The sequence below is a fragment of the Aegilops tauschii genome, chromosome 7 (assembly GCF_002575655.3).
Source record: "Aegilops tauschii subsp. strangulata cultivar AL8/78 chromosome 7, Aet v6.0, whole genome shotgun sequence".
NCBI classification, from domain to species: domain Eukaryota; kingdom Viridiplantae; phylum Streptophyta; class Magnoliopsida; order Poales; family Poaceae; genus Aegilops; species Aegilops tauschii.
This window is the reverse complement of record NC_053041.3, coordinates 2,017,257-2,088,915: the sequence shown is the minus strand read 5'-3', so window position 1 is coordinate 2,088,915 and position 71,659 is coordinate 2,017,257. Positions and strand designations below refer to the sequence as shown.

At 45.2% G+C, this 71,659-nt stretch overlaps 4 protein-coding genes and 1 pseudogene across 4 annotated transcripts; 2 read left to right on the top strand and 3 right to left on the bottom strand.

Moving 5' to 3' along the window:
- Positions 1-12,149: 12,149 nt before the first annotated feature.
- Positions 12,150-16,182, bottom strand: LOC109750165 (putative zinc finger protein CONSTANS-LIKE 11). Its single transcript, XM_045231057.1, has 4 exons — positions 15,589-16,182; positions 14,373-14,555; positions 13,864-14,240; positions 12,150-13,756 (listed from the first exon to the last, which is right to left on the bottom strand). Exons 1-4 carry the CDS (start codon positions 16,006-16,008, stop codon positions 13,633-13,635), a joined length of 1,104 nt encoding a protein of 367 aa, XP_045086992.1. The 5' UTR covers positions 16,009-16,182; the 3' UTR covers positions 12,150-13,632.
- A 5,042-nt stretch (positions 16,183-21,224) lies between these two features.
- Positions 21,225-22,518, top strand: LOC109750166 (F-box protein At5g49610-like). Its single transcript, XM_020309119.1, has 2 exons — positions 21,225-22,290; positions 22,373-22,518. The coding sequence occupies exons 1-2, from the start codon at positions 21,225-21,227 to the stop codon at positions 22,516-22,518; spliced, it is 1,212 nt and encodes a 403-aa protein (XP_020164708.1).
- A 2,079-nt stretch (positions 22,519-24,597) lies between these two features.
- LOC109750174 (flavonol 3-O-glucosyltransferase UGT89B1) lies at positions 24,598-26,247 on the bottom strand. Its single transcript, XM_020309124.4, has one exon. The coding sequence runs from the start codon at positions 26,168-26,170 to the stop codon at positions 24,746-24,748; it is 1,425 nt and encodes a 474-aa protein (XP_020164713.1). The 5' UTR covers positions 26,171-26,247; the 3' UTR covers positions 24,598-24,745.
- A 4,745-nt stretch (positions 26,248-30,992) lies between these two features.
- Positions 30,993-37,604, bottom strand: LOC109750167 (tau-cadinol synthase-like). Its single transcript, XM_020309120.3, has 7 exons — positions 37,363-37,604; positions 34,250-34,508; positions 32,574-32,946; positions 31,981-32,199; positions 31,712-31,847; positions 31,376-31,624; positions 30,993-31,283 (listed from the first exon to the last, which is right to left on the bottom strand). Exons 1-7 carry the CDS (start codon positions 37,489-37,491, stop codon positions 30,993-30,995), a joined length of 1,656 nt encoding a protein of 551 aa, XP_020164709.2. The 5' UTR covers positions 37,492-37,604.
- Positions 37,605-50,594: 12,990 nt separating this feature from the next.
- LOC109750168 (coniferyl alcohol acyltransferase-like) lies at positions 50,595-52,185 on the top strand (annotated as a pseudogene).
- Positions 52,186-71,659: the final 19,474 nt, after the last annotated feature.

The window sequence follows — 71,659 nt, the reverse complement described above, 5'->3', positions numbered from 1 at the left end:
AAGCCAGGACCTTAAACCAATAAAATGCCATGACGAAATAATTCCTTCCATGTGGGTTTCCTAGAAAATGTTGCATTTTCTGGTTGCATGAACGATAAAATGTTCCAGGATCACAATCGGCTTGTAAACCATATTTTTCTCTAAGAATAAAACTAAGAAGTTCAAATTAAAATATCAAAGAAGTTCCACATTTATAAAAAACTCAGATTTTTATAATCCGATAAAAACCAACAAATCTGAATTAAATTAACATACGAATTCAAAAAGTTAACAAAAGAATGAATTTTCCGCATTTCCAAAAAAATATAGAAGTTCAAATTATTATAACGGAGCAGTTAATGTTTACTAAAAACTCGGATTTTTAACCGCTACAACAGAATAATAAATAATGAAGTTCAAACAGATTTCCCATTTGAAAAAAAGAACTTCAAATTTAAATAACGAAGAGGTTCGACGTTTATTCCAAATTTAGGATTTCAATGACCAGACGAACTAGTTCAATTTAGAAAAATAGAGCAGCTCAAAATTTGTAGAGAAAAAAGATTTTCCCTGTTTGTACATAAAAACCTAGATGTTTCAAATTTAAATAACGGAGAAGTACAAATATTTACAATACGAAGAAGGTCAAATTAAAAAAAACCGAGCCATTCAAAAAGTTTATAAAATCCGATTTTGCCTCTTTTCAAAAAGACCTAGAAGTTCAAATTGAAATAATTGAGCGGTTCGATATTTATTACATAAGTAGGACTTTTCTCATTACTAATGAATAACTGAGAAGCTATTTGATATTTATAAAAAACTAAGATTTCCCCAATACTAAAAGATAAAAACCAAGAAGTTCAATTTTAAAAAACTGAGAAGTTCAATATATATATATATAATTCAGGTTTTCTCGTTGCTAATGAATACAAGCAAGAAGTTCAATTGGAAAAAGCGGAGCAGTTTGATATTTATTTGAAAACCTCGGATTTTTCAGTTACTAAAGAATAAAAACCAATAAGTTCAATTTGAAATAACAAAGAAGTCTGATGTTTCTAAAAAAAACTCCAGTTTTCACAATTATAAAAATACACAATGAAGTTCAAATAAAAAAGGTAGAGCGGTTCAATGTTTATAAATAAACTCAGATATTTTCACGTAACCGAGAGAAGTTCAGATTGATAACTGCGAGAAGTTCACGTACTACACGGTGTGCATTTTGTATTAAAAAAAGAATGAAAAGGCAAATGCTAAAAAATTATTGCTAGAAGTTCAAGTGCTTGTCCCGAGAAAGTTCAAAAATTCTAGTGAGAGAGGTTGAACAAAAGTACGTGACAGAAGTTCAAGATGAAAACAGCGGGAAGTTTGACTACTACACTGAATGCATTTCACATAGGAATATAAGAATAGAAAACAAAAAGCTTAAAATGTTTGTTGCAAGAAGTTCACGTGCTCCTCCCGGTGAAGTTCAAGATCTCTAGTGCGAGATGATCGACCTTCAATTACATGTAAAAAACAGGCAAAAAATGACGTTGTTTTTGCCATTTTTAAAACTGCTCTTAAACGGCAACGAATTTGTGACGGTTGTCTTGATGAAAAATTTAGTTGCTCGAAGTTCAAGTAACCTGCCCGGGAAATTCAGAAAAGGATTTCCCCCATTACTAACAAATAAAACTAAGAAGTTCAAATTTAAAAAATGGTGAAGTTCGATGTCTATAAGAAATGCAGATTTTTCTCATAATTTTTCCCGTTACTAACGAAAAAACCAAGAAATTCAGTTCCAAAATATCCAAGAAGTTGTACGATGTTTATTACAAAATTAGCATTTTTTCCCGTTACAAATGAATAACACCAAGAAGTACAAATTGAAAAAACCAAGAAGTTCAATTTAAAAAAATACAATAATTCAATGTATATGAAAATAATTAGATTTTCCTTGATAGTAAATAATAAACCAAGAAGTTCAATTTCAAAAATGGAGCAGTTTAATATTTATCAAAAAAACTTAAATTTTTCCCATTGCTATCGGATAAACCAAGAAGTTCAGTTCGAAATAACGAAGAATTTGTATAATGTTTATTACAAAACTAAGATTTTTTCCGTATAAATATCGAATACAATTCTTTACTCAAAATATAAAAATGATGAAGTTCAAATTGAAATAACAGAGAAGTTTGGAGTCTATTAAAACCTAGGATTTATCTGTTGAAAAAAATAAAAAGCACAGCACCATTTTTTGCACTTTTAAAGACAACTCATAAACGAAAAGAATGGTTGCTAGAAGTTCAATTGCTCGACGAGGAAAAGTTCAAAACATTCTTTTGGGAGAGGTTCACAATGTATTTAGATGTCCAAAATACATGAAAAAATATGTTGCTTTTTGTGTTTTAAAATAATTCTCTCAAACCAGAGAGAAGTTCAAAAGTGACAACAACCGAAAGTTCACGTACTACATGGTGTGTATTTGATATAAGAAAAATACAAATAAAGTGAAACAGAGTGAAGTTCAAACAGACATGCCCCAGAAGTTCAACTACTTCACGAAGTGCGAAAAACAACACGTCAAAAAATAGCACGTCAGAAACAGAGTGAAGTTCAAACAGACATGCCCGAGAAGTTCAACTACTTCACGCAGTCCATTTCCATTCGCGATGAAGGCAGAAATCATGATCTTGTCATTTTCTAATTTACTTCAAAACAACAGGAATATCATTTGTGTAAGTTCAAGTCCTCGGTCGGAGAAAGTTAAAAAAATTATTGTGAGAAGGGTTTGTACAAAAGGAAAATCATTTGTGTAACACTAACGAATGGATGAGAAAAATTACAAACGAAAATACGTCACAGAAGTTCAACGTGAAAACAACAGGAAGTTCAAGTACTACACTGAATGAATTTCACATGAAATTTTTTAAAACCGTCGCGAGTATGAAAAAATGATCAACACTGGAAAGTTGCGTGTCTACAGCAGCTTTCCATCGGTATATCACTTGCTCAATTCCGGTGAGTGGATGGAGAGCTACAAGCAGTGGATGGAGATCTACAAGCAAAAAAACACGTGAAAAACAGAGTGAAGTTCAAGTAGACATGCCGAGAAGTTCAAGTTCTTCACGCGGTGCATTTTCGAAGAATCTGTTTTGCGATAAAGGCAGAACAAATGATCTTGCCGTTTTTGAAATTACTTAAAAACATCTAGGAATCAGAGAAAACCGTCAACATGAAAAAGTTTCGCATTTTCCGTAGCTTTTCAACGGTATATTATTTGCCCCATTCCGAGAAAGTTTGTAGAAATTATGGCGAAAATATGTTTTCGGCAATTTTCGAAATTGACTTAAAACTTTAAGTAATTAGGAGAAACAATACATACAAAAAAGGTTCGCATCTCCTCAAGCTTTCCAATGCCATATCATTTGCTGCATTCGGACTTACAGTTAAAAAATTAGCTTGAAAATACAAACTCGGTGGAACTTGTAACGTTTTCTAAATTACTTTTAAACCGTTTAAAATTAGAAAAAATTAAAACATGAACAAGTGGCGCATTTTCATAAGCTTTCCAACGCCATATCATTTGCCTCCATTGGATTAGCCGTTTAGAAATGTCATCGAAAATACCAACTCGGCTATTCGGTTTGTGAAATTTTACGATTTTCCAAATTACGCTTTAACCATAAGGAATTAGAGAAAACTTTCAACATGTGGAAGGAGCGATTTTGCAGCAGCTTTCCAACGCCAAATTATTTGCCTCATTCCAATAAATGGTTTAGAAATGCGATTGAAATTACGATTCACGTTTTTTGTGTAAAGAAAAAACGGTTTTCAAAACTGCTCTTAAACCGCTTACATTTTGCCAAAAAGTTAACTTGGGTCATGATACTCGTTTCCATAGCTTTCCAACGGTATATAGCAAGCCCCATTTGGGCAAAGTTGGCGGAAGTTCAACCTAGCACAGGGGGATGTTCAGGTCGAACAACTCAGGCAGTAAAATTGCAGAAAACGCGAGTTCATCATGACCCGAGTGCAAAATCCGTTTATGAGCAAGATTCCTATTTAAAATAGGTATTTAGTTGCTAAAAATCGTTTGCAGATTACACTTACATCACATAGAACACGACTAACCAGAATAATTCGCGCGGAGAGACATGGTTGCGAAGATAGCCCGAAGGTCGGGTTCGTACAGAGGAAGTTCAGGCGCGTTACTCAGGCAGTTCAGGTTGTGATCAGAATATTATTCTGATCCCGTGATCAGAATAGTGTTTATGTATATATATATATGTGGGGGGGGGGGCGCCCCTAGCACACACCAGACAATTGCCTAGACGTGTGCAGCGCCCCCTCCACCGTTTACACCCCCGGTCATATCTTCGTAGTGCTTAGGCGAAGCCCTGCGAGGATCACTTCACCATCACCGTCACCACGCCGTCGTGCTGATGGGAACTCGTCTACTACCTCGATGTCTTACTGGATCAAGAAGGAGAGGGACGTCACCGAGCTGAACGTGTGCAGAACTCGGAGGTGTCGTACGTTCGGTACTTGATCGGTCGGAGCTAGAAGAAGTTCGAGTACATCAACCGCGTTGTTAAACGCTTCTGCTTACGGTCTAGGAGGGTGCATAGTTTTGTTTTTGTTTTTTCATGCAACGATTCCCAATAGTGGCATCATGAGCCAGGTCTATGTGTAGATGATATGCACGAGTAGAACACAAAGAGTTGTGGGCGGTGATAGTCATACTACTTACCACCAACGTCTTATTTTGATTCGGCGGTATTGTAGGATGAAGCGGCCCGGACCAATCTTACATGTCCACGCACATGAGACCGGTTCCACCGACTGACATGCAACTAGTTTTGCATAAAGGTGGCTGGCGGGTGTCTGTTTCTCCTACTTTAGTTGAATCGAATTTGACTGCAGCCGGTCCTTGAAGAAGGTTAATACAACAAACTTGAAGAAACATCGTTGTGGTTTTATGCGTAGGTAAGAACGGTTCTTTCTAGAAGGCCGTAGCAGCCACGTAAAACTTGCAATAACAAAGTAGAGGACGTCTAACTTGTTTTTGCAGGGCATGTTATGATGTGATATGGTCAAGACATGATGTGATATACATTATTGTATGAAATGATCATGTTTTGTAAAAGTTATCGGCAACCGACAGGATCCTTATGGTTGTCTCTTTATTGTATGAAATGAAAACGCCATGTAATTGCTTTACTTTATCACTATGCGTTAGCGATAGTTGTAGAAGCAATAGTTGGCAAGACGACCACGACGCAATGACGGAGATCAAGGTGTCGAGCCGGTGACGATGGAGATCATGACGATGCTTTGGAGATGGAGACCAAAAGCACAAGAAGAAGATGGCCATATCATGTCATATATTTTGATTGCATGTGATGTTTATCTTTTATGCATCTTATTTTGCTTAGTATGGTGGTAGCATTATAAGATGACCCCTTAACTAAATTTCAAGGTAAAAGTGTTCTCCCTGAGTATGCACCGTTGCTACAGTTTGTCGTGTTGAGACACCACGTGATGATCGGGTGTGATAGACTCTACGTTCACATACGACGGGTGCAAGACAATTTTGCACATGTAGAATACTTGGGTTAAACTTGACGAGCTTAGCATGTACAGACATGGCCTCGGAACACTCGAGACCGAAAGGTCGAACGTGAATCATATAGTAGATATGATCAACATAGAGATGTTCACCATTGATGACTACTCCATCTCACGTGATGATCGAACATGGATTAGTTGATTTGGGTCACGTATCATTTAGATGACTTGAGGGATGTCTATCTAAGTGGGAGTTCTTAAGTAATTTGATTCATTGAACTTAATTTATCTTGAACTTAGTCCTAATAGTATTTGCATATCTATATTGTAGATCAATGGCCCGTGCTACCGTTCCCCTGAATTTTAATGCGTTCCTAGAGAAAGCTAAGTTGAAAGATGATGGTAGCAACTACACGGACTGGGTCCATAATTTGAGGATTATCCTCATTGCTGCACAGAAGAATTATGTCCTTGATGCACCGCTAGGTGAAAGGCCCGCTGCAGGAGCAGATGCTGATGTTTTGAACGTCTGGCAAGCTTGATCTGATGACTACTTGATAGTTCAGTGTGCCCTGCTTTATGGGTTAGATTCGGGACTTCAAAGACGTTTTGAACGTTATGGAGCATATGAGATGTTCCAGGAGTTGAAGTTAATATTTCAAGCAAATGCCCGAGTTGAGAGATATGAAGTCTCCAATAAGTTCTATAGCTGCAAGATGGAGGAGAACAGTTCTGTCAGTGAACACATACTCAAAATGTCTGGGTATCATAATCACTTGACTCAGCTGGGAGTTAATCTTCCAGATGATAGTGTTATTGACAGAGTTCTTCAATCATTGCCACCAAGCTACAAAGGCTTCGTGATGAACTATAATATGCAAGGGATGGAGAAGACAATTCCCGAGCTCTTCGCAATGCTCAAAGCTGCGGAGGTAGAAATCAAGAAGGAGCATCAAGTGTTGATGGTAAACAAGACCACTAGTTTCAAGAAAAAAGGCAAGGGAAAGAAGGGGAACTTCAAGAAGAATGGCAAGCAAGTTGCCACTCCTGGTAAGAAGCCCAAAGCTGGACCCAAGCCTGAAACTGAGTGCTTCTACTGCAAAGGGACTGGTCACTGGAACAGGTACTTCCCCAAGTATTTGGCGGATAAGAAGGATGGCAAAGTGAACAAAGGTATATTTGATATACATGTTATTGATGTGTACCTTACTAATGCTCATAGTAGCACCTGTGTATTTGATAATGGTTCGGTTGCTCATATTTGTAACTCGAAACAGGAGCTACGAATTAAACGAAGATTGGCTAAGGACGAGGTGACGATGCGCGTCGGGAATGGTTCTAAGGTCGATGTGATCGCCGTCGGCACGCTACCTCTACATCTACCTTCGGCATTAGTTTTAGACCTAAATAATTGTTATTTGGTGCCAGCGTTGAGCATGCACATTATATCTGGATCTTGTTTAGTGCGAGACGGTTATTCATTTAAATCAGAGAATAATGGTTGTTCTATTTATATGAGTAATATCTTTTATGGTCATGCACCCTTGAAGAGTGGTCTATTTCTATTGAATCTCGATTGTGGTGATACACATATTCATAATATTGATGCCAAAAGATGCAAAGTTGATAATGATAGTGCAACATATTTGTGGCACTGCCGTTTAGGTCATATTGGTGTAAAGCGCATGAAGAAACTCCATGCAGATGGACTTTTGGAATCACTTGATTATGAATCATTCGATACTTGTGAACCATGTCTCATGGGCAAGATGACTAAAACTCCGTTCTCTGGAACAATGGAGCGAGCCAATGACTTATTGGAAATAATACATACCGATGTATGCGGTCCGAGGAGTGTTGAGGCACGTGGCGGGTATCGTTATTTTCTGACCTTCACAGATGATTTTAGCAGATATGGGTATATCTACTTAATGAAACACAAGTCTGAAACATTTGAAAAGTTCAAGGAATTTCAGAGTGAAGTGGAGAATCATCGTAACAAGAAAATAAAATTTCTACGATCTGATCGTGGAGGTGAATATTTGAGTTACGAGTTTGGCCTTCATTTAAAACAATGTGGAATAGTTTCACAACTCACGCCACATGGAACACCACAGCGTAATGGTGTATCCGAACGTCGTACCCGTACTTTATTAGATATGGTGCGATCTATGATGTCTCTTACCGATTTACCACTATCGTTTTGGGGTTATGCATTAGAGACAGCTGCATTCACGTTAAATAGGGCACCGTCTAAATCCGTTGAGACGACACCGTATGAACTGTGGTTTGGCAAGAAACCTAAGCTGTCGTTTCTTAAAGTTTGGGGTTGCGACACTTATGTCAAAAGGCTTTAGCCTGATAAGCTCGAACCCAAATCGGAGAAGTGCATCTTCATAGGATACTCTAAGGAAACAATTGGGTACACCTTCTACCACAGATCCGAAGGCAAGATTTTTGTTGCCAAGAATGGAACATTTCTAGAGAAGGAGTTTCTCTCGAAAGAAGTGAGTGGGAGGAAAGTAGAACTTGATGAGGTAATTGTACCTTCTCTCGAATTGAAAAGTAGCACATCAGTGAAATCCGTTCCCGTGATGCCTACACCAACTAGTGAGGAAGCTAATGATGAGGATCATGAAACTTCAGGCCAAGTTACTACTGGACCACGTAGGTCGAACAGAGCACGTTCCGCACCAGAGTGGTACGGTAATCCTGTCCTGGAAGTCATGTTACTAGACCATGACGATCCTATGGACTATGAAGAAGCTATGATGAGCCCAGATTCTGACAGATGGCTCGAGGCCATGAAATCTGAGATAGGATCCATGTATGATAACAAAGTGTGGACTTTGGTGGACTTGCCCGATGATCGGCAAGCCATAGAGAATAAATGGATCTTCAAGAAGAAGACTGACGCTGATGGTAATGTTACTGTCTACAAAGCTCGACTTGTCGCGAAAGGTTTTCGACAAGTTCAAGGAGTTGACTACGATGAGACTTTCTCACCCGTAGCGATGCTTAACTCTGTCCGAATCATGTTAGCAATTGCCGCATTTTATGATTATGAAATCTGGCAAATGGACGTCAAAACTTCATTCCTTAATGGATTTCTTAAAGAAGAGTTCTATATGATGCAACCGGAAGGTTTTGTCGATCCTTAAGGTGCTAACAAAGTGTGCAAGCTCCAGCGATCCATCTATGGACTGGTGCAAGCATCTCGAAGTTGGAATATACGCTTTGATGAGGTGATCAAAGCATATGGTTTTATACAGACTTTCAGAGAAGCCTGTATTTACAAGAAAGTGAGTGGGAGCTCTATAGCATTTCTAAGATTATATGTGGATGACATATTGTTGATTGGAAATGATGTAGAATTTCTGGATAGCATAAAAGGATACTTGAATAAGAGTTTTTCAATGAAAGACCTCGGTGAAGCTGCTTATATATTGGGCATCAAGATCTATAGAGATAAATCAAGACGCTTAATAGGACTTTCACAAAGCACATACCTTGAAAAAGGTTTGAAGAAGTTCAAAATGGATCAGTCAAAGAAAGGGTTCTTGCCTGTATTGCAAGGTGTTAAATTGAGTCAGACTCAAAGCCCGACCAATATAGAAGATAGAGAGAAAATGAAAGTCATTCCCTATGCCTCAGCTATAGGTTCTACCATGTATGCTATGCTGTGTACCAGACCTGATGTGTGCCTTGCCATAAGTCTGGCAGGGAGGTACCAAAGTAATCCAGGAGTGGATCACTGGACAGCGGTCAAGAACATCCTAAAGTACCTAAAAAGGACCAAGGATATGTTTCTCGTTTATGGAGGTGACAAAGAGCTCGTCGTAAATGGTTACGTCGATGCTAGCTTTGACACTAATCCTGATGACTCTAAGTCACAAACAGGATACGTATTTATATTGAATGGTGAAGCTGTCAGTTGGTGTAGTTCCAAGTAGAGCGTTGTGGCGGGATCTATGTGTGAAGCGAAGTACATAGCTGCTTTGGAAGCAGCAAATGAAGGAGTCTGGATCAAGGAGTTCATATCCGATCTGGGTGTAATACCTAGTGCATCGGGTCCAATAAAAATCTTTTGTGACAACACTAGAGCAATTGCCTTGGCGAATGAATCCAGGTTTCACAAAAGAACCAAACACATCAAGAGACGCTTCAACTCCATTCGTGAACAAGTCAAGGATGGAGACATAGAAATTTGGAAGATACATACGGATCTGAATGTGGCAGACCCATTGACTAAGCCTCTTCCAAGAGCAAAACATGATTAGCACCAAGACTCCATGGGTGTTAGATTCATTACTATGTAATCTAGATTACTGACTCTAGTGCAAGTGGGAGACTGAAGGAAATATGCCCTAGAGGCAATAATAAAGTTGTTATTTTATATTTCCTTATTCATGATCAAGGTTTATTATTCATGCTAGAATTGTATTGATCAGAAACCTTAATACATGTGTGAATACATAAACAAACATAGTGTCCCTAGTAAGCTTCTACTAGACTAGCTCGTTGATAAAAGATGGTTAAGGTTTCCTAACCATGGACATGAGTTGTCATTAGGAGAATGATGTGATGGACAAGACCCATCTGTTAGCTTAGCATAATGATCGTTCAGTTTTATTGCTATTGCTTTCTTCATGTCAAATACATATTCCTTCGACTATGAGATTATACAACTCCCGGATACAGGAGGAATGCCTTATGTGCTATCAAACGTCACAACGTAACTGGGTGTTTATAAAGATGCTCTACAAGTATCTCCGAAGGTGTCTGTTGAGTTGGCATAGATCAAGATTAGGATTTGTCACTCCGAGTATCAGAGAGGTATCTCTGGGCCCTCTCGGTAATACACATCATAAGCTTGCAAGCAAACGCCTAAGGAGTTAGTCACGAGATGATGTATTACGGAATGAGTAAAGAGACTTGCCGGTAATGAGATTGAACTAGGTATGAACATACCAACGATCGAATCTCGGGCAAGTAACATATCGATGGACAAAGGGAATTACGTATGTTGTCATAACGGTTCGACCGATAAAGATCTTCGTAGCATATGTAGGAGCCAATATGAGCATCCAGGTTCCGCTATTGGTTATTGACCGGAGAGGTGTCTCGGTCATGTCTACATAGTTCTCGAACCCGTAGGGTCCGCACGCTTAACGTTTGATGATGATATAAAATTATATGAGTTATGTGATTTGGTGACCGAATGTTGTTCGGAGTACCGGATGAGACCACAGACATGACGAGGAGTCTCGAAATGGTCGAGAGGTAAAGATGGACATATAGGATGATGGTATTCGGACACCGGAAGTGTTCCGGAGGGTACCGGGTACATATCGGGTCACCGGAAGGGGTTCCGGGCACCCCCGGCAAAAGATATGGGCCTTACGGGCCAAGAGGGGAAACGCACCAGCCACAAGGGGCTGGCGCCCCCCTCCCATATGGGCCGGCCAAAGTGGAGAAGGAAAGGGGAAGGAGGAAAGCAAAGAAAGGGAATAGGATTCCCCCTTCCTTCCCCCTCCCCCCTCTTTCCTTCCCGGGTGGAGACTTCCTTTTTCCCGATTCTCACATTCTCCAGATCCCATCGACCGTTGCCGCAGCCACCAGTGCCACGACGACTGTCCGGCGAGGGTGGTTAGATCCGGCGGGTGGTCTGTCTCGATGCCATCTTTAGGATCCCTTCAGCCTCTCGCCTCGCCGCCGGGCGCCCTTGCTGCGTCGACGAGCCAGCCTCCGCCCGCCATTGTCGCACCAATGATCCAGCCACCGCCTGCCATTGCCCCACGGACGAGCCAGTCGCTGTCTGCACTTGCTGCACCGGACACTCCCCCGTTCTTTCCCCACATCAACGCCCGCCATGAGCGAGTGGTATGTCTCTGGCAGAAATCTTCTCTCTCCTTCAGAATTTGTTGACTAAATATTGTGATTTGCAATTCCCTCCTTCAGAATTTGGGATGCACTTTTGTTCAATACACTTCAGTGGAAAGTTTATATGCTAATCATGCTCATTTGTTCAATACACTTCAGTGGCAAGTTTATATGCTGAAGTTAGATGCTCACGATAATACATATTAAATTGAGGCATGGGTCCAGTTGTTCCTCACTCAATTTGGTGAGCAAGATTTCGTTTCAACGGGATGGGTTGTAACCATCAGAGGATGTTTAAGTAAACAATCAGATTTCTACCTTAAGGCTGCAACTAACTGCTGAGAAGTTAACACTCTGCTTTAGCTAAAATCGTGTGAGGTATGTGAAGATTGATTACAAAGATTTAAGCGATCCATTAGCCTAATGCCTTAAGTAGCAGCTAAGTTATCTGTTGACATCCCAGTTTTAAAACAAACCACAACTCACTAAGCTAACTGAAGGTATGAACTGAAGGCAGGCAAGAAGGTTCAAAACTATACCAGTCAGTTAACTGGATTTTCTCACTGATGGAGTGACACATACAGTTAACAACTAAGCCCATTTAGTTCACTGGCTCAGTACACTGGGGTACAAGTTTAATTAATTTGCTCCTGATATACATGTGTGCAGTACATTTTTTTCTTCAGATTTTTGTTCCAACGGGCTCTCCCTAATATTAAAATTTAATTAATCCTGCCTCCAGCAAATACTTTATGGCCAATATTATTTTTTGTTCTGGGTCATAAATGTTGACCCAATTTCATCTTATGGAACACAATTTTAAAATAGCAAGAAAAATGGCCACAATTACACACAAAAATTGCCTTCTTTATAACAAATAAAAAATGAGTATATTTTCCCCCTATTTTGTTTCTTTAGTTCTCTTAAACCTTTAGAATACAAACATTTGTGAAAAGATAAATTCATATATGTTTGTTTGTTTCGCACTAGGTATGTGCCCATGCGTTGCCATGGGGGGCAAGTATTTATCGACATAAAAAGAGGACCATATGGGACAAATCTCGATGCAAAGCAAATAGAGAAAATAAGATTAGGTTTTGGTTATAAAATATAGATTTTTCCAGCTACTTCTTAAACTGATAAAATAGGTATGTGTCCATGATTATTCTGCTTTATTGGGTTATCAAATATAAGAGATTTATTAACATTTATTTTATAATTTATTGGGTTACCAAAGATGTCTAGCATGTACCAGGTTTTACCATAAGAAACAATTTATTTACTGACCGTGAATTTATTGCCATACCATAGATTGATTTGGTTTATTGGTTTATCAAATATTGGTTTGATGAAAACCAGCAGGGATGAAAAACCAGGAAAAATCAATGGGGGGTTGGAGGTTGGACGAAGGGGTGGTGGGGCGAAAACCAAGTGAAAGATAAAACCTTAGGTTATTGTTAAGTAGTATAGAGAAGAGCAAAAGTGCTCTTTTGATCCCGAGCTCATATGCTCCTGCATGAACAGTAAAATCGAAAAAAATAGTAAAAAAAAACTGATTTTTTTGTGATGAACCTTGATGAATGTTCTAATTGCCTGCAAAATTTCAGATCGAAATGACATTTGTGGAGTTCTGGGCAAAATAACAAAATCGATTGATAGTAATAGAGACTGCAGTACTTTTAGGTGAGTCATTTGTCTCTCTTTTTCAAGAAACAGTACTTTCAGAGAATACATTCACCAAAATCAGATAGTATTGACAAACACATGAAAATCCATTATTCTATTTATTCAGGCCAAAGATAGAATAATGAATGTACACATAGACAAGGGCTGAATTATTACACCTTGGTACCAGTTCCTATAAGTACCTCCCTAAGAAGAATGTGTCCCAAAACTATCTATGTAAAAAGAATGAGCACAAAACTATCAAAAAGGAAAGAAGAAATGCCAAAAAAAAACTGAGAAAAGGGCTAAGATCTAAGGTGCAACAGCCTTCTCCACAAATTTAGAGCTATGTATAATGTATTTGTGTGGTGTGGAGAAGAGTGGTCTACCTAGGCATGATCGACTGTAATATTGAGATATTATTTTACATCGACAAAAATGAAGATGTAACTACAAAAAATGTTTGCTTTTTTGTGTATATATGCACTGTCTATATGTAAAACGAATGGAAAAAAGAGAAAAAGAACGAAAAAATCGACCTAATCGCTCGTGAATTTATCCTGCATCTGAGTGTAGTATGTGTTGGTGTTCATTGCTAGCCTTTGCGAATCTGCCCTTGACCCGCTTCCGCGTGTCTGCCCTCGCTTTGCGGGAGGCATACATGATCTGCTTGCAGAACCTGCAAAATTCATCAAAATTCAAATTTGAAACCCAAACTCGAATCAACTGAAAAAAAACATCTGCATATTAAAGAGTTGTCAATTGAAAATAATAATTCAGACTTACTTTCTATTCTTCTTCTTCTCGTTGTACCTTTGCTTGGCCCTGTCCCTTTCCTCTCGCTTCTTAGCAATGGTGCTTGGATCTTGCTGGTGATGAGCCGCCGCCGCTTGCTCATCCGTGGCCAGCATCTGCGATGGCTGGTTGGCGTCATGACAGCTGGTGCCGTTCTCCGGTGGTGGCGGTGGCGACATTAGGGGCATGGAAGGGCAGAAAGTAGGGAAGCCATCGAGGAGATAAGACGGATGGTGATCGTTGCCTCCCATGGATTGGAGAAGAGTAGTCGATGTCATGACCGGCTGGCATGATGAGGAGGATGGATTATAACATGAGTATGATGATGAGAGGAATTGGCAGATCGATGGTGGCAGGTGCTGCTGTTGCTGTGAAGAAATTAAACCAAGTTCGCAATGTTATTGTGATCGTCGAATAATAACTGGGTTGCAAATAATTAATTGTGCTAATTAGCACTGCAATTGCATGAGGGAGTGAGTGGTCTGTATGTGTATATGTACCTCAAAAGGGAGTGAAGGCCCAGCTGAGTGATTTCCAACAAATACTCCATTAGTATTCTCAAGCCCAGAAGTTGAGCAGGCATTGCTCCAATCATCACAGCCGAAGCTGCTGCTGCTGGTGCCTCTTTGATCTCCTACTATTGTTGTTGTTGTTCCACTGGCATCGCATATCTGAGGTCCATCCTGCATGAATGTATTGAGAGAGTGCACGACAAATTAACAGAATGAGTACTCATGCGCCATCCTAGTTAAGAGGTAAGAAAGAGATATTCAATCGTAATTAGCCGTCGATTCCTCGAGGCAGCGAAAGCTATCTTGGCATGCACTTGTAGCTAGCATTGTTGGCTTTAATTGTGTGCTAGAAATGATGGAAGGTTTTTAGTTGATTCAGTTATGCCTGTACAATTTTCTCAATTAGGGAAAGGCATAATTTCTCTATCATATACTCCATTACTAAATGAAAGTTATTTTCAGATTCCTGAATTGGAAGATTGACAATTAGCCTCCGCCCATATGAAGTATGTAGCAGTCCCCTGTTTTCCTTGAAAGAGCTAGACTGCAACAGCACATTTTTCATGCTCAAATTACCACATTTTGTAAAAAAAAAAACCCCTTCAGGCGTGCTTTTTGTTGTTCAGGCTTCTCACTGGTTCTGTAGCATATGTGTCTGCATTTTTATCTAGTTTTTTTGGCTCTTTTGTGTGGTTTATACAGTCAAACTAACCAACATATGCGTTAAATAGCGATTAGAAGATAATCTCAGTCATGTCAGTCAGACAAAGATCCAAGCTTGGCACCACAAAAACTGAGCAATCTTTCAGAGGAGAACTGAATATGCATGGTACCCATCATTAATCATCGATCCACCATTACATCCATGTATCACGAAAGAGATCTTCCTTATTATTGTTTTACATCACAGACAGATAGCACACTCCCCACTCCATATATTGTCATCATTCTCACCCACTCACTCTCACTCACTTTGTATGTGATTGTGATCATTCTCCCTTGATCGATACATAGCAGCTACCCACTGAATTTAGTCAGTGGATCACACACAAGAATAGAATGTATCACGCAATCAAACTGTCCATGTAAGAATTGGCACACAAGACAAGATCATCAGGGAGAGTGAGTGTGTCTCTCAATTGCAGCAAAAAAGGAGGAGTGAAATTTGCAAATTAACCAAGCACAGTATTAGATGTTGAGGTACCTGAACCTCCTGCATGATTTCGGGCAGCTTCTCGGCGAGCCAGGCGTCGAAGTCCTCCTGCGACGAGGGGGCCTCGACGGAGAGGATGCGGAGCATCTCGGCGGGCGAGGGGCACCCGGTGTACTCCTCCACGATGGGGGCGCCGTCCGGCGCGGCCAGGCGGTCGGCGCAGGCGCCGCAGAGCGCGGACCGGTTGCCGGCCATCTGGCAGCGGATCGCGGCGTGGGCGACGCCGCAGGCGTCGCAGATCGGGGCGCGCGGGTGGAGGGACGTGACCTGGTTGACGCCGTGCACGGCGCCGTCGCACTCGAGGCAGAGCCGGGCGCCGTGGGCGGTGCAGTAGACGACGGCGCGCTCGGTGCCGCAGTTGGTGCAGGCGGACGACGGGGGCTGCTGCTGCTGCTGCTGGTGGTCTGCCATTACGATGGAGCGTGCGGAGAGTGAAGGCACTCCACATTCATCTACCAGCAGCGCATCGGCACTGCAGTTGGCAGGGGCGGCGGTGGCGAGTGGTGGGGCGGATTGGGCGGCGGCGCCGGCGAGAGGGGGAGTGGTGAAATAGGCGGCTGGGGAGTGAGGAGGAGAGGCCGGGAAGGTTCTTGGCGGTTGGTTGGTAACCGCCAAGTCCGATCGACAGGTAGCGTGCATGCATGGAGATCTCTCGAGACGTGCGTCCGGTAGCTTCCTTTCCAGCTGGAGTGGTAACCAACCGCCACTCCCGACGGACCCTCACGAACCCCAATTTGTTTCTTGGTTACTTAAAAACGTGTCCCAACACGTACTACGTGTCTAGACTTACTTTGTGAGATTTCTCTTTCTCTTTTCTCTTTTTGATTGATCGTCAAAAGAAAAGGCTATGTCAAAAGATCAATGATAAGTAGTGGAGATATTTTGGTTGGAGAGAAAAGAAATCTCAAATAGTGGAGTATGTTAATCTTAGTACATAGTGTTGTGGAGCTTGGTTGGTGTCACATGTCACATGATTGAGTCGTCGGTCTTGTAATTGACAGTCCTATAAATAGAGGTGCTCCCTGCAAGGAGACAACTATCTCCACTTCTATATAAAGATCATGGATGACTACAAGAGATAAGTAGTGGCGACTTTTTGCGCGGAGAGAAAAGAAACCCCAAAATAGGCAGTGTTAAGTCAACTAATTTTAGTAGAGTGCTTGTGGAGTTCTATTTGTGTCACTTGTGGATCGTAGGTCTCATAAAAATCTTACAAATAGAGGCACTCTCCAAGATCAGATCAAGAAACTCCGGTTATTCATCGCCCTTATCATGTTCATTTGTTTTGAGTATTCGCACGTTAATCCCCACGTGGTCTGTCGGAATACGCATATTTGTGTTTTGCATACATGCATGTTTCTGGAAGTTTCCCTCATACTTGCATGTCCATGTATTTCGGCTAGTATTAGATTAGGTTACTAAGGTGGCAACAATGCAGTTTAGGACGGCTGGGTCATTTGTCTAAAAAAAGGGGACGAAATATCCCTCTCTCTCATTTCGCATCCCCCGCGGTCCGAGCAGCCCACCTGCACCTCCCCCTTCCCCACCTCCAATCCCGCGGCCGCCGTCGGTGATGACGACGCTGTTGGAGGTGTTCTCCGCCGATGACATTGTCTTACTAGAGAAGTGCAAGGAGATCTGCTCTTGGTTTCCAAGCAGAAAGCTCTGGCGGAGCATGCATTGCAATTGTTGATAGATGCGAGGCTGGATGACATCCGAAGGATAATTCCAGATCCAGTCAATGGGGTGACTTGTATCAAGGTTTTCGTCTGGGCGATGCGTGAGGCAATGGAGTCGTCAGATCCTCATCGGTGAGCTCGCTGGTATTCATACGGGTCTCGACGCGGCCCGCTGGATCCAGAGGTCAAACGAGAGCTCACAGCTATTCCGGGGGTGAGATACGTGCAGTATCCTCCTGGTATGTCTCTACACATAATTATACCTAATAATGTGGAGGAGTTTATGAGGACCATCAAAAGGTCTTCGCCTGAAGACGGACAAATGGTGGAGGAGGATGAGGAGGCAGACGAGGATTGGTTGTCAAAGCCTGCTCCCAACGCCGACGAGCAGATGGTCCAAGAGGATGAGTATGCACAGGAGAATAGGTATTCATACATCGTAAAGCCTAGCTTGCCTATCAATGCTGAAATTAGGAATATAGAAGAACCCTTGCTCCTTGCCCTGGAACGCACACATCACAGGAGAGTGCTCCCAAGGCAAAAACTCAGTGCAAATCACATGTAAATGACCTCTTTTCTTACACCTATTACACACAGCTTGTGGACATCTAGCAGTAACATGGCCAGTCAGATTATAGATCTGACATGGCTCAAGACGAGGAACATTGTTACCAGCATGAATAGGAGGGCCGCGCGTACGAGGAGGAGTAGGGTTCTTCTCCAATGTACGTACCATGCTCGTGTCCCCCTCGTCCGCCCCCACCGCTCCCGGCGAGGTGGATCGGCCTGGTTGCCTCCTACCGCCTTGTCCCACTTCTCGAATCCAGCATCCCCAGATCCGAAATCCCTCTGCATTGAGGAGCTCCCCAGCTCCATCTTGCACTTCTAGATGTGGTGGTCGAGCACACGACCGCGACCCCGGCCGCGATCTAAACGCCCAGCCCCTCGCCCGTGTCGCCCAACACCAAATCCCTCCTCCCTCATGGTGTGCTTGCTCTCACCGATTGACGCAGGTGGTGGAATATGTGGAGAGGCCACAACTTGAGCAAAAGAGCGAGGATCGCCACGAATCTTTCCCTCCCACCAAGCAAAGGACCGAGGAACCCTAGATCTGGCCCCAACGGCGTGTTCCAGAAATGAGATAGGCACTCAATCCGATCATAAATGGGGGGAGGAGGCATTGGAGTTTGTTTTATACCCGCGGCGCTCGGTGAAACCCTAGAGTCAGGTGACCCATGGCGGTCCGATCAATTCTGCCCCACTATCGAGCATCGCGGTCATGGTGGACCGGTCCACGCCCTAGCAGCCTTGGCCCTCCTGCCAGAGGGAGAGGACGCCGACCCGTGCCATGCGCCACTGGCGCGCCCCCACTAACCGCAACCACCGTGGCTGCTCCCGCCGATGAGCTCTCTCAATGGCGCCGGCGATCGGTACCGGAATTTTGTCCCAAACCCTAGCAAAATGGCAGGCAAACAAGACAATATCCCCAATGTCAATAGACTCACCCTCTCGAAGGAAGTGCGCGTCAACAGTACCCCCGCGCTCGTTGAGCAGCACGATGCGCTTCCCCTCGCACCGGAACCAGAGGAAACCATCGGTCAGCGAGGCCCGTCTCGCCGCCGTGATGTCCACCACGAACAGGACCCGCCAACATACGTCGCACGCCATCCGTGCGTTGCACTATTCGGCCTACTATGAGGCTGTTGCGCCCATTGAGCCGGCCCACTCCACAACGCATTGCTGAACACAATTTTTCAAAAATGAAAATAGTGGAAGAGAAAAGAACGCCCCCCCCCTCAAAACAGAACAAGAAGGAAAACATCCCCTCAAATATTTTTTGATTGAGCTAAAAAATTGCATGTGGCTACTACTCTGACTAATATCAAAGCTCCATAAATTGAATTTGGGTAATGGAGAATAGAGCATGAATTTTTTTAAATGTAAACGAAAGAGATTTAAACTGCATCTGTGTTTATGGGTAATTTCCAAATAATGAAATAATTTATTTTAGCTCCCTAATATTATTGGAAAACTATGTTAATAGGTTATAAATAGAACCACCATGTGAATTCCCTCGATTTAAAATAGATCAAAGATCCATGCTAGACACTAAAGCATGATATGTATTTCTATTCTACCTTGACATGCGCCTCCGTGCCACCGTGCTGCGCTGATGTGTGTTTTGGTGGACAAATCAATTTTTTTCCCGTTGCAACACACGGGCATGTATGCTAATAGAGATAAAATCATGAGATTTATACTCATAAACTATAATACTACTTGTATGTTGCTATTTTTTATAACAAATTAATATTTGTTTAAACATTTATGCCACCATAATAATCAAGTTCGTGCACAATAACAAAGTATTAATTCAAAATATACATCAAACGAGACAACCATATACCATCCATATAAATGGATAACGATCATGCTAATTCCCAATAACTTAAGCCGTGAATGGATCACTACTAAATCAGATATTTATACAAGTATATAAACAAAAATCAAAACACTAATGTGGACAAATTTATAAAGATCTGGATACTAGGAAATTTATACTCATAATAGAAGAAGGAACACAGTTAATACATGTATTGCTCTAACAATTATATGAACATTTTGCTTCAAAACCAACACACAAGACGCCAAGTGAATTGCTTCAAACCCCTAAAGTCCAATTTTAGAAACTTCCAACGTGGAAATTGATATTTTGAAGCAATTTTGTTTGAACATCAAACTACATATTGACAACTTCGAACTTGCAATCAAATTTCTAAAGTTGTATTTAAGCAATGCTTAGATGAAATTTCAAGGTCGGCTAACCAAAGTCAATTAGGAAACGCACGGGCGACTTGACCTAGCTGCCACCCGTGATCCAATATCTGTCGCCGCCAGCAGGGTTAGCAGCCAGGCAAAGCCCGCGCGGTGTCAGAGGCGGCAGGGAGGCTGCAGCTCATCGGGAGCCTGATACTGAGAAGCCAGTGGGCTGCTGCTGGACAGCGACGATGATGCGTGGTCGAGCGGCGGCTGTCGACGGGTGATGGTTGACGGTGGCCTTGATGATCCAATGTCATGATCTTCAACGGCGACACGACCTGTCTAGGTCACCAGAGAAGAGAAAGTCGGTGCATTGTCCTCGACGACGGCGAGGTTGACTTCTGATCCAGACCTAGGATGCAACGACCTGGGTGATCTTTTTTGCAGGTTTTCTTTAGGGAGTTTTCGAGTTTGGTTTGGGGCGGCGAGACGGCGGCGCTGTCCATGTCTAGGAATAATGTTCTCCTTGCTCTTTCCTCGTTCCGTTGGTGTGTTCACCATCAGTGAAGGGCGTGTGGAGCCGTGTTTTCGGCAGGTCTTTTGGGATCCGGTCCTTTTAGGTTTCTGGTGGATCCATCTGGATTTGACCGCCGTTCATGGTCTTCGGAGTTTCTACAGGCCCTTATCAGTATTTTTCTTCTCCAAAACAACGCCGGTCTATATGTGCGCCGCCGGTGGATGCAGAAGGAGGAAGACTTCGGCAAGCTAAAAGATTTGAATGTAATTATATGGGTGTGTTTTTTAAGGATATGCTTTCCTTTTGATTGTATATAAGGACCGACCCTTTCGCACAAGAAAAAAGAAGAATTTTCAAGGTCTAATTTTCCTTGACTGTCCCCCGAGAACCTAAGCGCCGCCGCCGGCGTTCGCTTTAACCGTTGCTGTCGTCGTCGAGGTACCCATCACCGGCGGATCGATTTTCCTTATAGCCAGATCGACGATCTCCTCTTTCTCCATCTGCAGATCGACCCGTACGTCCACGTACCCATAACGCAGCACCGAGAGATTTTCCTCTCCCCATCCCATCTGCAGATCGATGATTTCTTCTCCCCATCTGCAGATCGACCCGGCCTGACCTCGACTGACCCGACCTGTCCCCTACCTACGCACCACTCCAGATTCATCTCCATGGAGGCGGACAAGGAGAGGAACACGAAGCCAAGGCTGGACGACCATCCGGGGGCGACGGCGTTGACGGACGATCTCATCCTAGAGATTCTGTCCCGCCTCCCGGCCAGGTCTCTCCACCGCTTCAAGTGCGTCTCCGTGCCCTGGCGCGACCTCATCGCCGACCCCGCCAACCGCAAGAAGCTGCCCCAGACCCTCGCTGGCTTCCTCTACATGACCGTCCACAAGAGCGGGCATGGCCACCACTTCGCCAGCGTCTCCGGCGACGGCGCAGCAGCCCCGTTCGACCTCTCCCTCCCTTACCTGCACCATAGCAAGGACGAGGGCATGATCCACGTGCATGCCTGCAATGGCCTCCTTCTCTACCGCAGCTACAAGAAAAGCAAGGTCGCCCGTTCGAAAGAGGATGATTTCCGTTTTGTCGTGTGCAATCCCATCACACGGAGGTGGGTGGAGCTGCCCCGGCTGCCCTCCAAAAGATATAGCCGTACCATAGGCCTGGCTCTCGATCCGGTGACGGTCAACATACATAGCCGTACCACAGGCCTGGCTTTCGATCCCGCTGAATCATCCCATTTTCACGTTCTTCATTTTGAGCAGACCGTTCAGGAACCCTACGTCACAGGAGTGTACATTTACTCGTCGCGGACACGAGCCTGGACTCATAGGGATTGTGAGATGGCTGAGAAAGTTAAGCTATTCTTCGGGAGTAGATGCATCTATGTTGGCGGCATGCTCTACCTGATGGGTAGCCTTAAACGCAATGGCGGTCATCTGTTGCTGGGGGTGGACATGGAGGGCAAAGTGTGGAAGACCATCAGTTTGCCGTTCGGCCGAAGGTTTGGTACAATTGGATCGTTGCAGGGGTGCTTACACTACGCTGTAGCTTCCCGCGATGATAACAATAAAATCTGTGGGTTAGAACTCTGGTGCCTCAAGGATTACGATAGTAAAGAATTGGTCCTGAAGCATACTGCGGGCTTCGCTAAGCTTATGAGCCTGCCTGGGAAGCAGTACAGGGCGGAAGAGATTCATCCAGATTGCGACACCATTTTCCTCGTCTCATGTTTAGGTGATACTCCCTCCGTAAACTAATATATAAGAGCGTTTAGAATACTGAAGTAGTGATCTAAACGCTCTTATATTAGTTTACAGAGGGAGTACCTTGGTAGCATATGATATGCGGCATCAGAAAGTTGGATGTGTCCTTGATCTTGAGAAGAGAAACACACAACTATTTCTACCCTATGCTCCTCTCTACTCAGAGTCACTAGCAGACGCAGATGGACAGTAGTTTTTTTAACCTTAAAATCACCCTTGTGCTTCCTTCAAGATTTGGCTCTTTTGTCGGCTGAAGTATTTGCCTGTGTACTTTGGAATCTGCTTGAATCATGTGGCTCCATTCGCTGGTGCTTACACTCCTGCCTTGTTGATTTCCAGTTTAGAGAAAATCCCTGGTAAACCTACAGTTTACTCTTGTTCATGTTTGCCTAGCACTGGCGGCTGCTCTTGACATGCATCATCGTCACTGGAAAGTTTAGAAACAGCCAGTGGTAAGTCGTGGTTGCCTGTGGAGTTGATCCCTCTGCCAGTTCAATGAAGCTTCACCTTCATTCTCTGCAATGCATAACGACTTTGTTTGCAATCTTATTTCACAGTAAGAGAATGAATGCAACCTTATTTCTGCTTGTAATCTTATTTCACAGTAAAAGAATAAATGCATTTACCTTAACTTGTCAGCCCTGGTAGCTTATAATTTTCTGACCTCATTTTGGCAGAGCTTGTGTAAGTTAGTGAAAATGCAACTTTGTTTATCAATTGATTATTTCTGCACCTATCTTATGATTCTGTCTAGGTATCAACTGAACTAATTCAAGTAGATATATTACCTTTTGTCAGAAAAAATGGCAACTCATTCAGATTGATGATTTTTTGTGAACAGTTTTGATGTTTTGTTTTCATGTTGAGATATGCAATTGGATATTTTGGCTGCCTGATGATTAGTGTCGTTTGCATTAAGACGGGAGATCTGAATGCACTTCCCTGTTGAAGTCTGCTTGTCCGGCCGCTCTGGTTGATGGCTATTTAGCATGTTGCTGCTGCTGCTACTAGTACTTCCACCACCACCAGCAGCATTGTTCCCTATATCATGTCCGTAGGACACATGCTTGAACTACTCAACGCCCCCGAGCTCGTAATTTCCTTGTGCCGAGCTGGCAAAGTGGACCGCAGCTTCAGCTTGCTCATACGCCCGAGTTCGACCCCTGGATGCTGCAGCTTTTTTTGAACTTTTGCTTCCTAAAAAAGAATAAGAATTTGTGAGGAAAGGATGCCTTTGCCACTACGCCACTACCTTAAATGTTGTCACCGAAGAGATGGTGTCTATTTAACTAGACAGTGAGCGTTTGAATTCAAAATTTTCAAAATATTCGAAATATTTTGCTTGGTACGAGTGTTTCTCGAGGGGGAACGGTAAACGCGGTAACCGCGCGAGATTAAATCATGTAGAGTTTTCGGATTGGGCTGCATACTCTTGTATAAGAGCATCTCCAACAGTCGCGCCAAAAGACGCGCCGCGCCGTAAATTGGCTTTTTAGCGCACGCGGGACGTTTTCGCGTGCTCCAGCGGTGGCGGGAAACTAGCGCGCGCGGGGGAAAAGGCGGCAGCTCGCGCGCTACATTTGACGCACCGCATCCGGCGCGCCTATAAATTTTCGTTTTATTTTGTATCGTAGAAGTAGACTATCGTAGAAGCAGGCAGAGTCCGAGTCGGACGAACTATGAAAACTATCTATCGTAGGAGAAAACTATCTTCATCAAATCATATTAAAAAAAAAACAAATGAAATATAGCGCGCCTGCTAGAGCGGCTCGGGCGCGCTTTAATTTGCGGCGGCCGCTGGAGCCAGCGCACCGCCGCGCGCAAAAGCTGGCTAACCCGGCGCTGTGTTCTGACTTTTAGCGCGCGGCCGTTAGAGATGCTCTAAATAGCATCATGCAGGCAAACACACCAGTTTAGCTGACAGAGATAACCAAAGAGTTATAGAGAAGCAACTTTACAGGGCTCACATTTAGTTTCTTTCACTCTGAACACTCTGCTTTATGATCAGCATTGGATCAGAGAGAGCATCTTAGTCTCAGTAACAAATCTCCACCTAATCAAGGCTTTGCTCCACTTGACCTACACCAACTGGCGACGGGGCAGCGATCGATTTGCTTGTAGTGGCGGACAGGTGTAACATGGAAGGTTGAAGGTGATCTGTGAGGGGGAGCTGTGCGATCACATCTGCAAAAGCTTGAAGATATTTAAACCCCCAACCGAACATTCCGGCAGTCATCAAGAAGAGCTCAGATATATCCATCTAGTCGGGGACTTGTAAGTTGTAACACATCGTGGATATACATATACGAATCATTAATTGTAAGCAGGAATGAACACACCCCAAGTTTGAGCCGTTTATTCCAAGTTTTTGATGCCGCTTAGCTTCACCACCTAATATATGTCTCTCTCGAAACGAAAAGCTATCTCCCGATCTCGCGGAGCTCCCGTGCCAGCTCCTCCACCTCCTGCCACGAGCTGCCACCTTCACGCACCGCCGCGGCCGCTTCCTCGGCTAGCTCCTTGGTCCGTGCGGCCACATCACCCGACTCCCCGTCCCGCCCCTTCCCCACCACTGTCGACTTGAGCACGCAAACCAGCTCGTCGGCGCTTGGCGCCGTGGCAACGCCGCCCCAACACACCGGCACGGCGGCGCGCAGCTCGTCCACGAGAAGCCGGGCGTTCACAAACTGGTCGGCAGTCATCGGCCACGCCAGAATGGTCACCCCGGCCGCCACGGACTCCAGCACCGAGTTCCACCCACAGTGCGTCACGAACCAACCCACCGCCCGGTGCCGTAGCGCGGCCACCTGCGGCGCCCATCCTCGGATGACCATGCCCCTGCCGCCAGACGCAACACGCTCCTCGAACCCGTCCGGGAGTGTCACAGCCGGACCTACCGCCCACACGAACGCCGCGCCCGTCCGCTCCAGGGCGGCAGCCAGCGCCGCCGCATGAGCTGGCTGCAGCACCGCCATGCTCCCGAAGCTGATGTAGATGACGGATTTGTCGTCCTCGAACTTGTCGAGCCAAGCACAGAGGTTGGCCGCGGTTACCACCGTCTCTCCACCGCGGTTGCCCGTGGCATCGGCCTCTGGCGCCAATGGTCCTACCGCGCGCACGCGCCGAAAGCCCATGTCAGCGAGGGGCGCTTCCAGGTACCGTCCCTCGAGCCTCCTGAACGTGCTACACACGAACGCCGAGCAATCCAGGTTCCAGAGGAAGTTTCTCCTGATCCCCTCTGCCACCTCGTCGCCCTCCTTGTAGGTCCGGTACATCAACGAGAGCTGGCGCCACGGGTACGCCGGGGCGCCCGGGAGATCTGGGAATGGAATCGGGCACTCGTCGTCGTTCTCGTGCTCGCGTCTGGGCAGCCGACGCAGGAGCGAGTGGAGCACGGCGGTGCCGTAGACGGCGCAGCACGAGAAGGTGATGCGCGGTAGGCCGAGCTCGGCGGCGAGCGGCTGCGTCCAGCCGCAGAAGAAGTCGGAGAGTATGGCGACGACGCGGTCGGGGGTGCCGGAGTTGGCGCGCACCCAGGAACCGAGCGGACCGCGGAGCCCCGCGAAGTCGACGATGAGCGTGCCCATGAGAGCGGGCGGGCATCCCTTGGCGCTCTCGACGCCGGCGGGGAAGGCCGGGTGGGTTGGAAACGGGAGAGTGACCGCACGGATGGCTCCACCGAGGAGGGGAGCGAGGAGCGGGGCAGTGTCGGGGGTAACGATGACGGTGAGGCGAAGGCCGCGGGCCGCGAGGAGGCCTGCGAGATCGAGGAGCGGGATCATGTGGCCCTGCGCCGGGAACGGAACGACCAGAACGTGAGGCGCCGGAGCGGCGGCGGTGGCCATCGCTATGGTGGCAGTGGTGAATTATGTGTTCGATCAGCTTAATTTTGCTTTCCCAAGCGCAGGATGTCGCACGAGAGATCTATATTACGTAGTGATGATCCGGCTCTCATAAATAGATTAGTTAGTAGTTAACACGTCGCTTGTTTCGGTCGTTTTCATGGCCTATAGCCCCATGTTATGTTGTCTCCCAATTATTTTCATCTTCCGTCGCCACCCCTGACCCTATGGTGATAGCTTCACATGGTGCACCAGATGACAAGTCAAATGGTCTGCGCTTTTAGTTCAAGTTTGAACAGTTCAAATCACGATTGTTTTAGTTCAAATATGAAGTAAAACCATGCGGATTTTTTTCATTTGAACTAAAACACTCATGGTTTGAACTGTTCAAATTTGAACTAAAACCACCACACTTATTTTGGATCAGAGGGAGCAGCTGATAAAAAGGCTAGAGTAGACCATTTGACTGTCATCTGGTGCACCTCATTATTTAGCTGATAAAAAGCTGAGCGGACACCATTTAATTAGGCAACCTCCGTGATTTTACGGGAACAATCCGGTTCTCTGCTGCTCTCCATAGCCTCGACCAGGTTCGGATCTTCAAGGGCCCAAACACACCTCGCCATATTGCAGTGGAGAAGGGAATGTTGCATATTTCACAAGTTGACTTAGTTAACATATTTCGGTGACGCGGTAAATCAGCAGAGGGAAGAGATTGTTGTGCTAATCTCCAAAGAAATATCTTAACTTTGCATGGCACTTGAGTTTTCAGAGGCTAATCCATGCCTTCTTTTCTGCATCTGAATTTGACGAATCAGCGCGTCCATCTAGCCACGCTTCACGCCTCGGTTTTGTGGAAACAAGCATTCTATACGCAGACCTGACACTGAAAATTCAGTTCTTCTCATGTATCCATGACCAAAAGTCGTCGACCTGTCTGGTACACAATGGTATTGTCGAGATCGCTTGGGCATAAGTGGGCAAAAAAAAAATCATCTAACTTCTCCATGTCCCATTTCATTATAACGCAGTAGTTATATGTATTGATGATCCGGCTCCCATAAATAGATTAGTAGTTAACATGTCGCTTGTTTCGGCCGTTTTCAGGGCCTATAGCCCCATATTGTTTTGTCCCAATTTTTTTTCATCTTGCGTTGCCACACCTGGCCCTATGGTAGTAGCTACATTTTTTTCCTTCGCAAAAGAAGCTGCACACATTTTTCAGAATGCAGGAACAACATTTAAAATCCATTTTTATATAAATAAACATTTGTTTAATATGAGATGAATCATTACAGTGTACAATTATCAATTGTGTGTACGTGTGCTTTTTATATATACTGATCTGATTGCATACATGTGCCACTAAATAGTGCTCTTGAACTGCAGCAGGATGCTAAGTTTGCCGAGTAAGCTCTCGGCAAAATGTGCCAACTTGTAGAGCCTGACATCTTTGCTGAGAGCGCCAGCGTCTCGGCAAACGAAATAAGCTTTACCGAGAGGGGCTCTCGGCTAAGCACATGCTCGGCCTGTCAAGTGGTGGCCATGTGGCTGTTTCCTATTTGTTTGCTTTGCCGAGAGCTACTCTCGGCAAAGTAGTTGCTCGGCGTAGGTAGTGGGACCCGCTAGTCAGGTTGTGGACGCGTGGCTGTTTGCTACTCGTTAGGTTTGCCAAGAGGAGCACTCGGCAAAGCATCCCCTCGACATAGGACGTGGGACCTGCCTGGCAGGTGGTGGACACATGGTTGTTTGCTACTTGTTAGCTTTGCTGAGAGGGGCTCTTGGCAAAGCATCCGCTCGGCGTAGGACGTGGGGCACGCCTGTCAGGTCGTGGAAACGTGGTTGTTTGCTATTCGTTATCTTTGCCGAGAGTAGCTCTCGGCAAAGATGGGCCATGTGGCAACAGCCATCTCCGTCTGTTGTCTGTGAGTCACTTTATTTTGCCGAGATGTACTGTTTGGCACTCGGAAAACACTTTGCCGAGTGCCCATCGTTTGGTTCTCAGCAAAGTTTTGTTTGCCTGAGAGGTGTTCGCTCGGTGGCCTTTGCCGAGAACAATTCTCCGCAAAGACTTTGTCGAGTTGTTTTGTCCATTTCCCAAGTGTTTCTGGCACTCAGCGTGGGGTGTGATTCCAGTAGTGTGATCTTCAACTAGGTCGTTTGAAATACTAGAATAGAAACTCTTCACCTAAACTGATAGATATGCACAACTATGGGATGATGCCAATTCACCTAATAATGATGGAAGCTTGGTTACTTTGCAAAAAGTTCACCACTAGAGCAACCTCTGTTTTGGTGCATCAATGTTAGATTTGTGTTTTAAACATCAATGTTGATGCCCGGCGCCGATACTGGCCCCGGAAATTTATTTTTAATCTTGCCATTCTTATTATTAGCAAGCTTGGGAAGTTCTGACTGCTCATTCCCGATTCTCCTTTTTTTTATTAGCTTATTCTCAGTTTAGTTCCAGAAGCAACATTAATTCTATAAAAAAGGATGTGAAGTTCGTATTAAAAAGATGTTGAAGAAATAAGCAAAGTTCATGGTTTGAATAAGTTCTAATGAAGTAGTTGCGCTAAATGATTGATTGCCAGCCGGCTTTGTTCCTTGGGGTGCAATGCAGGCATCCCATAGGTTGAAACTATCACTTGAACTGGAAATTTGCCATACCATGTTACATGTAGTCCATAAAGGCGATTTATGAGTTTTGTGTGTGTGTTTTTTGTAGCGCATAAAAGCGATTTACTAGGTTACTCTACCACTTCCGCTACGCATGGCCCCCGGGAGATTAATCTGCTCTCCCGGGGCGCGACACCCGATCGTCAAAAATGAGACCGGCTCCTTAGGTTAGATTAGACAATTTATTGACTTCTTTTGAAATTTACCTTTTTAGCCATTTGGATTCAGCTATTGGGTGTGTAGAGAGTAGATTTTTTTAGGTCATGTGTCACATATACGGCCACATCATGGCCGACAAGCATGCACGCGCGCACACACGCACACACGGAAAATGAGTCGATAGATGCAACTCGGCAGGATGTAATAGCAAAATGGAACTTGCAAGCACGCCTGCCTTTTGATGACAGAGACAAGACATGGAGCAAAGCCACAGCCCACCCGATGATAGTTGTTCCACACACGAGGGCTGGTGGCCTATCGTTTTGAATGTTCAGTTCGGCCTGTTCCCGATGAAACTTGTTCCACACCCGAGAGCTGGTGGCCCGTCGTTATTCGTCCCTATGTAATGAAATATCGTAGCTTTTCCAGTACCGTCAGTGCAATTTACTCTTCTAAAAATCCTACATCTAAGTTGTAAAAAAGTAAATATGCTTTCATTTTTAAATTTCATAAATCACCATATTTTTAAGCAGAAATTTATATGCATAAGTTTACATCACATAGCTGATTTTTATTTCTCCGATTTTTAGTCTCCGCTCAGGGCCTCTGGTGAGCCAAGGATGCTTCTGAGTTCATGATAGGAATTCCTCAACTACTAAGAGATATTATGTCTAGTAAAATTTCACTCAAAATTTTGATTTAAAAATTTCGGAATTATAGAGGCTTACCATACTACCTTAATGTCTTTGCTTTATACACACGGTCCTCGATTCTAGGGCGCATCTTTGTCTCACCCGCAGCGAGATGAAAGAACTGCTTGCCTCTGCGCTTCCTTTGAAAATTGTGTTTTGTATCTCCTTGATGCTATATTATGTGATAATGAAGTCACCTTTTTTTAGAACAGAAAGACATGTTCGTGAAATTTTTATAAATGTATGTTATTTCAAAAAAAATCCCACCATTCAGATGTTCATGGCATGTAAAAAATATTTAGGCGTTTCAAAAATATGTTATTGATTTTCTTTATAAAAGTTGTATAATTTGTTCAAAAATATTTGCATATTTATAAGATATCTCAGAATGCATTTCGACTGAACGGTGCTTGTTGACTGCATAAGAAATGTCACTTCTTGTCAAAGGTAGTACAAAGCACATAACATCCGGGTAGCTCTGGCGTCTTCCGTCGGCCTCGTCTTCCTGGAGCGAGGCCGATGTGTAATAGCCCGGTCTTCTTTGCCAGCGGAGCTTGTTGGTGCGTTGAACAATTCGTAATTCTTCACCATGTTGGTGATATCGCGGGGTTACCATGTTGGTGCGTTGAACAACTCATAATTCTTTACCGGTGATATCGCCGGGTTACCATGTTGGTGTGTTGAACAACTCGTAATTCTTCATCATGTTGGTGCGTTGAATAGTTGTGGCGTGTCATCGTGCAAATGATTATGGTGCAGGTGAACGTGATGTGTAAATGCACATAAATGATTTTGGTGCAGGTGAACATGATGCAGCCTGCTGTAGCCGTCACTGCTTCTGCCAGGATGATGTGGTGAATTTGCATGCCGGTTCACCTGGTGTGGAGTTGTTCTTGACCATGTAATAGCACGCAGATAAACATAAAGTGAGTTTGCATGCCGGTTAAATGTTGCATGCTCTGTTTCGCCCCTGGTCCAGCAGTTCAGTCCAAGAGCCATCTTATGCATTCCATTCTGAATTTGTTTACACCCGGCATGACGCCGCCATGGACCCGACCTGACACGCCCGATGCGCACAGGCACCACACCCGATGTGGTCACCAACAAATTCGTCGATTCCGGTAGTGTACGGTAAAAGTTCATCAAAACAACATACATATCGTTATTACATCCCATACCAAACATCAGCAATACAGTGGATGATTGGGGTAACTAAAACAATACGTATTCAGACAGATAATAGTAGGGGTCCCTAAACTGTGATGACCCGATGCATCTTGTACATCTACTAGAGATTACATAGGAATGGGCTTGAGAAACAGTTTGTTGACGATCTCTTGAATGTGCATGTTGAATGTGTATGCATCTCCTCCATTGTCGTAGTAGAGTTGCATGCTAACAACTGCATTGACAACCCGCTGCACTGCTGGTAGTAGTGCACCGTGATCAAAGCGAGCCTGATTCGTGGTTTTCCACCCATCCTCTATGAGTGAATAGATTACTGCGAAGGCTTGCTCATCTGTAACTCCATGCTCATGGATGTAACACTCCACAGAGCTCTCTACGTCCCCCCTGTTCTTTCCGCGCTGCAGGTTTCAACCATTAGATCACTTTAGTCAGTGGTATAAGATTATGTTTACTCGTAAACCTAGCTAATAATTAACAAGCCGAGTTTTACTTTATATGCCGTGATGTCATTCAGAAAACGGCCAATCTTTGCGCCGGCTATGACTGCATCAGGCCTACTGGATACCCAATCGAATGCTGCATTCGTTATTGCCTCACCCATGCCAGCCAACATACCCACGGATAGCAATGGCACGGCTGAGGACATGGATGTCAGATTCACTTGATCTTCAAAACATGGCTTATGATTTTGTTGTACCCATTCAGCTTCTTGGAGATAATAAGCAGACTGATTTTGGAACTACAAACACATAATTAAAGAAAATTGATGAGTAAAGGGACAATATTTTCAACAATTGCAATATGCCTACATCACAAAAAGGTGTACCGCTTTCTTCATGTAGTCAATCCGGTACTTGTCAACTATTGCCTCTTCTCCCTCAAACATCTGAAAGTTTCTTAGCAATTCTCTATAGAATATTTTCAGGTACTCTGGTACGTCAGAAATGGCACTCTCATCCCATCTACACATGGACAGTTAGAATGCAAAACAATTAAGGAAACTAGCATCTATCTAATTGTTCCCAGAATGATTCTCAAGGAATAAATTTGAAGACGCTTTCTTCTGAAGAAATTTGGAAACAAATTATACCCTACCTTTGAATGGCTGCATTTAGCAGCCGACATTCCTCTATGATGGCATGTACATCATATGTGTCATCCAGTATGGTGATTAGTGTAATTAACTTGGCCTTGATCATCCTTGCGCGTGCACAACTTTGCTCATAGAACACTGTATGAGACCACAAGTAAGCCTCCACAATACGATCACACACATAGGTTAGTCCACAGATGCTCTTCAGGTTATTCCACCACCTGAAAATTAATTATTGAAGTGTTGAGCCCATTAAACAGAAATCAGTTAGGAGCATCATTGTGGACGTATGGGACAACATATGGCATTATTTATACTGTGTCACGAGTAAGATTAATTATACCATAAGCTAGTTGTTCAATGAGGTTACAGAGAACCGAGATACAGGAAATTCATAAACATCACCACATGGTTTATTTATACAAACACAAACCATTATAAGAAAAAGTTAGTTAGTTACACATCCTCGATCATACGAAGTTAATTACAAAATCCTAACAAAGTGCTAGGTTCTTTGCTTCTTAAAAGCATAGATTCAAACACCAATTAATCCTCTCACCATTATAACTCACTTCTGGATATCAAGGACACTTACTCGCTAATATCTTTGAGCTCCATTAGCTGGACATGCCGCAAAAGGGTAAAATCCAGCTGGGCGAGCTCAAGCATAAGAGGTTTATAGTCCTTCTCTTTTTTGTATTCCGACAAGTAGTGCAATGTTTCCACCCTTCTAGAGGTCCTTGGAAGTGGTACCTGAAGAGCTCGTTTGACTTGCTCAGCTAAAGGGGAGTTGAGACTGCCCCTAATTACTTCAAGATGATGTCTGGCAAAGGAAATGGCTTCTTCGAGCTCCGGCTCATTATGAACAAAAAGGTAAGCAGCGTTGTACAAACTTAACAATCCCTTTGGCTCATTTGTTATGTCCTTCTTGAAGCACCCATCTTTACCTCTGAAGTTATTGAATACATCTGCAAGAATAAATGCCACGAAAGTCTCTGCATCAAGCAAATAACTATCCAATCTTACGTTTAGACCACCTTATACTAAATTATTTCCATGCATGTTAGGCGATAAAAAATTAGTGGCAAGTAAATGATAGGTGAATTCACACATCATGTGTTGGCCCAGACCAGACACCGAGTACTTTCCGGCAGCGGCGACGGCGACAATGAACGATGACCAACACCAACAAAGCGAAGCTAATTCCTGATCGATCCACGGCAGTACGAAGCTAGACTTAACTATTAGCTAATCGATCTATATATAGTACCTCGCGTACGAACACAACACACGCACGCACGCCAGAAAAGCTTGATGGCCACAGCGTCGTATTACTCCTGTTTGATTTGTATTACTTTGACAAATCACGGTACAAGTTACAGGCTACTAGAGGAATACACCGCTAAAAAAAATAGGGAATACTACTCGGAAGCTAATTCCAATATTAGTAGGATCATACATGCACATGGACCCGAACACATAACATCATGGGAGGCTGTGTCGTGTCTAATCCAACATCATCCATCGACCAATTTCTAGATGAGACAACACTAATGCAATTCACTTGCTTAAGGCGTGAACTATGGAAGCAATATCGTAAGGATGATTAAATATGCAAATATGTAACACAAACTGCGTGAATCTTGTCATAGCATGACTTGCCGGGTACCAACATATCTGAAGAGCTTACCTACCATTTAGTTTATTAATATATAAGAGGTTCATAATTTACCAAAATATTTAAGACTAGCTGCATCTGCAAATAAGCAATACCGATTAGCATTATATTTAGCATTTCGATGACCTGGGAAAAGTAGTACTCATCGTGGTACCCAACATAATTCTATTAATAAGTATACGGTACAGAAACATAAATAAAAATAGAAAATAGTAAAAATTAGGTAAACTATTAGATAGATGTCAAAAAATTAAGAGCTAAATAATATTTCAGTCATTTAAAATGGCCCAAAAATTAAGAGCAAATTCATACAAAAATCATGTACTCACAAAATTATTGATACCGAAAATGAATATTTATCATCAACGACAAACTTGTGTGTACTTTGTACATATATGAAAAATAGTGAAGACATTTTCAGAATATGAGCTTAATTGGTTGGCAGATTGAAATGATGCATCCACAAATCTTGAAAAGAATCTTCCATACAGATTCCATATGGATTTCCTATAAATACATTTATCAAGATTTATAGAAGGGTAAATACAAAAACAAAAAATAGCACTCTATTTATATGTAAAAAAGATAGATACCTGTAGATACCCAAATTCCATGCTCTCTAAGCAACCGGAATCGGAGAGCAACATAATGGAGGCTAGAACTACTAAATTCGGTTCCATGGATGTCCCATAATGATGTTCGGATTTGTTCTGCGAAAAGGTGATCGATTCCGAGATGCTGAAGTGAATCCACTAATGTTATTTTCTCCAACCCGTCCTTGCAAGTGTTAAGCAACATACAGACGTCCTCCGTCAATTTCTTTGCTCTGATCCTCAACGAAACCTCTGACCTCTGCACAGATCATGTTAGAAGATTAACCAAAAACTCAACATAGTGATTTTCATGCGTATAAGGACGCTGTACTTTGCATTTGCAGAATTGGACTGCTAGCTAATGATCCACCATTGTAAAGTATTATAAAAGATCATGTTTGAAGCTATCTACGATTATATGTATTAAAAATCAAAGGCAAACAAAACCAGCACATGCATTCACAAGGCTAAATCATCTACACCATCAATTATGTGGTGGGCCATAATTATAACAATGAAGATTTCAATGTTTTTGTGAGGAGATGGAGATTTAGATCTAGCGAAAAACATCTCTTCCGCTATGGATCCTTCACCATTAAGGACGGATCAAAGATTAGGTTCTGGGAGGATAAGTGGCTAGGCACTGCCACTCTCCAGGAACAATATCCCGCCCTATACAATATTGTGCGGCATAAGGGTGATACTATCGCCACGGTTATGGAATCCTTTCCGCCGGATGTGGCGTTCAAGAGAGATTTAATTGGCCCTAGCCTTGAATCACGGAACATTTTGGTACAACGCCTATCCACGATGCAATTGACGCAAGGGATCGATGTATTTCGTCGGGACCTATATGTGAGTTGTAATTTCTCGGTGGAGTCCATGCATAGAGCGTTGATCCAATTAGATGTGTCCGTTGATAACAATAAAATGATTTGAAAGATGAAGATACCACTCAAGAATAAAATCTTTGCGTGGTATCTTCGTCGAGGAGTCATTCTTACCAAAGATAATGTTACTAGGAGGAATTGGCATGACTCTTGTTCTTCCAATGCAAATTTGCTCGTTCTATATGGTCAATCAACCAAGTAGCTTCTGGCTTGTATCCTCCACATAGTGTTGCTAATATTATTGGCAACTAGTTACATCGGTAAATAACAAGTTTAAAATTCTTCTCAGGGTAGGAGCACTTGTCGTGATTTGGTCGCTTTTTCTATGTAAAAATGATAAGGTTTTTAACGATAAAAGTTCTTCTGTTCTGCAGGTTATCTGTAGATATACTGGTGCGCTCCGTTTATGGCCGTCTTAACAACGTATGGAGAATTGAGACATGTTTACGAAGGTGTGTACACGCTTGGAGGCCACGGCGAGGGATACTTTTACCCGACATGGATGGCAGGATGATCTTCGGATTGGCCCTCCGACGTCTTAGGCGTTATACAGTTTCCACATGATTACTTGTATTACGACTTTTAGGTTTTTTTTTTTCTTGAAACTTGGACTTGGTTATGCAGTGGTCAGGTGTATTGCTTAAATTTTTTAAGTAATAAAGCACCCTTTATAAAAACAAAGTATGCTTGTATGCCCGATCGACTTATAAACCCGACCAAGGGAGTAGCTCTCATCTACAAGAATGATGTGTCCACAAAATCTACTTGGGCCACTTCTCCTAATAAATGCGATCAGCCCTCCAAACAGCATGATTTTCATGTAAAAATTGGTTAAGAGCACGTACAATAGTGTCTTGTGATCTGTATGTAAGAGTTGCTACATAAATTTTTAATCGATGTGGAATCAGAGAAAGATGTTGTCTCATGCCAGGAAACTCTTGCGGCTAGCTAGCAGCATATTGCCGAGAATCTCTTGCGGCCATTGCAGTCATCCCACATGATACGAGCATTACATTACGTAACAGACGCGGACACCATATGAATTATATAGAATTTATAATTTGTGTGTCATGTCTTGTCATGGAAGCGCATGGCCGGCCATGGGTGGAGGCAGCAAATTGTTCGGCTACATCAGTGAGGGCGGGGACAAGAGGAAGACGAACAAGAGGAGACAGAAGAAAACCCCAGGGAAAAAATCTACCGACACCACATCGTCCCATATTACATTTTAGGTGAATGTACATACATAAGCGTGCATGTGCATCCAGGTGCTTACTACTCCGTCCGATGAAAAGTGTACATCTAGAAATTTTAGGACAAATTATAGAGTGAAGTAAAAAATGCATTGGAAAGGTGCAATCCATCATCTCTCTCCTCTTTAATTACCCAACCCCCAATGAGCTAAGGCTGATCGTAATGGTAGTATCATAGCTAGTAATCATGCATGCCAACTAGATAATTTTGATGAGGTGCATAGAATTAAATAAAGAAAGAGAGCGTTGAGTATCATATCATGATACCGTATCATAATAAATGCTATGCTAATATGTGTCATGCATGGCAATAAATAAAGTACTACATGATACTAATATATGATATTATGCATTAGGGAGGTAGTATCATACACTAGTATCATATGCATGATACTAATATATGATACTCCCCATTACAACCAACCTAAGTGCATATAGAGATTAAGAAGACCGTGTGTAGATTGTTATTGGTCTTGATTAACGTGTGATGAGAGAGAAGTATTTTTTTCTACTTTAAAGTGCATTGGGAAGATAGAAGTACACCTTTTTGTGAAAAAAATTTGAAGGCAAACATACACTCTTCACCGCAGGGAGGGAGTAATTCATGATCCATGTGTGCGACCAAGAGGAATTTATCAAAAAAAACTACGAGAAACTTGATTTCACGGGAAAAAAAACATATCCATACTACGCCCCCCCCACCCCACCTAGGTACAATATATGCGGCCATCCGATGCTAGATGAGAACAGTTACAAAGCACACAAATCGATCGTCAATACTAAGCTAATGTTACTATAATTTAATAGCTCAAACTAAATATATGTGTTCATCTAACTATTCAATGAATTACCTACAATTATAAAGATTTTTTCCATCAATCAGTGATCAGATGACATGTCTACTTAAAATTATGACGATTTCAAGGGTTACACTTTGAAGGGAAAATAAAAAGAAACTGCTTGTTTACACCTGTAGTGGTGGCGGCTGATATGTGATGAAGTAGTCACCCCAGACCGACGGTTCAAAACCGCACACCATTTCACGGGTGATGGACGCCATGTAGATGTATGTATGTATTTCAAGGGAAGGCTTGTGCATATATGGTTCGTTTGCTTGCTTCAAGAAGCAGGATGGAACAAGCCATTTTATAGAAGGTCCAGCGGTGAATGGATATGCACCTTTGCTGTCCACCAGTCTTTAATCATCATCGTAAAAAAAAAACTGATGTTATGTCGTCTACCTCACCCTTCGCCCAATCTTACGTAATTTCTGCCTCTCTTGACTTTTTTTCATTATATTTTTGAAAAGCGCCAACTCCTCATGTCTTACTGATTTGTCAAATAAAAATAAGTTTTCTTTGGTAAGCTAATAAATGCTCATCAAATTGGGGAATAAATTAGACTGGTAACATGTCAATGTCACTACTCTATGTTATTACTCCCTCCGTTTTTATTAGTCGGCGTATTAGCTTTGGTCAAAGTCAAGCTTTGTAAACTTTGACATAGTTTATCAACAAAAATATTAACATATATAATAACAAATCAATACAGTTACATTCATTGTTGAATGTACTTTCAAATTATATATTTGTTGTGCCAAAATGTTTATATTGTTTCCTATAAACTTAGACTTCAGCCAAATCTGATATGCAGAGTAAATAAAAACGGAGGGGGTACTTCTATAGTGGGCAAGTATCATAGGTGTGGTAACATAGGGTGATTCATTTATTACTTATAGACTCATTTTACATTTGGAACCGCTATGTGATGGTAACATATATATATATATATATATATATATATATATATATATATATATATATATATATATATATATATATATATATTATGTTACACTATTTGCACTTCTGCTCATTAAATACTAGCCACATCATTTTCTTTGGCTATGTGGTATGTTACTCCCACCATGAGCAGCCTAAGTCTTAGACTAGAAAACTAGTCTATACGATTAGCAGTCATGATCCGATCAGTCTAAAAAGTCTATGTGTGTTACACGAGGAAACTTGCAAGGTAAAGCCACCTAACAAGCTACAAACCTTTATTCGATCAGGCCTTTAGAGTCCATGTGTGTTACACAAGGAAACATAATAAAACCACCTAACAGCTAAAGATTGATTGAACCCATCATCCTGGAGAATCCATGTGTGGTACACGAGGAAACGTAACAAGCTAATTATTAGGTGCTGGGTGTCATGTAGCTGATCCGTGCGTGTGATCAATCGGCTTGTCCGTGTTGTGTTAATCACGGCGCTTAGATTTATTTGTTTTTCTTATGAGTTGCATTAGGAGCCGGGCCTTGTGTCTCGGGAGGCCCTAGGCGAACTCGATGACATGGCCCCTAAGTCTAATAACCTTTCAGTGGTTGAATTTTCACTTTCTTCCTTTTTTAGCATCCGACAAATGCTTCGTAGGCAACATGGCAGGCTAATGTCCTAAAATTATGAAGTAAAGAATATACAAAGAATTAGAAATTTATAGATCGGATGATCGGAACCCTAGACATGTACACAAAATGAGAAAAAATTAGGATGGTTGAATACATACACTGAAAAACTGAATTAGAAAATTATACGTCGAAAATTTGAAACTTCATGGGATGAATCATGGATGAATAGTTGAATAGACGTACTAAAAAACTACTGAAAATCTAAAACTGTGGCATGGATGAATGGATCAGGAACATGGATATTGGATACGTACTGAATCGGCCGTCACATACACATACCGTATTATCGGAAGAACGCGTTGCAGGAATGGCGAGCTGCTGCGCATAGCAGCGACAACAAGCGGCCGAGGCGTTGATCGAGGAGCGAAGGAGCGATGGGCCGATGAGATGTCGAAGATGAACCGACGAGCGACAAACAGGAAAAGCCAGATTTGTTTCACACGTACCGATTTCAATCGCGGTCATGTGCGTGCGGCCGTGACTTGCGTGTGTCGGCGCTTCGCTATCTAGTGATCTGAAGGACAGAACCCATCTCGTTTTTTTTTCCTCTCATAATTTTTCCCTTACCTATTTTTTTTAGGGGTAAAGTCCAAGTTTATTCATGAAAGTCCACATGGAGTGGGATACATCTGAGGTCACGGGGCACACCAAACCAAACGTGGCGTCCCGGGCCTCTGGAAAATGAAAACTTGGCTAAACGATGTGCTTCTACATTGACATCACGACTCTCAAATGCAAAAGTGCAAAGAAAAGAAGATGATCTAAGATTGATCTCACTTACAATTGCTCCATAAGTTCCCCTAGCTTTTCTATTGATGTCCGAGACCACCTGTTGACAATCAGAGGCCACCACAAAGCTTTGGATTCCCAAATCTTTTGCTAGGGCCAAAGCTTATCGGCACGCCATTGCTTCTAAAGTGGGTGGATCTGTTACTCCTTGCACCACTAGTGCTGAACTCCCCATAAAGTTCCCTTGTTCATCTCTGCAAACAGCCGCAGTTGAACCTCCTCTAGTACCCAAAACTCCCCCATCCACATGTATCTTGCAAAAACCTTGTGGTGGCTTCCTTGGGTGTGTGAGAGACTGATTTGTTGTCACCCCCTCCCGGCAACTTGCTGCATCTTCCCCTTGACAATGCCGAGGTCAGCTATAAACCTCGTGATGAAACTGTAAGTCGTATGGGGGCTCTGGAAGATAGCTTCATGGATCGCCTTATGCCTTGCATGCCATATGGACCATAGTGTCACCGATACCAGCGCCAACTCATCCCGCGATAACAGTTCCATCAACGTAAACAGCCATTGCTTTGCCTTTGGCTCCGATGTAGCTATGATTTTATGCGTGATCTCCTTGTTGATGAGAGCCCACACACTCCTCGACGATGTACACTCAAGAAGTGAATGGCGCCAAGAACCCCGAACTCCACATAGTCCGCACTGGGGGGAATCAGTCATATGACGATGGGCACGAACGTCGTTTGTCGGAAGCGAGTGCTTCGACAATCTCCACAAGAACATCCGTACCTTGCCCGGAACTTCTGTTTTCCACATGGTTTTCCAGGACCCCTCCTCGGCCCTAGAGCTGGAAGGACCCGGGACTTCCTCTGGCCACGCTTCTCTTCGGTTCCTGGTAGCTACAAGCATATTGTATGCCGATTTTACAGTGAAGGTTCCATGTTTCTCGTGATACCATGCCCAAAAATCTGTAACGTTACAGGTGCACAACGATATTCCCCATATAACCCGGGCATCCATTGGCATAAATGGCTTGGACAAGCTGTCTATCCCATGAGGCGGTCACACTTGTTATGAGCTCCGAAACCAGGGTGGGTGGATTTGGAGAAATACTCCCATAGGGTCGCATCATCTCCTCTCTTGGTAACAAGTTTGCGTCCATATGTTTGTGTCTGCTCCATTCCCAATTCTCTTTATCAAACCTTGCTTCAACACATCTCTTCCCTCTATAATGGCCCGCCAGACCTGGCTTGGGTGGCCTCCAAATTCGGCCTGGAGGACGTCAGAGTTTGGGTAGTAGACACTTTTCAGTACTCGCGCACTTAAAGACTCCGGGTCTTGCAACAGACGCCATGCCTGCCTAGCCAGCATAGACAGATAGAAAAGTTCATAATCTTTGAACAGGAGGCCTCCCATGCCTTTGGGTTGAGTCATCATTTTCCAGGAAACCCAATGCGGTTTTCGCTTTCCATCTTTAGCACCCCACCAAAACTTTCGGATGAGCATGTTTAGATGTTCACACAATCCTCTAGGGAGTTTAATAGATGAAATAGAGAACACTGGGACAGCCTGGGCTACCGCTTTAACCAGAACTTCCTTGCCGGCCGAAGACATGGTTCACTCAATCAAACCCTGAATCTTGCTCCAGAGACGACCCTTGAGGTATTTGAAGGCTCCGTTCTTTGAACTTCCTATGTCTGACGGCATTCCCAAGTACTTCTCATTTAGTGTTTCATTGAGGACGTCGAGTGTTTCCTTAATTTCTTGCCTGACCGAATCAGGTACCCCCTTGCTAAAATAAATTGATGATTTGGAGTAGTTGATACGCTGCCCCGTCGCTTGACAGTAAGTGTCCAGAACATGGTGCACCTCAGTTGCCCCCACACTGTTAGCCTTGAAGAATAGCAGGCTGTCATTAGCAAATAGGAGATGGCTTACCGGTGGCGCCGTGGGAGCTACCTGTAGTCCATGCAAATTGGATGACTCACTTTTAGATTTTAACAGGCACGAAAGGTCCTCTGCTGCCAGCAAGAACAAGTATGGAGATATCGGGTCCCCTTGTATGATGCCTCTTGAAGGAATAAATTGTTGGAGCTTCTTCCCATTGAATAGAACGGAAGATTGACTGTGCTGACCAAGCTCATAACAATATCAACCCAACGGTTTGTAAATCCTAGCTTTATCATGATTGCCCTTAAATAAGGCCACTCCACCCTATCATATGCTTTCATCATATCAAGCTTGAGTGCACACGACTGATTTTTCTTGGCTTTGTTCCTTTCCATAAAGTGTAAACACTCATATGCCGTGATAATGTTGTCTGTAATCAACCTTGCCTGGAACAAAAGTTCATTGCTCCTCTCAGATTATATCAGGTAGTACTACCTTAAGTCTGTTAGAAATCACCTTGGAAGCAATCTTGTACAAAACATTACACAAACTGATTGGACGAAATTGGGACAGTAGGGTTGTTCTTTTACCTTTGGTATGAGTACCAAAATCGTGTCGTTTATGCATTCAGTCGACTCAGTGCCCTCCACTATCCTCAAAACTGCCTTTGTAACCTCATCACCGCATGTGTCCCGGTGGTGCTGAAAAAAGTGCGCCGGGTATCTGTTAGGGCCCGGTGCTTTCATTGGGTACATCTGAAATAAGGCTGTTTTTACTTCCTATTGTGTGAATGGGGCATTTAACATGTCATTCATGGCTGGTGTAACTTTTGTTGGAACTGTATCAAGCACCTGTTCCATATCATGCACCCCCTCTGATGTATAGAGATTTTGATAAAAGGTTGTGGCCATGTTCTCCATCTCTATCACGTTCTCTGTTACCTGGCCATCCGGTCTTTGACGTGATTTTATTTGGTTTTTCCTCCTTCTTCGGCTTGCCTTGAGGTGGAAAAAATATGTGTTCTTGTCGCCGTGCATCAGCCGCTCCAGCCGGGCGCGTTGTCTCCATAGAATCTCTTCTCTATGATAAAGCTCAGTTAGCCTATCAATTATTTTAACCTCCAAATGACTTGGCCCATATCTGTTTGGGATCCCACGAAGCTCCTGTAGCTCTGACTTCAATCGCTGAATCTCGCGTCGCACGTTACCTAAATGATTTCGATCCCACTGGCTCAAATATGCGACAATGATTGCAGCTTGTCGCTTATGCTCAACACCGAATCTCAAGCGCTTTTCTGCCATGCATGCTGAACCACTGGCGACAGCTCCGGGTCCCGTTCCCAAGCCACTTCATATTTAAAAGAATGCGGGGCCCGTCTGCATGCTTCATGCACGTACCTCACGTAGAGAGGGGCGTGGTTGCTCGACGCCGCAGTGCCATGCTCCAGCCTAGCTGATGGGAAGGCTATTGACCAAGCCGGGTTAGCTACGCCTCGATCCAGCCTCACCCTTGAGTATATCCCACCAGTCACTTTCTTCTCAAACGTCCAATCAGTGCTAGTATATCCAATATCAGATAGACCACATGTGTCAAGAGCGTCTCTGTGCCTGGCTTCTATTCCCTACTCCATGATGTTTGTGTGCATGCAACACCTCATTGAAATCACCTAGGACTAGCCAGGGTATATCGTTTGTACCAACGATTCCCCTAAGCGTATCCCATGTCTTGTATCTTTCATTGACCTGTGCTTCCCCATACAAAAAAGTTACCCTTGTTTTAACGGCAACACGTTCATCAATAATTGCATCAATATTATACTGGGAATAGCCAACAATCTCAAGCTTTATTTCTTCATTCCAGAATATTCCTAGACCACCACTTCTTCCCGAGCTACTAACTGCCAAACTCTTATTAAAACCTAATGAACCAGCCATATTTTCAACTCTAGAACCCTCTATCTGAGTCTCAAGAATGCATAGTACAGAGGGGGCATATTGCTTCGTTAGATCACGAAGCTCTCGAACCACCGCAGGTTTGCCAGCCCCACGGCAGTTCCAACAGAGGAGACTCATTGCGCTAGGCGCGACCCCATTGGGAGGCCCGCCAAACACGCATCATTGTTCTTGGTCAGAGTTGTGTTCTTTCCGCTGGTTTTCTCACTAGTCATTCAGTTGGTCTTGTTCCTCTTCGCCTCCTGCTTTGACGACGGGCTGGGTGGGATTTCAATGGATGGCAGCGTCGCAGGATTGTTTGAGTTATCCGAGGGTGCTGGCAGCAGCAATAATGCCTTTGGATCTGCCTCTACAACCCCTCTCTTTCTATTTTTATCTCCATCCTCCATGGCTATATCCCCATCGGGTATTCCATTCTTCTCCCGAGAAGCTGACATATTATGATCAGTTGCACGACCCCGGCCTCTACCAGCACGGCCTGGACCTCGGCCTCCTCCTCGGCCACTCCTTATCCCATTGCCTTCAGCATTGCCTCGTCCTTCTCCTGGGCCACTCCCCGGGCCTTTAAACCATGACGCTTTCAGATCTTTAAAGACCAGTGCCTTTGGATCGTGGACTCCATCTCCACACTCCTTGAAAAGGTGACCGATGTATCCGCAAACAGCACACCAGTCAGGGAGCCGTTCATACTTAACTCTATAAATCTCCATGTGGATAGTATCTTTCTTCTTCACCACCAAAGAAACAACGTTCTTGAGGGGCTTTGTGACATCTATCTTCACACGCACCCGTGCAAAGTTACCTTCAAAGTCTTGAGATCTTGGTTTAGCATAGATGAACTCTCCCACTGTTGAAGCCAGAGCCTTGATTTTTGAGAAAAATCCATCTGGGAAATCGTGGATATGAATGCACATGTCAATCTTGTTGAGCTCTATAGTCGACGGTTTTGTAAATCCGTCATACTTCTCCAGAACCACCGCTTTGCCCTTGAAACTCCAAGGTCCGTCCTCCATTACGCGCTCCCAATTGCCTAGACATTCAAATTGCAGCGTGTACAGGTTCTCTTCAAGTGGCCTGATCTTCACTACCTTTGCCAGGTTCCATGCCACCCTCATGTTCCTGTAAAACCAGTACTGGCTGTTAGGCCTTATCGGTGTGAACCTAGCGACGGCCATCCACCGGGTCACGTCGACTGGCAGCTCATCATCCTCAATTACCACGTCCTGGAGATCATCTTTCTTGAAACCCAGCTCGTCCATCATCGCTTCCAGATCCGTCATGCCGCTACCCGATCCCGACGCAGCGTCTTCCATCTTCCCTTGCCCGAGGTTTTTATTTCTGCGAGCGGTATGATCCCTAACAAACCTTGCCCCCACTGGCGGCGAGACCCCCAGGGCCCCTAACATTGGCGTGGAGGGAAGGATGTAGGGAAACGTAGCAGAAAACAAAAAATTTCCGACTTACGCACCAGCCCAGGACCACTATGGAGACTTGATACGTCTCCAACGTATCTATAATTTTTGATTGTTCCATGCTATTATATATTCTGTTTTGGATGTTTAATGGGTTTTATTATACACTTTTATATTATTTTTTGGACTAACCTATTAATCGGAGGCCCAACCCAAATTGTTGTTTTTTGGCCTATTTCAGTGTTTCGCAGAAAAGGAATATCAAACGGAGTCCAAATGGAATGAAACCTTCGGGAACGTGATTTTCTGAACAAACGTGATCCAGAGGACTTGGAGTAGACGTCAAGCAACCGACGAGGAAGCCACATGGCAGGGGGGCGCGCCTACCCCCTGGGCGCGCCCTCCACCCTCGTGGGCCCCTCGTAGCTCCACCGACCTACTTCTTCCTCCTATATATACCTACGTACCCCGAAACTACCAGATACGGAGCCAAAAACCCTATTTCCACCGCCGCAACCTTCTGTACCCGCGAGATCCCATCTTGGGGCCTTTTCCGGCGCTCCGCCGGAGGGGGCATCGATCACGGAGGGCTTCTACATCAACACCATAGCCTCTCCGATGATGTGTGAGTAGTTTACCTCAGACCTTCGGGTCCATAGTTATTAGCTAGATGGCTTCTTCTCTCTCTTTGGATCTCAATACAAAGTTATCCTCCATTCTCTTGGAGATCTATTCGATGTAATCTTCTTTTGCGGTGTGTTTGTCGATATCCGATGAATTGTGGGTTTATGATCAAGATTATCTATGAACAATATCTGAATCTCCTCTGAATTCTTTTATGTATGATTGGTTATCTTTGCAAGTCTCTTCGAATTATCAGTTTGGTTTGGCCTACTAGATTGATCTTCCTTGCAATGGGAGAAGTGCTTAGCTTTGGGTTCAATCATGTGGTGCTCGATCCCAGTGATAGAAGGGGATACGACACGGATTGTATTGTTGCCATCAAGGATAAAAAGATGGGGTTTATATCATATTGCATGAGTTTATCCCTCTACATCATGTCATCTTGCTTAAAGCGTTACTCCATTCTTATGAACTTAATACTCTAGATGCATGCTGGATAGCGGTCGATGTGTGGAGTAATAGTAGTAGATGCAGGCAGGAGTCGGTCTACTTGTCACGGACGTGATGCCTATATACATGATCATACCTAGATATTCTCATAACTATTCTCAATTCTATCAATTGCTCGATAGTAATTCGTTTACCCACCGTAATACTTCTGCTCTTGAGAGAAGCCACTAGTGAAACCTATGGCCCCCGGGTCTATTCTCCATCATATTAATCTCCCGTCAACTAGCTATTTCTTGCGCCGTTTATTTTTGCTTTCTTTACTTTTAGTCTTTATCATAAAAATACCAAAAAAATTATCTTATCATCTCTATCAGATCTCACTTTTGCAAGTGGCCGTGAAGGGATTGACAACCCCTTTTATCGCGTTGGTTGCAAGGTTCTTATTTGTTTGTGTAGGTGCGTGGGACTTGAGCGTGGTCTCCTACTGGATTGATACCTTGGTTCTCAAAAACTGAGGGAAATACTTACGCTACTTTGCTGCATCACCCTTTCCTCTTCAAGGGAAAACCAACGTATTGCTCAAGAGGTAGCAAGACCGCTTACAAGGTTTGATCTTTTTCGTTACCGACTCGTAGCGCAGCGGGAAGTAGAGTCGATGACAATCGGTGGTGCAGATCCCCGCAGCTAGGATTTACAACCTCCCAACCGCGAGGATGTATACCCTCATCTGCCCCTCGGACAGCCCTTCGGGAGGTGGTCGGACAGTCCCCCAGACGGTGTCGCGAACAGCCCTTCGGGACGACCTTCGAAAGTCGGAAAGTCACTCGGACAGCCCTTCGAGAGGACCTTTGGAACTCGGATGGGCACACGGACAGCCCTTCGGGAGGCACTCTCGAACTAAGACCGAAACTACAATCTCTCTACAGAGTTGCACACATACGATGTCATCTATCCGGCAAGGCTTCGCCGTCCAGAACTAGTTCCTGCCGGAACCCAGATAGCCTTTCGGCTCTACGAAACTATTTCGCTGGGAGGGAGAGAGAAGCCAGATCATTGCAATGGCACTTGTATGTGAGAAAGAGTGAGTGTGGAGAGTGCCTCTCCACCTCTATTTATAGGAAAACCCAAGGGGTAGGGGACACATGAAAAACCCAAAATGCCCACACTTTATGTCACACATAAAGGGCATAAAGGGATGACAAGTGGAGCCCCATGGAGGAGCTGCACCCTCCAACGTCCCAACTACATGGGGGCCCCCAAAGGGGGTTCCTTGATCCCCAAGTCCTTCTAGAAGCCTTTTGGGAAAAGCCCCAAAATGTGGCTTTCCATAAATATCCCAAAAAGCACTTTCACTATTCACGATGACATTTTTCAGCGTCCGTTCAAACTGAAAATATTTTTCAGCGTCCGTCCAGTACCCACTAAAATAATTTTCAACGCGTTCCGAAACAATTCCGAATTAGTGACTTTCATCTGCGAGAAGCATCTGAAGTGGTTTCGGCAGCTCCAGAGCATATCCAGCTTTTATCCCGGAAAATTTCAGAAAGTTTCCAATTTGACTTAATAGTATATCCCGAAACAACTTTTCGGTTTCATCAAAACTCATCCGATGACCTCTCTCTGCAGAACTTTTCCGCTGTCCGAAACCTTTCCGGTGTCCGAAAATTTTTCGGTGTTTTTCTCTCAGACTCCGTGTCTAGTATTCAGCAGATAGATGACCCTTAAGCGTGTGACCCTATAGGTTCGGTGAAGTATAGACATGACCCGGAACCCCTTCCGATCAATGATCAACATCGGAGCCGTGGACACCCATATTGACCCCTATACCCACACGAATAAATATTCGAGTGAACCTCCAGTTGCAGTGAGCTATTCCTGTTGCTTCGTGATATGTCACAAACACCCGAGGTGAGATTTATTGCATCCCCGTGGACGAACAATTTTTCCACCATGCAAGTTACCTCGTTACCGGTTTTGTTCTCTTTTCTCGTTTCAGTGTTCCGGCATCCCAGTGATCAAATCACACTATGTCTGGCCAGACGATGATGGATACCGTAATACCGAGAGGGCCCGAGAATATCTCTCCATCGTCGGAGGAGCAAATCCCAATCTTGACCTATCAAGTTACTTGACACACTTTTCCATGAACCCGTAAGCCGCCGTAATAGCCACCCATTTACGGATGACGTTTAACAAACCCCAAAGTTCATGAAGCAAGTATGAAGAAACTCAATACTCTCATGGTCTAAGGAATTATGCAAACATTAACCATCTCTGTGTTATTAACCATAAACTTGTGACGAATGTATCTCATAGCATAACATCAATTCAGGTCGATTCAACACAAATGTTCTTCTAACATTGTGCCCTGAAAGTTGCTGGTATAGACATGCCCATGATTGGGAAAACATAATCATCATGCAATACTTGAGCTAGTCTTAGAGGCATGCCTAGGAATACATTTTATCGTTTATTATTCCACACATGTACATGGGTTTTCCCCAGAGCCTTTATGGATATACGGGCTCGGGAACCACATCAGTTATAGCATAGAACATAAACATAATCATGAACTTGGAGGCAAATAATATGATTTATTATTGCCTCTAGGGCATATCTCCTACAAAGGAGAGGGGAGCAAAGGTCTCTACGGTGGCGCAAGAGATCGCCGCCCTGGGCCATCGCCCCTCTGGCCATACATACTATATATGTGTACTACATCATGGGCCCCCTCTCCTGGCCTCGGCCCTGGGCCATCGCCCCTCTGGCCATACACCAGGGCGGCAAGTGAGCGCGTGTTTTAGTGTGTTAGTCATGTCAGGCCAAAGGCGTGTTGTGTTCATTCAGCGGCCGAGGGTTTCCAGCAGGACTACAAGTTCAATAACCAGCCCGCCAATGCTAAGTTGGTGTCACTCTTAAATCATGTGTGCTATTTGCTACTAAATGTGAAAAAGAAAAAAATAGTAGCAACTAGTGGGAATCGAGCTTGTGACCGACAAGATGACATTCCTTGTCTCGACTGTGTATAGTTAACTTAGTTCTTGTACATCATTTTTAACACGAAGTAGAAAAAAAATAACCCAACATAGGTGGACAACCGTTTTGGGGGTGCTTCTCGAGTACCGAGCCGCGATCTCCAGGGTGAAAGCCCAAGGTCTTGCCTTCATTGGTTGTACCTGGCAATGGTCTTGCAAAGGCATTGTTTTTGGAATCTCGAACTCAATCCACGGTGAAAACTCAAGATCCTTGATCGGGCGACGACAACTCTTATGCATTGTTGCCTTTTTTAAGGCGTTGCTTTTGGAGAACCTCTTCTGTAGTTCAGGTGTTGTCTTTGGTGGTGGTTAGAGTGTTGCTGTTGCGAGTGTTTCATTACTGCGACGGGGTCTTTATTTTCATATTTCTCTCTTTTTATTTTTTGTTGTTGGTTGTGTGCATCCTTGATGTCTTTCGATATCTTGTTGGTGCAGAAGTTGGTTGTAGTTGGTATCTTCGCGATATTAATATATTCCTTTCATCGAAAAAAGTGCGTCCGCAAAATATGATAGAAGAAACTATAGGAATTTACCTTTGAACATCCTGATCGGTCAGTGTGGAGAAGGATCGGGTCCATCTGAGATGGGTGCAGTCCCAGTTTCTGTATAAGTTTCAGCTCCCGGGTGCAGGGGCACCCTCATGAACAGTAAATTCAAAACAATATGAAAGAAATTTGAAAAAATTCTAAAACTTTGGGGGATCAAATATAATCAAACATTCAGCGTTCATGCAAACTTTTAGATTCAGAAAACATTCGTGGAGCCCTGACCAAAAACAAAAACAAAATCAGTGTTCAAAGTTATGTGTACTTTTGAGCAGTAATTTTTTTTTGTGAGGGCTTCTCGAGTGTTATTTCTGGCTGAAAATTTGCAAGATCATCAAAAGTTTGTTCATACTTGATCCCCCAAAATTTCAGTTTTTCTTCAAATTTTTTTATATTGTTTTGAAGTTACTGTTCATGAGGGTGCCCCTGCACTCGGGAGCTGTCAAATCTTTCCCCTTCATGAGGGACTGGGGGTGTCTGTCGCCCTTGCGCTACAGGATCAACTGTTTCTAGTGAGTGTTCGTAGCACATCTGGAGGAATGTTCGTGGCACGTGAGGAGGAGCTTCATGTCGGCCGTTAATACCCGGAGGAAGTATTCAGCCAAGCATTTGCAATATAAATGTTATGTTTAGTTGGATTTCCTAGCTTAGCACCTCGAGACATCATACATGGATATCAGCACGATGTTAAGAAAAGTAGAAAAAATGTACTATTTATATGTCAGAAATTACCCATGGCATCACTACTGGAAAAACACACGTTGCCTAGTATGATAACCTAATTAAGCCGAGTGCTAAACCACGGGCTCACGGCTTAAGGTTGTTTCATGAGCTTACTGTTGTAATAATGTTTGAATTTTGCTGGAGGGAAGCCAATATGGCGGCCCATGTTTTAGCTAGTGAAGCGGAGAGCACTTTTGTGAATGTTTGCAAATGAATAAAGTCAGCCATGATGGCTTTTCGTCACTGAAAAAACATGTTTCTCATGCAGGGGTTGGGTTTTGGGTTTCAAAATCTTTTGATTTTACCCGTTAAAAAAAGATTTCCTTTGGTTACATTATTTTCACGCGAAGGGAATGGATTTACCTCGTGATGCAGCATGTTGGCAGCCGTTTCACGTGAGTGGTCATTCAAGGGAAGAACGGATGCTCGATCGATTTCCACAGTACATATAACAGCTACTGTAGTACGTCGCTGCTCACATAACATCGGCGATACGATAGTGGCATACCAGCAAGAACTCCCACGATGGCCTGCCCGTCCGTGTGGTGAGCCGCCGCCTCGTCAAGGCTTCTGATCCCTCCGTTGAGCCGCATGTGACTGCCTTCTCCAATCTCGACCTTGTCTCCGACGAACAATTGTCAATGACATGCGTCTATCCCAGACCTTCTTCCGGCGACTTCAACGCCGTCGTCGAGGCCTTCGAGGCTCGGTTGCCGTCATTCCTCAACCTCTTCTTCCATCTGGCCGGCCGGATCGTGCGCAATCCAAGCTCTGGCCTACCCGAGCTCCTCTGCCACAACCAAGGCGCCGAGCTTGTAGTCGGATATGCCGGCCTGGAACTGGAGTCGCTCAACTGGGCCTCGGCCGACAAGTCACTGATGAAGATCCCGGTGCCGTATGCCGAGGTGGTCCCGCTATCGGTGCAACTGCTGTCCTTCACCTGCGGCGGCTTCGCCGTGGTGTGGGGAACACACCACCTGATCGGCGACGGCTACTATGGGGCGATGTTGGTAAGGATGGGATCCGAGGTCGTGCGGTCGGGCACCGTCTCGGGATCCGGAGAGGCCCCGACGCAAGTGCAAGACCGATCCGTGCTCTTTCGCCCACGTAACCCGCCGTCGTACAGCGCAGCGGTCGCCGAGATGTTCACGCGGTGGGACCACCGGCACGAGGTGAACGCGCTGACAGCCCAGGAGAACTTCGTCTGCCGCCTCTACTACGTGGAGGAGCAGGATATCGCTAAGCTGCGCGAGACGGCGAGCACCGACGGCCAGCGAGCCACGCGCGTCCAGGCGATGTTTGCGTACCTATGGAAGGCCCTCGCGGGAATCGTGGCGGCATCCACGCGGCTGACGGAGGCCGATAAGCGCTGCCGCATGCTGTGGTGGGTGGATGGGAGGCAGCGGGTCTCGTCGCCTGAGCTCCGCTCTGCGCTGCGCAGCTACGCTGGCAACGTGATGTCATACGCTCTGGCGGACTCGGACGCGGACACGGTCCTAAGCGAGCCACTGGCGAACGTGGCGGCGAGGGTGCGGGAGGCAATCACGAGGAGGAACTACGACGAGATGTACCAGGAGCTCGTGGACTGGGTGGACGTGCAGAAGAAGCCGACGAGATTGATCGAGACGCCGACCGTCGGGCTCGGCAGCCCCACAGTTGCGCAAACGATGATGTCCTCGTTCCCAATCGACGCCGACTTCGGCTTCGGCCAGGCCGCGCTGGTCATGCGGTGGAGTTAAGCTTCGGGAGGCTCTGCGCGTCCGTGTTGTCCATATGCGCGAGGCCAGGAAACGCAGGGTCGTGGATCCTCAATGCGTACATATGGCCGAGCCTCGCGGCGGCGCTCGAGTCCGACGAGCAGCGCGTGTTCAAGCCCATCACGGCGGAGTACCTTGGTCTCACTCTCACTGGTGGCAATCATGAGCCAGGGGAGGGTGAGGAGGCCAGACCACGGCTCTGAATTCTCCTAAGGACATACGATCCCACTCCAATACCGCCTTGTCCAGCTTAATGTACGTTTCCATTTCCGCGGAACAATAAAATAAAATAAAAAGAGTCTGATTATATCTCATCCAGACGTGAGATAATGATATTCATTATGTGTGGCCACATCTCCGTTCTCTCAATCTGACATGGCACCACCCTATATGTGGCAACATCTAAATAAACGATCTGTTGTATTGTTTGTTTTGTTGGGAAAATCTAGATCGTGACGACCTTCCCCGTGTGACATTACCATGCGCCACTGTCGCATTTTGTGTGTGCCTTGTACTGCTGCATGCATGTGTCGTTATCGAGCTACAGTACCATGTGTCATCCTGGCCTGGTGTAAATGCACATGCAACCTCTCTGCAATTCCAGCACCACCCTCTGAAAGTCTGAAAGACATGTATGCATCCCTTGATACATTGTGAAATTGATCTGTCCCTGCTTTCGGTTCTACAGTACAATTTTGGCTTACTCTGTTACATATATGACTGTCAAGTTTTGGCTAAATTCGCACACCATGTTTCCATACACGACTGTCTGGCTAAATTTATTTGTATGGGCAGTATGCATCCCTGCCAAGTAATCGCAAAGGCTCATATATTACATTCTTAAGCAACCAACGCTTCGCACCACCATCAGTCCCAGTGAAGAGCATGCAGCTTTCAAGGTTCCCCACGTGATTCTCGAAGCCTTAGACTGTTAGACAGTGGCGGAGCTACAGGAAAAAGGCTGTACTGATGTACTGCCTGCGCTGCATCATTGTAACAGCAATCTGACCGCAAAGTTTGATTATTGTTAGGCTATTAGTGGTGCCTCCGAGTTCTCTTCTACTATACTCTTGAGCTTCGCCACAAGTTCACCTTCTCCTGAGGCAACCTTTCGAGCGCCAATAATTTATAATTTATATATATACCGACAGTTTTCCTCTGCTTCTTGACATGGCACATCTAGAGGTGATGATGGCTGGCCATCTACTTGAGGCAGCCGACAAGTATAACGTGGAGTGGCTGAAACTGATATGCCAACACAAGTTATGCAGCCACATTGATGCCAGTATGGTGGCCACCAGTCTAGTTTTGGCTGAGCAGCATAGTTGCCATGTCCCATGTGATAAAGGAAGCTTGTCTACCATATTGGCAACCGATGGCTATGAGCATCTGAAAAGGAGCTGCCCATCTGTGCTTAGATATCTCATTGCTAGTGATCATGATAGCCAGGATGAGACAATCGACAATGCTCAAGAGAATGAAGGAACGAAACAAGGCCGTTGCGTTTCTTTTTCTTGCATGGTCGTTTGTTGATTCTACCCATCCTCCTCGAAAAATAAGTGTCACTATACATACTAATTACATGCACCATACGAGTCTACAGACTAATATTAGAGAAGGTAAAAAATTGTACGTGCAATCAATATATAATCTATCAATAGCCATTGGATGATAGTAATATTTGAGGGGCAAAATCTCCTATTCTACCATACATGTCTCGCGCATCAGAATACCGCAACAGAAAAATGCTAACCTAGCCTGCCTAGCTAATTTTTTTGGTCCGTCTAGGACTCAGCTAGGTGAGCATAGTTATGTCTCATCTAAGTATTACATTAGATTTTCCCCCCTTTTTTGTTTCTTTGTTTCTTTCTGATTGTTTGTTATTCCAAAGCTCCTGTTTAGCGGGAGTTTGGCGCTGTCTAGTCCCCTAGCAGGCCGTGGCTCATTGGCAGCTCGCATTTGATGAAGAACAACTAGTTAACGAGTGATTCGGGAGCGCTTTGCGTGCGACAAGTGTCGCCCGCGGAGCGCTCCCGCGAGGGAAAACCAGCCAATGCGGTTGGTTCCCGGTTTTCCCTTTCAGGTTTGTGGTTTTGTGTGTTTGTAGTTTAACCCTCCAATTACTTGATTTTTCCGTTTTTCCATTTCCGTGCAAAAACAAACAGAAAATAACGGCCAACCGCGTCGGTGGTTCTCTGTTTTCCTTTTTGTTCCCACTATATTTCTGGGAAATGGAGATTTCTGGGATAGTTACGGGCGGGGGCTTTCAACACTATCAAATGTGACCTTTCAAGTAAGCAAAAACAGGAACTTTATCATGCACACGCTTGGACGGGAAAACATGTTAACGCACGGTCGTGAAGAGTGCAGAGGCATGTGTGAATCCTGTCAATGCCAATGTGTGAATTCTCTATAGGCACGGGCGTATAGTAGCAGAGGCATGGGTTTTATCACTTTACTGACTTGGAGCATAGAGCAGCGTCACAGTGGTGTAGCATCCTGTATCAGCTTCGACTGGTAGCGCGTTCTCCGCCGTGGTGGTAGACGGCGCCTCCGGCGCGGGGACCCTCCTGCTCGCCTTCGGCTCGTTACACTATTGGAATTAGCTTATTTGCCGTCTGTCAGTTCTTTGCCGTCTGCTGGTGGACGACAAAGAAGGTCTTTGCCGTCTGCTTACAGAACACGGACGGCAAAGAGCTGGCTGATGGCAAAGACCTTCTTTGGCATCCGCCAGTTCTTTGCTGTCTGCTAGCGGACGGTAAAGAGGGAGGTGGGCCCCACTAACGAGTTGCTCGGGGAAAAAACCTAACGGCCCCCTCTTTGCCGTCAGCGAGCGGACGACAAAGAGCAGAAAAGCGGACGACAAAGGGGGGCGGACGGCAAAGAGATAACCTAACTAACGGCTCCCCACCCCACCCCCTCCCCCCCTCTCTCTCTCTCTCTCTCTCTCTCTCTCTCTCTCTCTCTCTCTCTCTCTCTCTCTCTCTCTCTATGTCCTCCCCGACGAGACCACCGCCACCCGCCGCCACCCCCGCCACCAGCCACCCGCCACCGCTCCGACCACCCGCCGCCCCCCTTGCCCCGTCGCCCCACCACCCGCCGCCGCCCCCTCGCCACTCGCCCCGTCGCCCCGCACCCCTCCCCTGCGGCGCCCCGACGTCCACCGCGCCCCCGCCGCCCCTTCCACGCGGCCAGCCGCGCCGCGCCCCTCCCCTGCGTGGCCGTCCCCGCCCCGTCCTGCCGCGGCCTCCCCCTCCACCGGGCCGCCGCCGCCCCCACCCGCCGCGGCCTCCCCCTCCACCGGGCCGCCGCTGCCCCCCCCAGGAGCGCCGCCCGTCGCCGGCCCTCCCCGCCCCGTCGCCACCCTACCTCGCCGCCGCCCGCCGCCGGCCCTCCCCGCCCCGTCGCCACCCTACCTCGCCACCGCCCCGTCGTCGCCCCCTCCACGACCCGTTGCCGCCCCCCACAGTGAGCCCCTGCCCCTGTTTTATTTTCTGTTTTATTTTCTGTTTTTCTTTTCTGTTTAGTTTAGGTTATTTAGTTTAAGTTTTTTCAGTTTAGTTAGTTTAGGTTATTTAGTTTAATTAGTTTAGGTTATTTAGTTTAAATAGTTTAGGTTTAATTAGTTTAGGTTATTTAGTTTAGTTTTTTTAGTTTAGGTTTAGTTTTAGGTTTAATTAGTTTAGGTTTAATTACATTAGATTAGTGTTAGGTTTGAGTTAAATAGTCATAATTAAAGGAAGTGAAAAAAAGATGAAAAAGGAAGAAGAAAAGTAGAATAAGTAGAAAGGGGGAGGAAGAAGAAGAAGAAGAAGAAGAAGAAGAAAGAAGAAGAGGAGGAGGAGGAGGGAGGAAGAGGAGGAGAAGAATAAGAAGAAAAGAAGAAGAAGAGGAAAAAGGAGAAGAGGAAGAAGAAGAAGAAGAACAAGAAGAAGAGAAGAAGAAAAGGAAAAAAGAGGAAAAAGACACCCCGACACCCCGACCCCGACAACCCGACACCCTGACACCCCGACCCCGACACCCCGACACCCTGGCACCACACCCCGACCCCTGACCCCCGACACCCTGACACCACACCCCGACCCCGGCACCCCAACACCCCGACCCCAAAACAGCACCCCGACCCCGACACGGTACCCCGACCCCGACACGACACCCACGACACCAGAGGCCGACGGGGTCATATATTTGTGAATTATGAGTTAGGTCATATATGTTTTGATTTTGTTATGAGAAACATCATATATAATTGTGTTGATCGGGTAGATTTAAACATCATATATATTTTTCGATTTTGTTATGAAAAACATCATAAATTATTATTAATGTCGGTATTTTTTTTATGTTGTATTAATTTCGTTTACTCTTTGTCATGGCAGGTGCTGAAAGATGGTGGGCGCTGGTCCGGAGCGCTCCGAGGCCCCTTCTTCGTCGACACGTGGTGGGAGGTCTTCCATTCCACCCGCACAAATCCGCCGAGCGTTGCTGGACAGTATGTCGACACCGCCGGGCCCTTCGTCGTCGACCGCGGTGCCCAACAAGGGACGAGGAAAGGGAGGGAAGAAGAGAGGTGGTGGAGCACGTGGTCGCGGGAGAGGAGGTAGGGTGACTGCTAGGGTGCCTTCCTCGCCGCCACCCCCAGCTTTTTCACCCGAGCACGTGACTGCTAGGGTGCCTTCCTCGCCGCCGCCCCCAGCTTTTTCACCCGAGCACGTGACTGCTAGGGTGGACTCGTCCGAGGAGGAGGCTACACGGACTCCGGTCCATGAGCCTCGGGTCCACGGGCCTTCGGCCCACGAGCCTCGGGTCGACGGGCCTTCGGCCCATGATAGTTGGGCCCACGAGACCCCAGACGAGCACACGTCTGGATGGGGTACCTGGTCGGATCAGCCTGAGGGGCCGAGTGGCCATGCTGATGATGGCGGGGAGCCAACAGATATTGAGGAGGAGGGGGGCAACGTCTACCAGCGTGGTTGTACACAGCTCCCGTCCGTGCCGGCGACCCGCGAGCAGAGGTGGTTGATTTTCCTTGATGGGGAGAGGTAAGTGCATTTAATATTTTTGTACCTTCTGCATTCACGTTTCTTCAAATATGTAATGCATTGGCCTTGTCATGCTGCTGGGGTTGGGACCACCATGAGAAGGTCCACCGGCCCAACTCCGTCCTTGGAGTGCTTTCCCGGCAAAACTTCCCGGGGTTTGTCACGTTGCCTGGTGAGGGTCGGCTTCCAGAGCTTGGATTGAGCTGGGAGCACTACTTGGCTGCCCCGGCCCCGCCGGGTGAGATTATCGACGGTGTCTTGTGTGACACGAGGGTAGGCGTGGTGATCAGAAAGTTCTGGGTAATTTCTCCTTTACACAATTAAAAATCTTCAACTAGCTAGTTATTAATTGTACTAATCAATATTGTCTCATTTGATTGTAGACATTCTACAGGTGTGAGGAGGGATACGAGGAGGAGGCGGCAAATGTTATCGAGAACGTCTGCAAGCGCCTACTACAGAACTTACGGCACGAGGCTCGGGTGCAGACTGTTCGAGACTACTACGCCTTGCCTGGTATCAAGAAGCCCAAGCCGGCGTGCCGCGAGAAGTTCCTAAGTAAGGAGCAGTACATGAAGGTAATTCTTAAGGCCTTGTCCTTACTTCCTTCATTTAGTAATTCATAGCCGTAGCGCTCAAATTTCTAGTTGCTAACTTAGGCGCCTCCGAGATGGTGTGCGGATCGGATGGATTGTTGGGAGGTGTTGGTCAATGAGTGGTGCTCAAAAGAATGGCTAGCCGTCCACAACGCGGCCAAGGACAAACATGCCCAAATGGAAGGTGTGCCACACCATCAAGGCAGCTCCAACTTATATCGGTTCGGGCGGAACTAGGTATGTGGTTTGCTTCATGATTCATGCAATTCATTCATCATGCTAGCTTGAGCACTTTAATTACTAATTTACTTTGTTTCTCTCTTTCAGGCACGCTACAATAAGGCGGATAAGGTGCCAGAGGTGTACGACCTCTATGCCATGGCCCATACTGCCTCTTATAAGAAAGTCAAGGCATTCTATCCGTCTGACCTCGATGATGCAAACAACTTCACCAACATCTCCTCCCACGACAAGCTCGTGAAATATAGAGATCAAGGGATGGCAAGGAAAGGGGAGGACTTTAACCCGAGCCAGGGTCCCATTGATCCAGAGCTGGTGATGATAGCTGGTGGCGGGAGGTCCCATTGCTCGATAGCCATTGGAGATGGACTTATCCGTTGTCCTAGCACTCTCCCGGAGATCAAGGCACGCCAGTCGAGATTCGCTCGTGAGATAAGGCCTCGTGAACGGCCAGTCCAACTCGCCTTCAAGGTTAGTTATACATTGTGTGCGCTTCCATCAATGATTACAAATGCTAACGCGGAGTGGTGTTGCAGGCTGCTATACAGAGTGAGAGAGATAGAACGGAGAAACTTCTGTCGGAGGCGGCGGAGAGGTAACGGGAGTTGGAGGAGGAGAGGGCACGGAATGACATGCTGGCAAGGGCCATGTACGAGCTCCTTGTGGTAAGTCTCTTCTGCTGATTAGCCAAAACATTCATGTAGTGTTTGTCTCATTACTAACTAGTATGACTGAGGCGTCAAAACCAAATGTGCAGTCTGTGTGTGAGAAGTCCGGTCAGACCGCTCCGCCGATGCCAGTGATTGCTCCTGGGACGACGGTGAGTTTAATTTGAATGGACACTACTTGCTAGTCTTAACATTTGAGTGTCATCATGCTAACGAGACATTGGAAATGATCTTTGGTGCAGCGTAACTCCAGACAAGCATCGCACGATCCTTCTCCAGCTACCCGCACGAGCCAGCCCGCTCCCACACCTCCATGATCACGGTAAATTTCTCTAGTGTTTTGCTTAACAAATGCATAAAGACCTAGACTTAGCTTTATTTCCTCCAAAATGACTTAATAAGCTTACTGACCTCCAAAACCATCCATTTTACCTAAGTTAGCTCTAAAACGATCTATACTTAGCTTTGTTTCCTCCAAAATGACCAAAGTTAGCTCTAATATGCTTAGTTAACTAGGGTTGCTCAATAATGACATGTACTTAGCTTACTTATGTCAAAAATGGCATAATTAGCTTAGTTAGCTCATAAACGATCCATTTTACCTAAGTTAGTTCTAAAATGATCCATTTTACTTTAGTTAGCTCATAAACGATCTATTTTACCTAAGTTAGCTCTAAAATGACCCATTTTACCTTACTTAGCTCATAAATGATCCATTTTACCCAAGTTAGCTCTAAAATGACCCATTTTACCTAGGTTAGCTCCAAAATGATCCATCTTACCTAGGTTAGCTCTAAAATGATGCATTTTACCTAAGTTAGCTCATAAGCGATCCATTTCACCTAGGTTAGCTCATAAACGATCCATTTCACCTATGTTAGCTCACAAACGATCAATTTCACCTAAATTAGCTCATAAATGTCATATATTCATCTTCTTCTTCATTTTCTTCTTCTTCTTCTTTTTCTTCTTCTTCTTCTTCCTCTTCTTCTTCTAATCTTCTTCTTCTAATCTTCTTCTTCTAACTTTCTTATTTCCCATTTTGCAGAATTCATTCGCTTCACGGAAGCTTGCATAGATGGAGTGCTTGTTTCAATGAACTATGTTTCTTTTGTATCGATGAACTATGCATGTATGGTAGGATGACACTATTGTAATATGTATGGTTGGATGCATGTATGTGGAACTTGCTATGTATGGTTGATGGAACTATGCATGTATGATGAAATTACATGTGTTGGATATCTCATATGTTTGCTGTGAACTTGCCATGTGAAAAATATATATGTATCATCTATTTGCTGTGAAAATGGTTGGGTATAAGAAAAAACAGAAAAAAAGAGCCAATGCAGGCTCTTTGCCGTCTGCCACCGACGGCAACGGGCTCTTTGCCGTCCGCCGCGAACGGCAAAGAAGCCACGTGGCAACCACCTGTGTTTCATGGCAGCTGACCATTTGGTCAGTTTGCCTACAGTGGCAGACGACAAAGGCCTGATGCTCTTTGCCGTCAGCCACGGACGGCAAAGACTGCCGTTAGCCACCTAACGGACTAACAGCGAATTTATTGCCGTCGGCTTTCTATGCCGTCCGCCGCTGATGGCAACGGCTCCTTTGCCGTCCGCGTCAGGAAGCAGACGGCAAAGAAGGTCTTTGCCGATCCTTTCTTTGTCAGCGCCTTTTGCCGTCCGCGGCAGACGGCAAAGGCCTTTGCCGTCCGCCTTCCATGCCTTTGCCGTCTGCCTTGGCAGACGGCAAAGTAGCTGATTCCCGTAGTGTTAATTTTTCATGAACATATTGAAGGGGGGGGCATTGGTCGGAGTGTGCGTTGGTCATGCAGTGCGTTCTCCGTCGTGGTAGCACATGGCGCCTCCGGCACGGGGACCCTCCTGCTCGCCTTCGGCTCGTTAAATTTTCATAAACATCTTGAAGGGGGACATAGGTCGAAGTGTGTGTTGGTCGTGCAGTGCGTTCTCCATCGTGGTGGCACACGGCGCCTCCGGCGCGGGGACCCTCCTGCTCGCCTTTGGCTCGTTAAATTTTCATAAACACCTTGAAGGGGGGCATAGGTCAGAGTGTGTGTTGGTCGTGCAACGCGTTCTCCGTCGTGGTGGCACACGGCGCCTCCGGCGCGGGGACCCTCCTGCTCGCCTTTGGCTCGTTAAATTTTCATAAACATCTTAAAGGGGGGGGCATAGGTCAAAGTGTGTTTTTGTCATGCATCATGTTGGTCATGCAGCGTGTTCTCCGTCGTGGTGGCACACGGTGCCTCCTGCGCGGGGACACTCCTACCCTCCTTCGGCTCGTTAAATTTTTATAAACATCTTGAAGGGGGCATAGGTCCCAGTGTGTGTTGGTCGTGCTGTGCGTTCTCCGTCGTGGTGGCACACGGCTCCTCCGGCGCGGGGACCCTCTTGCTTGCCATCGGCTCGTTAAATTTTCATAAACATCTTCAGGGGGGGGGGGGGGGCATAGGTCAAAGTGTGTGTTGGTCGTACAACACGTTCTCCATTGTGGTGGTACACGGCGCCTCAGGCACGGGGACCCTCCTGCTCGCCTTCGGCTCGTTAAATTTTCATAAACATCTTGAAGGGGGGGATAGGTCGAAGTGTGTGTTGGTCGTGCAATGTGTTGGTCGTGAAGCGCGTTTCATGCATTTCTCAGGAGAAATTCTTTATACAGGTATCAAGAATCTAAACTAAAATCCTTTATGTTGATATGCACTACAAATATATGGAAAAAGGTATATATGTTCATCCTTTGAGTGGCTTAACCTGCACTTCCATCGATCCAGGCGAACAAGAGTCCATTTTACTGTCGAACCTATTGGACTGCAGAAGATCAACTGAATCGTCTTCCTCAGTATTGCCAAGCACGAATTTGTGTGTAAGACCATCCGCGCCATCTCTTCTTCGCTTAACCTTCATGTACTCGAGGTAAGCCACCACCAATACACCACTCACAACCCATACAACCAATCCACATGTGAGTCCTTTGATCGTCTTGCTGCCGTACATGTGCCCAAGATGCTGCAACCCGGTGAAGAGTGCCGTGACAGCGGCTACCAGAGCAGTCCTCCCGGTGTAGGTATGCAGATATTCCCAGATGATCCTGTTTCTTGACAGAATTTCACCATTTTCTGCTCTGTGTGGTCGAAGATAAGCATTTACCGGCTGCATACAAGTGAAAATAAATGCTATCAAGCCGATTTTAGCATGTGTGTACTTGAAAGAGAAACCCCGGAGCTCGGCGACCGCGAAGAGAACCCCCATGAACATGACAGCCAGGCCTAAGTACTGAATATATGTCTGAGCCTGGAACCAGAGATCCCCTTTGACATGCTTCAGGTATCGCGCCGCCACGATTCCTCCTGGAAGCAACAATCCCCATGCCACAAACATCATGAACCCATGCATGGCAAGCACCGGCCGCAGATCCTCCACCGCCTCCGCCAAGCCACTGAGTAGAAGGATCCTCCTGCTCGCCTTTGGCTCGTTAAATTTTCATAAACATCTTGAAGGGGGCATAGGTCGAAGTGTCTGTTGGTCATGCAGCATGTTGGTCGTGTAGCGCGTTCTCCGTCGTGGTGGCACACGGCTCTCCAGCGGGGGGACCCTCCTGCTCGCCTTCGGCTCGTTAAAATTTCATAAACATCTTGAATGGGGGCATAGGTCCGAGTGTGTGTTGGTTGTGCAGTGCGTTCTCCGTCGTGGTGGCACACGGCGCCTCCGGCGCGGGGACCCTCTTGCTCGCCATCGGCTCGTTAAATTTTCATAAGCATCTTGAGGGGGGGGGGGGGAGGGCATAGGTCGAAGTGTGTGTTGGTCGTACAAAACGTTCTCTTTCATGGTGGCACACGGAGCCTCCGGCGCGGGGACCCTCCCGCTCACCTTCGGCTCGTTAAATTTCCATAAACATATTGAAGGGGGGGGGGGGGCATAGGTCGAAGTTTGTGTTGGCCATGCAATGTGTTGGTCGTGAAGCGCATTTCACGCATTTGGTTGGCCATGAAGGATTTCCGTTTCGACCTCTTGCTCTCTCGGTTGGTTCTCTTCCTCCTCCCCCCATTTCCTTCGACATTGTTAGGGTTTCCCTCGATTTCCCTTTGATTTGGGGCACGAATCTGACGCTAGAAGCTCTCATTGTTGCAGATCGTCCAACACAGATGGATGGCCGGAGTCGTCCATGGACCTCGGGCAGGGCGTGGCGGCCCTGGCCGCGCCCAGGGGTAGCAGAGGCCCCCTGCTGCTACCGTCGTGGTGGCAGCCCCCGTCCCCATACCAGCAGCACCTCAGGTGATCTCCCCCTCCTCCTCTCGTCTGCTACCACGAACAAGACCTATTTCAATCCCTAGATCCGACATGCTCCACGGTTTCTCCCCCTTCGTTAGATCTGGGCATCATTGATAACCCACAAGTATAGGAGATCGCAACAGTTTTCGAGGGTAGAGTATTCAACCCAAATTTATTGATTCGACACAAGGGGAGCCAAAGAATATTCTCAAAGTATTAGCAACTAAGTTGTCAATTCAGCCACACCTGGATAACTTAGTATCTGCAGCAAAGTATTTAGTAGCAAAGTAATGTGATAGTAGTGGTAACGGTAATAAAAGTAATGGTAGAAAAAGTAATATTTTTTGGTGTTTTGTAGTGATTGTAACAGTAACAACGGGAAAGTAAATAAGCGAAGTACAATATGTGAAAAGCTCGTAGGTATAGGATCGGTGATGGAGAATTATGCCGGATGCGGTTCATCATGTAACAGTCATAACATAGGGTGACACAGAACTAGCTCCAATTCATCAATGTACTGTAGGCATGTATTCCGAATATAGTCATACGTGCTTATGAAAAAGAACTTGCATGACATCTTTTGTCCTACCCTCCCGTGGCAGCGGGGTCCTAATGGAAACTAAGGGATATTAAGGCCTCCTTTTCATAGAGTACCGGAACAAAGCATTATCACATAGTGAATACATGAACTCCTCAAACTATGGTCATCACCGGGAGTGGTCCCGATTATTTTGTCACTTCGGGGTTGCCGGATCATAACACATAGTAGGTGACTATAGACTTGCAAGATAGGATCAAGAACTCACATATATTCATGAAAATATAATAGGTTCAGATCTGAAATCATGGCACTCGGGCCCTAGTGACAAGCATTAAGCATAGCGAAGTCATAGCAACATCAATCTCAGAACATAGTGGATACTAGGGATCAAACCCTAACAAAACTAACTCGATTACATGATAGATCTCATCCAACCCATCACCGTCCAGCAAGCCTACGATGGAATTACTCACGCACGGCGGTGAGCATCATGAAATTGGTGATGGAGGATGGTTGATGATGACGATGGCGACGAATCCCCCTCTCCGGAGCCCCGAACAGACTCCAGATCAGCCCTCCCGAGAGGTTTTAGGGCTTGGCGGCGGCTCCGTATCGTAAAACGTGATGAATCCTTCTCTCTGATTTTTTTCTCCCCGAAAGCAAATATATAGAGTTGGAGTTGAGGTCGGAGGAGCTCCAGGGGGCCCACGAGGTAGGGGGCGCGCCCTAGGGGGCAGGCGAGCCCCCCACCCTCGTGGCTAGGGTGTGGGCCCCCTGGTCTTCATCTTTTGCAAGGATTTTTTTATTATTTCCAAATAGACGTTCCGTGGAGTATCAGGTCATTCCGAGAACTTTTGTTTCTGCACATAAATAACACCATGGAAAGTCTGCTGAAAACAGTGTCAGCCCGGGTTAGTTCCATTCAAATCATGCAAGTTAGAGTCCAAAACAAGGGCAAAAGTGTTTGGAAAAGTAGATACGACGGAGACGTATCAACTCCCCCAAGCTTAAACCTTTGCTTGTCCTCAAGCAATTCAGTTGATAAACTGAAAGTGATAAAGAAAAACTTTTACAAACTCTGTTTGCTCTTGTTGTTGCAAATATGTAAAGCCAGCATTCAAGTTTTCAGCAAAGATTATGACTAACCACATTCACAATAACTCTTAGGTCTCATGTTACTCATATCAATAGCATAATCAACTAGCGAGCCATAATAATAAATCTCGGATGACAACACTTTCTCAAAACAATCATGATATGATATAATAAGATGGTATCTCGCTAGCCCTTTCTGAGACCGCAAAACATAAATGCAGAGCACCTTTAAAGATCAAGGATTGACTAGACATTGTAATTCATGGTAAAAGAGATCCAATCATAGTCATACCCAATATAAATTAATAGTAGTGAATGCAAATGACAGCTGCGCTGTCCAGCTAGTGCTTTTTAATAAGAGGGTGATGACTCAACATAAAAGTAAGTAGATAGGCCCTTCGCAGAGGGAAGCAGGGATTTGTAGAGGTGCCAGAGCTCGGTTTTGAAATAGAGATAAATAATATTTTGAGCGCCATACTTTCATTGTCAACATAACAACCAAGAGATGGCGATATCTTCCATGCTACACACATTATAGGCGGTTCCCAAATAGAATGGTAAAGTTTATACTCCCCCTCCACCAACAAGCATCAATCCATGGCTTGCTCGAAACAACGAGTGCCTCCAACAAGCAACAGTCCCGGGGGGAGTTTTGTTTGCAATTATTTTGATTTAGTTTGCATAAAGCATGGGACTGGGCATCCCAGTGACCAGCCATTTTCTCGTGAATGAGGAGCGGAGTCCACTCCTCTTGAGAATAACCCACCTAGCATGGAAGATAAGGGCAGCCCTAGTTGATACATGAGCTATTCGAGCATACAAAACAGAATGTTTATTTGAAGGTTTAGAGTTTGGCACATACAAATTTACTTGGAACGGCAGGTAGATACTGCATATAGGAAGGTATAGTGGACTCATATGGAATAACTTTGGGGTTTAAGGGATTGGATGCACAAGCAGTATTCCCGCTTAGTACAAGTGAAGGCTAGCAAAAGACTAGGAAGCGACCAACTAGAGAGCGACAACAGTCATGAACATGCATTAAAATTAATAAACATTGGATGCAAGCATGAGTAGGATATAATCCACCATGAACATAAATATCATGAAGGCTATGTTGATTTGTTTTCAACTACATGTGTGAACATGTGCCAAGTCGAGTCACTTAAATCATTCAAAGGGGGATACCACCCCACTGTACCACATCACAACCATTTTAATAGCATGTTGGCACGCAAGATAAACCATTATAACTCATAGCTAATCAAGCATGGCACAAGCAACTATGATATCTAATTGTCATTGCAAACATGTTTATTCATAGTAGGCTGAATCAGGAACGATGAACTAATCATATTTACAAAAACAAGAGAGGTCGAGTTCATACCAGCTTTTCTAATCTCAGTCAGTCCATCATATATTGTCATAATTGCCTTTCACTTGCACGACCGAACGAAGTGAATAATAATAAGAGTGCACGTGCATTGGACTAAGCTGGAATCTGCGAGCATTTAATAAAAAGGAGAAGACAAGGCAATATGGGCTCTTGGTTAAATTAACAATAATGCATATAAGAGCCACTTCAACAAATTAATCATGGTCTTCTCCTATCGACCCCCAAAGAAAAGAAAAGAAATAAAACTATTTACATGGGAAAGCTCCCAACAGCAAAAGAAGAAAGGGAAATCTTTTTGGGTTTTCTTTTTAATTACTACTACTACAGCAAGAAAGTAAACTAGCTAGAAGCTATTACTAATTTTTTTTGGTTTTTCTTAAGGTTTATCAAACACACAAGAAGAAAGCAAGAAAAAGAAAATAAACTAGCATGGATATTACAGTGAAAGAGTATGAGCACTGACATCTAGCAATGAGTGTGTGAACATAAATGTAATGTCGGTGGCAAATACGTACTCCCCCAAGCTTAGGCTTTTGGCTTAAGTTGGTTTATTGCCAAGGATGGCCTGGCGGATATCCGTAGTTGTAGCCGGGTTCGTACTGAGATGCAGAGGCTATCGCCTCCTGAGCTGCAGCGTGGCGGCGAGCTGCCTCCGCCCTCCTCTCGTACTCATCTGCCTCTGTCGGGGATATATCCCGCGGTATGACCCGGCCGGAATTGGCGACTCACTCGTGGCCCGCCCGGAGCTTGGCGATTCACAGATAACCTGCCCGATCTTGGCGACTCATTAGTAACCCGGCGGGCGGGTCAGATGGACAACAAGGCTCAAAGCCCAGAAGGCCGGCTCATGTTATGATGGGCCGGATTAAGAGGAAGGGGATGACGAATATTTCCTTTACAAGGAAACAAGATCCGGACTTGTAATTAACTTGTAAGAGAAGATAGACTAGTCCTAGTCCTACTAGGACTCCACATGTAACCCGCCCCTCTAACTTATATAAGGAGGGGCAGGGCACCCCAAAGGGGGACAAGCAACAAGAAACAATCTCTAAGGCTAGACACAAAGAGCCGGCTTACCGGCGACCCTCTCACGAGCATAATGAGACCTAGCCTCAAACAGCATGTAGGGCTATTACCGGATGATGTTTCCCGGGGCCCGAAGCTGTCTAAACCCTTGTCTTGTGCATTGAACCGCCCTGCGTCTCTCATCCCAATCAACCCCTCTCAAGCTACCACATAGATGCGCTGGCCTCGCGACTAAGTCCTGACACTAAGGACATCTGCTGTGACAATTCCACGACAGTTGGCGCCCACCGTGGGGCTTCGCGCACGGTGGTGTTGAGTTCTTGAAGGGATCTTTTCCAGGAATCGAGAAGCTCGTGATTATCGGATGAGAAAGCGCCGGGACGGACAGCCCGCAGGATAACCTGGCAGTAGACAGCCGTGGACAGACAGCCTCAGACACAGCCGATAAGAGAATTTAGGGTTGCGCGCGTGGCCGCACCTGACGAGGGGATCCATCTGGATCGATTTCCTCCGCGGTGTTCTACAAAAGTCGCCGAGACCGACAGGAAGGTTCGCCTTGGCACCGTTGCAGAAATCTACCAAAGGAGACTCGTTTTCCGGGTCGGAGGCAGAGTTCGCTGTAGCCGTGCGTGGACAGTCAAGAAAATACAGCCACATCTTACCATCTACGGATAAGTACACACAACCTGAATTGTTGCTAGTACTGGTACATGTCAGATCAAGAAGGTTCTCCCAAAAGGAGTCATCCATAGTTTGCTACGTACAGACCGGGTCAAATCAAAGGAAAAAAGAGAGGGACACGGATCAACTTCCACCACTGCTACAGCGTATTGCCGAGATGGACAGGGGTTCAGAGGAATTTTTTTTTCTTTGGTTAAGTGGTATGCCGTACGCCGTGGAATCGGTCCAATGGCAAGTCTCGTCCGAGAAAACAGATCTCTGCTAACCGTTCCAAAGTACTACTAGTATCATGGGCATGGAAATAAAAAAGGATACAAAAAAAAATCAGAAGGAAAGATGCGGTCTGCCAGGTTGGAGTGCTACTAGTATACGTGATTTTGGAAAGTACTACTTGAGTACATCACGTGAAAAAAAAACCCATGGGGGCGCTAGTAGGACTAGCTACTACAATTACAGAGCAGGGGTATACGCCCGTCACATCTTTTCAAGGCTGCTAAAAAAAAGGGTGCCAGGCTACCAGACAAAATTATCGGGGCCGGTGTTTGACGAAAGGTAAATTATTCATGAGCATGCGCCAGCATCATTTTTATTGACGTTCGTCTGTGTCGTGCAACTTCACGGACACGCGTGTAAGCCGCCGTCCCCCATAGTCCGGTCTACATCAACGTACGGCCGACTCGCCCGTCCGTGCCGGTTTACAACACCGATGCCGACTCTCCCCGTCACACCGGCTTACAATACCACGGTCGACGCATTTGTTGTCCGGGCGAATCAGGTGTTATCCCTCCAATGTATTTTATCAGTACATGTTAATTCATCCGACAAGAGTTACTCTGGCCTGTAATATTTTTATGCAGGACGGCTATTAAAAGAAAAAGGGGTGGTATTATACCGCGGAGGCATGTTCGGCTGTGCCGCGCAGCTTCACGGACACGCGTATCGCGGTCCGGTTTACATCAACGCGCCGGCCGACTCGCCCGTCCGCACCGCCTTACAACACCACGGACGAATCGCCCGTCCGCCCTCGCGGCCGGTTCACGCGTCCGCGCCGGCTTACAATGCGGAGGACAACTTGCTCGTCCGCACCGGCTCACAAACACCGTGGCCGGTTTATCTGTCTGCTCCCACGGCCGATTCACCCGTGAAAGGTTTCAGTTTCACTTAGTGATCATCAACTTCATGGCGGATTATTTTTGGCCGAAACACATCAGGTGATATCCATCTAAAATATATTTTTAGTACATATTATTTTTGTCAAAGAATAGTTTATGTTTGCCTTGGTCTGCAATATTGCTTATACAGGGCAATTATTTATGACAAAAAGTGATATTATACTGTGGAGATGGAGGCACGCCAACATCTTTTGGCACAGGTGGTCTTCGTTATTCAACGGACCCTCGCACCGGCTTACAACGCCGTGGCCGTCTCTCGCGACCGCGCCGGCTTACCACGCCGTGGCCGTCGCTCGCGACCACGCCAGCTTACAACAAGGAGGACAACTCACCCGTCCGCACCGGTTTATAACGCCACGGCCGACTCATCTGTCTGTGCCGCCTCTGATGTTACGATCGTCTTTACCGTCCGTCTCTCGCGGCCTGATCTACATCAACACACCAGGCCGCACTTGGCTGGATGAGTTGTTTATTGATTATGAGCAAGTCACTACTTGGGAAGCCCGGTTTTCTTCCAACAAACTGGAGGCAAATTATCATATATTATCAGCCGTCGTCTGCACTGGATGGTTCAATGGGCAGGTGCACGAGTCGCTGTCACTACAGTTTGGTTAAACTTCAAACAGCCAGTTGGAAGGAACCATTGGCCGAGTTGCTGACACGGCTCATACGGGATCATTTATAACCCGCCGCAGTCACCTTAACCTTCTGTGGATACACATCGTGTTATCAACACCAATGATATACAAGTTATGCCGGTTTATATCATGGTTAAATATGGAGAATCTCAAGCCAACTCCTCGAGTCATCTTGAGACTCGGGGGCTACAGTGACATGACTCGGGAACCCCGGGTCGTTGGAGGGAATGATAACCCGGTTCCGGAGGCTGCTACCATATTGATGAAACTTTAAAGGCCGTCAGAAAATTGCCGGTTCAAATAAAGATTCCGGTTTAAAATCCGGTTCAAGAGATATCTTTCTCCCGCAAAGTTTTGAAGCTCTCAAATCCGGTTCAATCGTCCGGCTCAAGGTAAATTTGTATCTTATAAAGCTTTGAAGCTCTTAATATCCGGTTTACAAATTTCCGGTTCAAAAAGAGGTTATCTCTCGCAAAGTTCGAGTTCTCAGTAAAAATTAAAGGGACCAAAGAGAGTCTGTTACAAAGCACAACTCAAATATAGGTACCCTGCTTTAATGACCATTGGGAGCTGATCGTATTTGAATTTAGCTTAACCCTTTTGGTGTGACCCTGATCGTATTCGAATCAGAGTCGTTAAATATTCTCATGATCACCAGGGGGCTTCCTGTTCAAACATAGGTCGTATTCGAACCAAAGAGAACATAGCTGTTGATACCCTTTTGATCGGCACACTGCCGAGCTCATTGGGGAGTTTCTTGGTCATATTTGAACCATAGCTCAACCCCCTTTGGGAACCGACGTGGATCGTATTCGAATCAGCGTCGTTAAACAACTCTCAAGGTCATTTGGGGGCTTCCTGTTCAAACATGAGTCGTATTCAAACCAAAGAGAACATAGCTGTCGGTACCCTCTTGATCGGCAACGCCAAAGCCACTGGGGGCTATATGATCGTATTCGAATCTTAGCTTAACCCCTTTGGGATGGTTTTCTGATCGTATTCGAATCAGAAGCCTCAAAATTTTTCGAAGTCTCTTTTTGCAAACAATTTTTGGATTTTATTTGAAGCTCTTTTTTTTTCATATCTGAAGTGTATATGAGTGGTTGCTATTTAACCCGGGGTTGATTTTCGATGATAAATCGCCAGCTTATGACAATCATCATCTATGTGGAAGCATTGGCTTCTAAGGATCGGGTTATCACCCTTACTGCACAGGTCATGTAAACCGGCAGTACAAATTCAATATCACAGTGGTTATATGTGAGATATTATGACCCGCCCTGCGGTAAACCTCCAAGGGATCTTGTGATCTACTTGTGTGCAGGATAAGACTACATTTGGGTGGTTACCCGCCCTGGCTTTTAACGTTAAGTCGCCAGGGCATATGTTGTTTGAACTCTGTGCTGGATTTACAGGGCTATGACTTACATAAATGATTAAGTTCAAGCCCATCATCAAAGATTGAAATTGGTGTCTCAAAAGGGTTATCAATTCTTGGTTTTCTCAAAGGCTATAAGCCGCCGGGTTGTAAAAATTCCGGCTTACAATGGAGGCGTAATAAATCGCCATCAGCCAAGAGCCGCCGGGTATTTAAACTCCGGATTTACTTGTCAACAGATAAGGTATTTGGAATCTTTAAATAGCCAAACTTGGCTGGATTTTCATTATGATTTGAATGATTGAGGTTTTCAAACCGGGGTAGTCAGATCTTTAATAGCCAACATGGCTGGATTTTTATTATGGTTATCAGAAACTAATATTATGATTGAAGTTTTCAAAGTCGCTTCAGCGCAATGGCTATTATTTTATCAATGGATATGATTTATTCTACAATGGAAGGAATAGTCCCGAGTCGCTGCAGGCTTACAACCCGGCACTTGGGGGCTACATTATTCAAATTGAGATTACATCAAATGTGTAAGTCCCATGTCACTGCCAGCATGCACCATGGAACTTGGGGGCTAATGCAAGATTACTTTTTATTGGCCTTGTTGAAGACCCGACTCATCATATTATGATAAGCCGGCCCTTGGGGGCTACCAATTGCTCCTGTCAACAATTCAAGGTACATAAGTCTCAATCCATTATATTGAAGGATCCACTGTTTAGTTGGTAAAGCACAAAGCTCTTAACCTTGTGGACGTGGGTTCAAGCCCCATGGTGAGGGTTACATCATATGATTATTTTCAATGAAAAGTCCCAGCTCAGTATTATCTTACTAAGCCGGCCCTTGGGGGCTACACATTGGTGTTCAAATTTACATGATCATATTTATAAAGTCCCTGCTCATTAT

Excerpts from the sequence above, each read along its gene's own strand:
- LOC109750167 (XM_020309120.3), bottom strand. The coding sequence starts at position 37,491 with ATGCACAAGCCTTCCCTTGAAATACATACATACATCTACATGGCGTCC. Across the intron at positions 32,200-32,573 it reads GAGCTCAAAGATATTAGCGA|GTGGTGGAATAACCTGAAGA; the intron begins GTAAGTGTCCTT and ends ATTAATTTTCAG. Across the intron at positions 31,848-31,980 it reads CTAAATGCAGCCATTCAAAG|ATGGGATGAGAGTGCCATTT; the intron begins GTAGGGTATAAT and ends GTCCATGTGTAG.
- LOC109750166 (XM_020309119.1), top strand. The coding sequence starts at position 21,225 with ATGGAGGCGGACAAGGAGAGGAACACGAAGCCAAGGCTGGACGACCAT. Across the intron at positions 22,291-22,372 it reads CACCATTTTCCTCGTCTCAT|TTTACAGAGGGAGTACCTTG; the intron begins GTTTAGGTGATA and ends CTCTTATATTAG.
- LOC109750165 (XM_045231057.1), bottom strand. The coding sequence starts at position 16,008 with ATGGCAGACCACCAGCAGCAGCAGCAGCAGCCCCCGTCGTCCGCCTGC. Across the intron at positions 14,556-15,588 it reads AAATCATGCAGGAGGTTCAG|GATGGACCTCAGATATGCGA; the intron begins GTACCTCAACAT and ends ACATTCATGCAG. Across the intron at positions 13,757-13,863 it reads GAGAAGAAGAAGAATAGAAA|GTTCTGCAAGCAGATCATGT; the intron begins GTAAGTCTGAAT and ends TGAATTTTGCAG.
- LOC109750174 (XM_020309124.4), bottom strand. The coding sequence starts at position 26,170 with ATGGCCACCGCCGCCGCTCCGGCGCCTCACGTTCTGGTCGTTCCGTTC.